A 72,089-nucleotide genomic window follows, 5' to 3' on the forward strand; every position below is an offset into this window, starting at 1 on the left:
TATTATTGATGTCCAAAATATTTAATGAAAAACTCATTTTCACTAAATTTCCAACCATCCCCCACATGAATGGACATCATTTAAAAACACCCAAAAATTTCCACGATGAAACCAGGACAGTCGAGTATTGCAGGATTGGTAGGTTTTGCCTTTGAACCTTCCTTTGTGAAGCATACTTAGCCTACTAGGGTTTGGTAGACATGATGTCCTTGAACAAACCCCCATTTATGTAAAAGACAATATACATTCACACAATACTTTCCCTAGCTAGGCCATCCCCTCACTATCGAGTCCTATTATGGTCCTGGAACACTAGCCTGGTTCTGCGAGAGCTCTAGGATTGCACACCCCACAATGCCATTCGAATCGACCCTACTTCTCTCTCACATAGGTGATTCCTTTGAATCATTAAAAGCATTATGGCTTACGATTATTTTGACAAATCAATTACCCATATATTATACTTAGCCTCACAACAATGTCACTGAATATTATAGGAATGGACTAGGACGTATTTAAACACCCTTTTATAGTTTTAGGGGGATATATGAACACATACACTAGCTTATACATAAACATATATATTAGCTATGCCCCCACAGTGACTACCCTTCGGTTCATGATTAAGTTGTCCTATTTAACCTAGATCTTGGGATCTCCAGTCAGCTAGGTTAGGTTTCCCTCATGTCCCTTTTCCATGGGCTTTAGTCTCATTCCACAACTTAATCTCTTATCAACTCACTAGTTGTTGGATCCAAAATTATCTTTTGACTTCGCTAAGTCAACAACGATAATTTAAAATTGCGATCAGTTGTTCTAATGTGTTCTTGACTCGCTAGTCAATTTTTCCTTTTAGACGATTCGTAAGACTTATAACTCGTGATCTCAACTTGGATCTTGTTTTGTACCTTGTCTTTAGAATGACATGAAACTCAATTCATAGCTAGACACGTTTCCATCATGCCTTTGGTATGTCATAATTGACATCTTACTAAATTTTGAATCTAACCAATTGGCATTCGAGTCCAATCTACTCGATTGACTCCATCTAACCATTGTGTACTCCACATGGTCATATGTTTGCAATATATATTAGGATTGCTAAAATCCTTATTGCCAAACCCTCCATATTCAAATGCAAGTCACCCCCACATTTAAGTGTAATTGGATAGCATCCAAATAGGGTGATGAAAGGTTCTCCCTTTCATTTCGAATTTGAGAAAACTTCTCAACTACCATTTCCACATACCCTAAAGGATTTGTTTCTTAAATGGCCTCCTCCCCCCACATTGCTTGCATTTTAAGGAAGTTATATTTATAGTTTTGTTTAGCACAAAATTCGTTCTTGTGTCATCACATATTTTGAATGTTTAAAGTTAATTTAATCTCCGTCAAGCATATAAATTAACAAGTATTAGTCTAGCATGCTTTAGACCACAATACTCTAGCATGTGAACAGAAGATGCATCATTCTGATTCTTCACAGCCTTATGAGATAACGCACTATCTCTTCCGAACATTCGTTTCTTAGTTTAGACACAATAATGAAATTTTATTTCACCATTCCAAAACCATCGGTTTTAGGAAGGTCTCAAAATCATAGTTAACTCCATCCATTAGGATCATAACTCGTTTGCCTTGTTATCTCCAAGGCTTCACCATTGACTTGCTAAGGACTTAAACATAAGTCTTAATCCAAGTCACTTTGATGAAAGATCTTTGTATAATATTACTCGAGTCTTGAGATATAGTCAATTATTTTGACTCTCAACAACAAGGCATTCACATATGCCTATAGTGATATATACATTTACATTGTTTTTTCATTAATACCAAGTGTTGTGATACTCTCCCAAATTGAGGATCAAGCCTCCACATAGTTTAAATAACATTGATGGTGGTAGAAGCATCTACAAGTCCATCACTATTGTAAATTTCCATTAATAAATTTTCTAAATTTAAGAAAATTATGTACAACAATAACATATATTTCTTTCATATGTTATATTCTTTGAAAACTTACATGTGCATTTCCATGTTGATGCTCTCAACATTAGATGACATATCTCATTTTCGTGCATTTCATCTCAAACCATTCACCATGTTTCTTACGACACCGTTATGCATTTGATGTTTGATTTATGACTTATTACATAAGTCATGATCACAACCCGCTCGTTATGTTTGTGTAAATTACTTTTTACACTTTATATCAAAATGTGTATCCTTTTGACAAATTATTAGTAGTCCAAAATAAATATTTATCTTTTATTATATTTAAACCATTTGTTTATGTGAAATAAACCCAAACGATAGTCTACCATTTATAATAAAATAAAAGTGGACAAGTATAAAACGGACACACTAAAGATGTCTAAACATCAAATGCCAAAGTGTTATTATCTTCAACACCTTTGACCGAAATAAATGCAATTATATCGTTCGGTGTCATGTTTTGAGGTACTCCCTCATCTTGAAACTCTAAAATTGAATAATCACAAGTTGTGCAAAATATAAAGTTGTTTACAAATAACTACTCGCAAGTAGTTGAGCAACTTATAACAACATCAAGTTGTTTTGCACAAAATAGTCTTTCCAATACTATTATATGGTTCAAGACGTTATACTTCTCATGGAAGTATCAAATCACTTATAATTCACAAAGACATGTTTTATTCGTTCAAAACATTTCTGGTTTTTGCAAGTGTTTTAAAATTAAACTATATGTTTTTATGTTTTGATTACAAATCAATACCATAAACCTTATAATAGTTTATTTAATAAAACAATTTCAAACTCGCTCGTTTGAAAATAAAACGAATACACATCGTTTTAATAATTGGTTTATCATATTCAAACCGTTTCTAACCCACTATTAGATAATAAATGATTACCAGTCATTAAAATGAGTGGTTTGTATGATAATCAATTCTAATACGCTAATTAGAATTTAACTGTTTGACAAACATTCAAAATATTCGGTTTTTATAAAGTAAACCGTTTTTAACGCGCTCATTAGAAATAAAATGAATATAAATATATTCACTTTTGGTTTATTTAAATGAAGTTTTCTAACACGCTCGTTAGAAATAAACACAAACCTTTTCTAACATGCTCGTTAGAAAATATATAAAACGGATACAAATCATGTTAAATAGTTTATTATGGTTAACCCGGTTTTAACCCGCTCGTTAGAAATTAACAATTGCAAATCGGTAAAAGGTTTCTAACACGCTCGTTAGAACTAAAAGATTACAAAATTTGTTTTGAAGTTTATAAAAATATAAACTATTTCTAATACGCTCATTAGAAATAAACAAATACGAAACCGTTTTAACATTTATGTAAAAAACCGTTTGTAACTTGCTTGTTAGAAATTTAATGGTTCAGACGAAACCTTTACAAGGTTAATTATTATTCAAAATAATTGTTGCCAACACGCTCGTCGGTAATTATTTGAAATAATAATCTTTTCTAACATGCTCGTTTAGAATAGCACTCTCGTTAGAAAATCTAATCGTCTTTTAACAAGATAGTTTTACACAATCATCGTATCTAACACGCTCATTAGATATAAAAGATGATATTAAAACTTATTATTCTATAAAATTCTAACACGCTTGTTAGAGATAAAAAGTTCGAATCTTGTTATTCTTTCATCAACGTTTCTAACACGCTCCTTAAAAAAATTAAAACTAGTTATTTTATCAAATAATTACTTTCTAATATGCTCATTAGAAAATAAATATATATCAAGACTTTTAAAAACAACATTAATATAACAATTATGGTTACTAAAAGTTTGTTATAAAGAAAATAACCGTTACAGACACTTTGTAAAGGGTTACAAAATAATTTGTTTTTCTAATACGCTCATTAGAAAATTTTAGTATTTCAAAACATATTGAAATACATATTATTTTGTGTATGGTTTGGTTTTTGTAACATTGTATTCGGATTAAAGATTGTACTTCAATCATAAAATTAATCCGACTCGTTTGTACTAAATACATATTTCCCAAAAAAAATTATTTACAAGATTTTAACAAAAATCCCATTAAATATTTTAACTTTCGTGAAGCTAAATCCTCGTAGATAAGGCATTTAAGATTGTAGCAACAATCTTCACGAAGTCTGTTTTAAGATTGTAGGAACTAGTTTCAATTTTTATTAAAATATATTACAAATAAATAATAAATAATAAAGATACTCTCGTTATTTGTGGGAAATTCGACTAGTACAATACCGGTTACAAAAACAAAATAAACGAATATAAAATACAATATAACATAATTGTACCAATTTTGATTCAAGCAAGCGTCTTTTGAAACTTCAACCGCACCTTCCAGATCGAAACTCCACTGCAAGACAAGCAAAATTGTTGACGATTTTGCTTAAGACACGTGTTCAACATGCTTCCCTTAAAACAGATTCCGCGCCTCCTCTCAGACGGTTCTGTCTCCTAGGGTACAACAACCGGAACAGTATGTGTACTCCCGGAGATGGCTCTCATGCCCAAGATTCCACCGGGTATAATGGTGTTCTAATTTAGTGGGAAAATGTGAAGTTGTTTAGGTTGAGAGTTCTCCTCTCAAAATAACATGAACTAGTTTCTAATACTTTTGAGTTATTGAGATTCTCTAGTATCTCTCATACCATATGAACCCAACGTTCATATATGTATATATAGTTACAAAAGATGAAACATATTAACCATTAATATTGTAATTAACAAGATCATCAATCTAGTAATAAACAATATTAATTTGTAATGAAGTGTACCAATAATATTGTAATTAACAAGATCATCAATCTAGTAATAAACAATATTGATGTGCAATAAAACGGAATTGATGTGGTCAAATGAAACCGTCATATCAATTCATGATGATCTCGTAACTGACGGAGACTAGGCTGACTGATCGTGACCAGCGCCCAAGCGCGCTGCACACTGTACAGTCGGATCCATACCTATGCGAGTCGTAGGCTGTTCGTATGCTAGACGCGCACACTGCACTAGAACCCGCACAACGCGCGTGGCACCCAGACAAGTACACCTAGTTACTACTGCAAACCTGTGCGCGCTTGAACTGGCCTGCCAGTCCGCGCGCCATGCTTCAAGGATCTCACGCCATGCTAAATGGAGTCACGCGCCATACGGATGCCACTACGCATTCCAGGACGCCACCTAGTCATGCGCCATCCATACTCGCGCGCCAGTTGCATTCTTCGCCATAGCCAATGACGTGCGCCATGTGCCTAATGAGCTCGCGCCGCAATGACATGCACCATGCCTTGGCATCCGCCTACACCACCCAAGGGTGTCACACCCCGACCACGTAAAACAACAAATCGTGGCGGAATCGTCGGGGAGTGTTGTAACAGAATCAATGCTTCATAACACATGGAAATTTAAATGTTGTTTTATTGATTAAAAGAAGTTACAATGTCTTAACAAACAAAGAATCATAACATAATTAACTAGTCTTGCGTCTTTTAATGTCATTAAGGCCCAAGTCCACCTAAATGTAACTGGATCAATCCTATGCATAACACATGTGAAAATAGGTACGTCAGCATAAAAAAGCCTGTGAGATACATAGGTTTTATTGATTTGTAAGTTTAAAGAAAATGTTTAACAAAAGTTAGTCATGAATCTTGTAAAATGTTTTTCTTTAATAAATCATATAAACAGTGACAAGAAATCAGATGATATAAAAGAAAGATGGACAGATAAACAAATGAACAACCAAAATGAGTTTGTATAAAATGTGTTGATTGTAAAACAATGTTTCATGAAGGTATAATATACGTGTAAAATGTATTATGTCTAACTTGAAATGGTTTAAATAGCTGTACGATATGTAATACCATAAAAGCACTTATATATAGGAAGTACCAGCGGCGTATCCACCATGCTTTTATCATATTACACACGCCTCGTTATTTAAATCACTTACCAAACAAACCACCAATTTTAAAATGTTCATGTATTAAACAAATGTAATGTATAGGGAATAAAATCATTTATTGATTTAAAAGCATTTACTCAACCCTATAAGAAAGAAATGTACAAAACAATGCATTTGATAAATCATAATCAAAAGTTATGTTTTGTAAAATAATGCATGCTTTACTGATACAAACATCTATGCAGTAATGTTAAACGTCTACATCCAAGCCTTGAGACTTTAAGATAAACCCTAAACAATGTCAAGGTCTACCAAAAATGTATTCGGATTCGATCATTTCTTCCACCCAAACAAACCTAGGATTTTAGAAATGGGAGTTGTCAAGTCCTATGGTACCACTACCTACTACCGAGCGGCATGATCGGTGTTAACGAATGTATTAGTTTCGTTAAACAAACCAAATGTTATACCAAATGTAAGCATGTTTTATGAAAACAATGTACCTAGTATGCTAATTGAACATACCAAGTAGGAATGTAAAACAATGTGTCCATATGCTACAAGAACATATGCAACAGAAATGTAATGTAAATCAATGTGTCCATATGCTACGAGAACATATGCAACAGAAATGTGATGTAAAACAATGTACTAAGTATGCACTAAATGAACATACATAGCAAAAACGTAATGAAATCATGTACTATATGTGTACTAATGAACATAGCAAGCATATGATATAAAAATATGTAAAGCACGAAAGTAACAAGTAGGCACATGTGTTTCACCCCAAAACAGTTGAAAACAGTAAAAGAGGGGAACTATGTACTCACATGAGGGTGCTTAGATATCTTGAATAACAACCAAGCAAAGCTAGAGGGATCACGGAATCAAACGACACCTAATATAGTTAACTACGTAAATAAACGGACCTAAATTGGAAGATTGGATAGAATGAGGTTTCGTAAACCAAATGAGTATAGGAACTCATGTAATATAGGTTAACAAAGCCTACATTCTAAATTGAAACCTATCCTAAGTGCTTTCGACCCATTACGATCCGTTTAGGTAGCTTACGCTACTTTAACGCGTTGTTTGCGTAAAATGCGTTCGGACTACCTAACTAGCCATATGACAAGTGTTATATGCCTTAACATGTCTAATAATGTTACCTAATCAGTTTAGATGCCAAAATTTAGGTTACATATACTTAAAATGAATTTATGCGTAAAAATGGCATTTTGGTCATTTTCCTAAGGCATATAAACTACCTATCATACAACTACTTAAACGAAGTGACCATAAGGTATAACCTCGGAAGGTTATTCGCTATGCAACTATGGTCACAAAAAATGTTTGGTCGGATCCTAATGGTGAGTATACCGTTTATCATCTGTTTGACCGTATATGATGTGAGATTCTCACATATTTTGATTGAAAACAAGCCCTATGTGATAGAATCACTTATTGATGAGGAACTTGAATTTCATATGCATGAGGGCACAGGAGCAAGTCCGTGAATAGGTCAGTACTTTCGTACAGCAGAGAGACGAACTTGACTCCCGGATAAATGTGATATATTATCACTTATTTGTTTAGACATGTGATTGTTGATCACTTATTGAGGTCGAATACAATATGTACACGTATGTATAGTATCATGGAAGATCTAGACTTGCGTCCCCGTTATTTTTCTGTAAAAGATACAACCATGATACCCAGATGATAAGCAGCAAAAAGACCCAATATCTCAGAACCTCGACAATCTCTCAAACGAAATTTCGTTACCAAGACCATATGCCAATGAGTGGTTCCCACACAGTCTTCAGTCGATTAAAGTTTATATCAACCTGCACACTTTAAAATGATTGTGAGCCTACCGATACATCTTATATAGAGCTGCGTATCATTTTTCATTTAAGGTTTAAAAGAGATTTCAACAGACCACTGATGTACTATCATTTTCTCTTTTTCTCGCCAGGAAACTCATTTTTGTTTTTCTGTTGTTTTTGTGTTTTTAAATTTTTCGATGTTTTTGGATTTTTTTAAATGGATTTACTCCCCCTAAAATCAACAAACTAAGATAAATTTAAAGGACACAAAGGTATTTACAAAAATGATTTCTCGATGTCGGTTAACTCATGTTTTACCTCAATGTCGTTTACCAAAATTAAGTTTAATCAGAAATGATTTCTCGAATTTTTGAAAAATGTGTTGGCATGTCTGTAAGCGGTGCAGACCATAACAACATTGACGAGTTTCATAGTGAAACAATCACGTGTGAGGTGATATTTAAGTTCAACGCATCAGGCCAAAGAGTGATGTACGAGATGATAATAATTCATAAAGCAGCTTAAACATCGATAAGTATAGGAGAGATTAGAAATTTAAAACCGTAATCTGCAACTGCTTCGTGCATTGCCAGGAATTTAAGTGCTCTCCCAAACTAGATATCCACCCGGTGTGGATTTCAAGGTCGATTTGGCAGCTACTTCAATTAATCCGAGATAGCTCTACACAGCAACAAGATCAGAAACCTCGCTAGTCTTCCACATTGCACCAGCAAAGGTCTTTGTCTTTCTCTTTGAAAAGTAGTGTGCGGTTGTTCAATCCACGCCAAGGCATCCGCACACCCGGTTGGTTTGTTCAACAAACACATTTTCTTTAATCACATCGCGAAGAAATGTACACTGCACGTTCATCTTGTTGATTTTGATCTTCAGACGTGCTGCAGGTGTGTACATTTTGATTTGAATCTATCCTGGTGACCCGATCAAAGCCTTTAACAATCAAACTTTGAAATGATTTGCATTTTGTCGAAGTTATCATTTTCTTTCAACAGACAACGCTGTTTCTCTTTTCTTTTTCTCTCCATCAAAGGCAACAATTTCTTCTGTCGCATATCTTGTGCAAGAACATTCCACCATCAACAATCCTATGACTACCGATAGTTCCTCCTGGAACTTCCTGCACAATCACTTAGAGATTAGATGAAGAGGGGGACCCAAGCCTTTATAGACTTAGGTTGCCCATGTTCATCGACGTAAGTTATCTCAACTTCTCGATGATCTAAAACTGATGATTCTCCCCCTGAAACTTTATCCGTTTTAGGTCTCCAAGCTTGTTTCCCTTGACCAAATTGTGTATTATGTACAATTTCTGGTTTTAATGGATGTGACAAACTAGGTTTCCTTTTAACAGTTTCTGGTTTTAAAGCCTCTTCGATCACCTTTACATTTTTACGTCGTTGTTTTGTTTCTTGTTCTTTAATAGTGCGTTTATCATGTTTTGGAGAAACAGGACGACGTTGTGAGTGACCTTGTTCAGAGGGGGTTCTTTCAACAAAATTTGGTTTGGGCGAGTTTGTGCAGTCTTTAATGATGTGCCCAAACTTCCCACATTTGAAACAAGTTCTCCTTTCAACAAATTTAGGAGAATTTGATCGGCTAGCAGATGTCGAACCTGTAGAACCTGAGGTACTTGCTCTTTCATCACACCCATTTGTATGTTTAGTGTAATTGTTTTGACTGTCACATTTTAAAATCTTGACTTGTTGGATAAAATCGGGGTTTGATTTGTTTTCAAAAGTCTCAATATTATCAGTACCATTTGATGCTACAAATTTAACATCCTTGCTTTTCTTCTGATAACAAGCTCCTTTTGTTTCAAATTTTGATTGAGAAACGTTAGGCTTTTGAGCTCGCCTTTGTGGTTGTTTACCCATAGAAGCAATAGGTTGTTGCTTTGTCGGTGATTTCTGTTTTCCAAATTGTTTTCTAATTTCTGATTTTGGAACAGGATCACATTGTGTTACCACAACTCCGGTAATGGTCTTTCCCAAAAATTTATTCGTGTTGTCTTCAAAAACTTTACCAATCAAAGATGGATTGACATTTTTAATTGGAAAATCATTGTCCGAATAAATTTTAGCATCACCGAACAAAGTATACAACATGTTATTGCTCTTAACAGCAGACACACATTCTTTGTGATCCTTGACATTCTTAACAGGATCTATCACTTGCTTGGCAACAGGTTGCACAGTAGGAGTAGGAGGATCACACAGAATATGATTCTCAATTGGAATTTCTACTCCTTTCGTCTCATCAAGTGATTCATCCTGGTCACTCACATCTGATTTGTAGGATGGTGTTCCGACCTAAATGAGTCGTTCGGAAGAGCTCTAATCCATTTCAGAGGCGGAAACTAAGAAACGAACTTGTAAACAGCTAGAAAATCACTTTAATCCTCTTTTCATTCAAAAAAACAATCGTCTACAACGAGAGGAAATACCGGCAGCACCTTGGTATCAAAATACACATTCGTTACAAATTTCATCATTTGAAAGGGTATTTATAGGAAAGGCCTGACCGTTTGAACATGCTCAAACGGTCAGCCTTCAAACGATCAACCTTCAAACAGTAGTCCTTCAAACGGACGACTCCTTTCAAACGACCAAGTTTCTTCAAACGGCTAGGCTTCTTTTTCTTGATTTCTTGACTAATTTGACCTGCCACGAACCCGAGACTCGATATAAGACAAAGACGACAAATGACTGCACCAACAGACTCCCCCTCAGATGTTGACGAGTCTGAAGTGTCGAGTCTTCACAATCTTCAGTCTTGATCTGTCACTAGGATTGACATTCCGTCTTTTCTTGCAGGTCTTCAGACTTCCCCTTCCCCTTGTGATATGCTGGCATTTCTTCAGATCATCAGCATCATCAGCTTCAGGATCGTTGTCTGGCTTTCTGTCAAGCAACTTTTCATCATATCCTGCAAAAACTCTACCTCAAAGTAAATTTATCACACATATATATCTCAAACATAAACACTCGCACTAATCAGACTCTCTCTCAAAACAATTTCAAATCTTCCTACCAAATGAACCATTTTAGGGTTAGATTATGAAAACATTAAATTTCCACACAAACATTCCCCCTCAAATATTGCTCATCATGTTCAGCACTTAGAATTTTGAAAATCTGCTTTTCAATATCAGTTGTCGAAAATCTTTTTGAATTTTCAAAATTATATGCTAAAACACACCAAAAATCTTTTTGTATTTTCAGAAAGAAAGTAAAAATAGAAACGAAATATTTACAGACAATATTTTTGTGAGTTTGTGCAAGAGGATCATATCAGTTTTTGAGACATATCACCAACACCGTTAAGCTTTAAACATTCTCAGTTCTAAACAATTTACCTAGATTGTCAGTATGTTTGTCCACTTAAATTTTCACACAAATTTCAATTGATTCGAGATACAATATTAATGTTTTTGAAAGTTGAACTTAATTGTGTATCACTCCACTTGAATATACTCCCGTATCCAGATTTCAATATTCAGATTTACAGGTAAATATACTACAACTGATATCTGTATATAAATTAGGGGATATGCGAGGGCTGAGGGATCTCAGGTCGATACTTCCGTATGCGCAGAGAGATATCAGCTTCGACTTTTCGGTGTGTCCCCTTTAGGAGATCTTTTAGCTACAACAACTGATTATCAATTTTATTGTCTAAACAGTTGAGGGCTTTATGCTATATTTCAAGCATTTTGCAGCAAATATTATCCAGGGACTAGGTCAGAACTTCCATTCAGCAGAAGTCCCGGGATAATACCCCAGATATCACAGAGTATAAAAACCTAGTATATCAGAAAAAGAAACCTTTCAAACGAGATTTCAGGGGTTACCTATATATCCAATAATAGTTACCCACAAATCAAGCAAGTTTGTTTTGGGTTTATATCTCGTTTCAAAATGTTATAAAAATTTACCAACACATCCGCAGTAAGATTGTTTATCACATTTAAACATTTCATATCTTTAGCGTGTTGTGATAGTCCACTGATGTACTATCATTTCCTCTTTTATGCAACAAAAACTCATTTTTCAGTTTTATCATGTTTTTGGCTTTTTCAAATTTTCTGATGTTTTTGGATTTTCTAAAAATTCTTACTCCCCCTAAAATTCAAATACATCTAATGAAAATTGAAAACAAACTATACAGAACATGACAACTAATAATGAATTGCTTCAATTCTCCATCCGTTTGGCTTAAACAATCAGAACTCCCCCTCACAACAAAATATTTTCCCATAATGATTTCAAAACACTTAAGTTTGTTTTAATCAGAATGGTTTTTCCGGAAAATAAGTTTTGTTGATTTTATCATTTGTAAAATTTTGAGGCAAGATCATCACATTGTTTCATAAAATTTATAAATGATAGTTAACTCAAGTTCAATTTAATGACCTTGATTTAACCACTTGTAAGATCAACTAGTTCTCATTATAAACCACTTACAACAATCACAACCATACAACTTAAACCTGTTTTTCAACCGATTACCATCTGTTGGTTGAATTCTCAAGGTGCCGATTCCTACTCCTCGCTTACAAACCTGGGAGTTCCGGCAAGTCCTGCAATAACTCAAACACATATTAAGAAAGATGCCGATTTATGATCCACAATACCAACTTGGGATCTCCGGCATGTCAGGATTTTATTCTTTGAAAAATATGTCCACCCAAGCCTGACCCTCCTTGAGTGTGACAACTTCTTCTTCTTCGTTACTTTTAACGGACCTGTGAACACTTCTTTTGGCAGCATAAAATTCTTCAAAACTTTTTGCCTTACCATTGACCATTTTGCCAAAAATACGTTTCACATTTCCGTTGAAAGTCTTTTCAACATCAAATTTTTTCTTGTCAGAATAAAATTGATTTGAAATTTCAACTTTTCCAACTTTCTTTATAAAATTTTCTGCACACAAAGGTGGAAAATTTTCATCATTCATAGTTGGAACTTTCTTCTCAATCTTTTTCATAACACTTGGCTCCTCTGATTTTGTGGAATCAGATTCATCACCAGACTTGTTACCTGAACCTTTTACAACCTATTTCTGACTTGTGGCATTGTCTATTCTTTTTGAAGCACTCTTTGAACATTCTCCCTTCTCAAAGATTGAATTTTCAAAACCTGTGAACTTCCGGGTTGACAGTTCAGTCTTTTCAACAACTTTTTCTTTCATTTTTCCAGAGACTTCCTGTTTCAGCTTGAAAGTCTTTGGACAATCCTTCGCCACATGACCAGCAATCTTGCATTGAAAACAAGTTCTCTTCTCAATCTTCTTCGGAACTTCATTCTTCTTCAGTTCTTCTTGCTTATTAGCAAGGAATTCCCGATTTGACTGCTTTCTGAATGATTTTTCTTTTTCAGCTTCTGACGTTTTTCCTGAAACAAACACAGTTTTTGGTTTATATATTTTTTCATTTTTATAGTTTTTCGGTGGAACAAAACCAAGACCTTTCTTTTTGAAATTACGATTATGGTTTGATTTCTTTTGAAAATTATAACCACAATTGTAACTCATTATTTTGTTAATTCTTTGTTGAACTCTTGAAATGTATTTTTTAGGTTTTCCATTAAGATTGAAATCTTTTATTTCAGAAATATTAATTTCTGTTATTTTGAAAACCTTTTGAATCATTTCAAATCTAACACTTCTTATTGGAAAACTCTCATTAGAATACAATTTGTCAGAACCTTTCAAAGTATATGCCACTTTGACCGATTCATCATTCAAATTAGATTTCGAAAGTAAAAATTCTTTATCATAAACCCGTTTATCCTTATTGAATGTCGGCTTTGACGCATTTGACCCAGACTTTGACTCGGGTTTGGACTCCAGTTTTGACACCTCATTGTCATCTTTTTCTAACACCTGATCGATCATACTTTTTATCAACTTTGACTCATGATCAGTATCGGATGACGTGTATGTAACATCAATACTTTCTGGCAAGTTATCCGACGGTCCAGACTCCCAGTGCAAATTGATTGCTTTATCGACTCTTTCAGAATTTGGATTTCGAGGCATAAATCCATTTTCGACCGGGGGCGGACATCTATTATAGACCACACTTGATTTCTTACCAGAAGATTTCACTTTTCCTTCATCTTCAGTCACAATTTTCTCTTCTTCAGACATTCTCATTTCTTCAAATGTCTTCAAATTCTCCACTACGGGATAAATTATGTCAACAACAAACGAAGAACATGAGTAACTGTGTAATAACTTTTTAACTTTTTCAGTCTCTATCTTCTGTGTTGCCAGCTCTAACTCTAAATCAGCACATTTCTTGATATGAAAGTTAGCATTATCCAGCTGTCTAAGATATGCCACTTTCAAAGTATTCATAGCCACTGCTTGTTCACAACTCGAATCAGTATATTTGTTGATTTCTCTGTTCATTGTGTCATACGATTCTTTCAACTTGTGAATATTGTGCAATAACTCATTGTTTTGTTTGATTAAAGAATCACAATTTATGCACTTTTCTGATACTTGGACTTGTTCAGCTTCAATCTTCACTTCAAATTCTGGCACTTCTTTGACATTTCTGCTTGGTTGCAAAAACTCAGCTCTTCTCAATTTCTCAGCTTTCGTTTCGGCCTTTAATCTCTCTTCCTCTTCTTCCTCTTCTCTGATCTTTCTTCGTCTTTCTTCAGCAGCTTCCATGACTTTTCTGCATCTTTCTGCACATTTCAAATCATAAGCATTAGCAAAAAAAGCATGAGAAGTGTTTTTGGACATCTCTTTGACCATGAGATCTTGATCCGGACAAAAATCATCCCAAGTAAAACCTTCAGCCAACTTCTCATCATCTTGTTCAGCCAAACACACTTTGCTGTCTTTTGGAAGATACTTTTCCCAGGTAAAATTATCATATTTTCCCAGACTAACAACACATGCCCTTTTATCAACCACATCTCTCCCATTAGCTGTTTGTGCATGTTGCTGTGCTGGTGGTGTGATTTGATGATAGATGGCCTTCTTGTGATAGTTGTTGTTTCCGAAAGGATTCTGGGCTCCGGCAGCTTCACGGTTTTTGCACTCTCTCTTGAAATGCCCCTTCTCCCTGCAACGAAAACACGTAACTTTAGATTTATGAAAACCCAAAGCTGAAACGTTTGCATCACGAAAATCATCACGGCCTGTAATTTGTTTAAACTTTTCAGCACGTCTCATCACACTCGCCATACACCATTTGATATCCATCAATTCCATTTCCTCAGCATCGATTTGATCGTAATCCTCTTTCGTGACATTGGATTTCCGATCTTTCCTGCAACAAAACAACTATAAGACTCTAAAATCATCCCTAACAAAGACATTTGATTTTTTGCAATTTCTTCAGTGTAGTCTTGATCATTTTCAAGACTTAACACAATGTTACACTGAAGTTTTCTACCATTCTTTGTTACAGAAATATTAGGATCGTATGATAAAAATCTTGTGCTGTTTGATCCTTGAGATGCCTTCTTTTCAGGAAAATCTTTTACACGGTAAGCAGTTTCGATCTTTGGAGAATACTTTGTGGAATCAGTAGCACCACTCTTGTAGTACAAACTGATATCCTGCTCTCCATCATAGTTTTGCATCCTCGCAATCTTCCTCTGCTCCATCTCCTGAGCTTCCGCAGCATCATCAGAAATGTTCCCCATGTTTCATATGGTAGCGCATCTGCAAGTTTTTCAATCAATTCATCAGTATCTTTCTTAACGCCAAGTGTTGTCATATTTCTAACCAAGTTACAATATCTATCAATTATTTGCTTGGTGTTTTCATTTTTCAATCCTCGGAATAAGTCAAATTCCTTTTTCATGAGAGACATCTTATTCCTAAGCATATCGTCACTTCCAGTAAACTTTGCTTCCAACTCTGTCCAAATCGAATGTGCAGTTCCATCATGTTGAAGCAATATCAATATATCCTCTTTTATCGCTTGCTTGCTGAAGCAGACTCACCATCAATTTCTCATCTCGATATTTCTTTTTATCTACAGTACCATTCACAACATCGTTCTTTGTGGGCTTAACATAGGGCTCTTCAGTGTGCTTAACATACGGCTCTTCAGTGTGTTCCCACGCATCTAGATGATAAGCTTCTACCCAATTTCCAAAGCGTTCAGACCACACATTATAGTCATCAATATCCATGAGTTTGGGTGGTTTCTGAGACGTCCCGGTTTCATTTTCAATCATTGCACTTTGAGTTACTGACATCGGTGTTGCAAAAGCGTTATAAAACTCAGAATCCATGATAAACAGAATACTTTTTCAAACAAACACAACTTCAAACGAGCACCACTTCAAACGGTCAGACAAAACTCAAACGACAGGATGTTATCTCAAACGGTCAAGAAGTTTCCAAACGGTCTGAAGTGAATTCAAACGACAGAAATGTCTTTCAAACGGACAGGTCTAATTTCAAACGATAGATTCAAACGGGTGGTACTTTCAAACGATGGGATCCAATTTCAAAGACCGGTTCAAATGGATGATGATCTTCAAACGATGGAACCAAATTTTCAAACGGAACCCATGATTTCAAACGATAGGAAGTCAATTTCAAACGGTCAGACACTGTTCGTTCAAACGGACACCAGTTTTAAGGAAAATTCCACCACTTTTACTTCGAGTTTCAATCTGAGATTTTCAAGGCTTTGTCAATGATTAATTCCGAGCATAATGTGAAATTTTGAGTTGATTTTGACCGTGAAAAGTATCGGTAATGAACAGAAGGTGTAGAAAAACAGATTTCCAAGCTGAAAATGGCAAGAACTCCTCGTCCTGAACTCTGATACCAATTGTAGGATCGTGTTCCGACCTAAATGAGTCGTTCGGAAGACCTCTAATCCGTTTCAGAGGCGGAAACTAAGAAACGAACTTGTAAACAGCTAGAAAATCACTTTAATCCTCTTTTCATTAAAAAAAACAATCGTCTACAACGAGAGGAAATATCGGCAGCACCTCGGTATCAAAATACACAATCGTTACAAATGTCATCATTTGAAAGGGTATTTATAGGAAAGGCCTGACCGTTTGAACATGCTCAAACGGTCAGCCTTCAAACGATCAACCTTTAAACGGTAGTCCTTCAAACGGACGACTCCTTTCAAACGGCCAAGCTTCTTCAAATGGCCAGGCTTCTTTTTCTTGATTTCTTGACTGATTTGACCTGCCACGAACCCGAGACTCGATATAAGACGAAGACGACAGATGACTGCACCAACATGATTCATCATCTGAAGAATCATAGTCCTCAATGGTTGGAGGACTTTGATTTGAAGCACATGATGACTTTTCTTTGTTATCAGATGAGCCCTCCGATGAATTGTCCGGTTTGAACCCTAGGCCAGTAGTAACTTCCTCATAATCAAGAGGTACAGATGGTTCAAAACGAGGCATATCCTCTTCATCGGGCATTTTGGTATAGTTGTGTCTCAAAGGAGGCAGACACGACTTATACCCTACACCTTTTCTTTTCCCTTTTTGCTGTTGAACGTCAATGATGTGATCAAGAATAAATCGGGAGTTAGAATAACTTTCCAATTTTTGCTTGATAGCATCATGCTCGCATTTAGCACTGGCTAGTTCTTTTTTGGTTTCCTCAACGATGTTAATGTAATCGTTAATATTAACTTGTTTATGATAAACAACTTTGTTTACTTCGGAAACACTTTTCTTTAAGGTTTCAATTACAGATTTAAATTTCCTTTTCATTTCAAACTAAAGCCATGTTTGCCTCTTTGCACTTTGAGAGCTCAATCACTAAACTCTAATTGTGACTATGAACCGTTTCAGATTCACGTTTGAATTTAGCACATTCAAGTTTCATATCAGCACAATCACTACAGATGCTAGGAGTTTCAAATTTACCTGACTTGTAGAAGAGGTGACATTAGCCATAAAGGCAGTCTGAGAAGAGAAAGATCCATCTTCAGTGAGAATCATCTCCATTTCTTCTGATGTGGCAATAGCTTTCTTGATCAAGTCAAATTTCTTGTTAGCATCATTCGACAAATTATCAGCTTCAGAATCCACTGCCTCCTTCACGTCCGATTCTAAACTGTAATCACTCACACCTGAACTGTCTGCATCAGTACTGCCACCATATCCTGAACTGTCATCATTTCCCGAAGATTCACAATCATTGACATTCTTGACAATCTCAGCGTAAAACGCAGTTCTTGTTTGATCACCGTTTCCCAATTGTATGGCCGGACCACAATCGACACTTGGATCGAATTGAGGTTGTGTTTTGGAAACTTGAGGTTGGGGTTTAGATTGCGAAAGATAAGCACTTTGATTGAACTGTGGAAACGGAGATGAGGTTGTATTTGATACAAACGCCGTTTGATGCTTCGGTTGCTGAATGGAACTAGAACTAGCTGAAGGACCAAAACCAGAAAATACATTTCTGTGTTTTGAGGAGGTGCAATCATTTTAGCTTTTCGAATTTCCTCTTCGTTCTTGTGCTCCAACTTCTGAATGAATTCATAGAGAGTGCCATTAGCTGTATCCATAGCGCCCGTATGCTTTAGAAGTTCAATGAATGGACTCCACTTAGGAGGCAGAGCATCAGCAAACCATGCAATCATTTCCTGATGAGTTGCAAGAACACCAAAATAATACATTTCAGTCATCAAATGATAATAATGAGTAGTTATATCATTTAGGGTTTCATTCTCTAAGAAATGAAATGATTCGAATTTCTTCTTCAACAGATCATGACGTATCTTTCTAGTAGCTGCATTTCCTTCTCCTCTCGCTACCAAAAGATTCTGTATGTTTTGATTTTTATTCGACAACAAAGCCCATTGACTTGCACTTATTGACTGTTGTTGTCAAGGTATGGTACTCACTAAATATTCGGCCATCGAAGTCGGTTTTTGAACCGGTTATGAGTCCGTACTCCAATCCCATGGGCTAGTACAACTCATGATTGGTGTATGAAATTGAAAACCTGATCAAATACTTGAAAACACAATGTTAAATCACTTTTGCAGAGCCTATGTTAAAAACTTTAACAAGTTTCGACCAAACCTAATTTTTTTTTTTTTGATGAAACCGTGATATTTAGAAGCGCGATTCAAATCAACTCCGCGAATACCCTACCCCACTTCCACTAGTAATTTGTTTACTCAACAAATAAACTACTGAAAATACCCATTATAGGTAGATCCATTAAAAATCAAAGACCCCAAAAAAATGTGACTTCAAAATTTTAGGAACAATCACGTGAGCCCATATGTGGTAATGGTTATCTAGTAGGCCCCAAGTAAAATTCTAATGCCCATGATAGAAAATATTCTTGATCCAATCTTTGGCCCATCATTCAAAAAGTCTGTTGACAAAACATTGCCACCAAACACTTTTCAAGCAAAACCTAGACAAACACACTCCAGCCGACAACTCTATCTAAATTTTTTTTTTTAATTAGACCAAAATGTTACTGGACCTTTATCACTGACCACCACTTATAGAAAATCTGATTGGACCAATCCTTTGTCCAATAATCTTCAAATGCACATGGGAGTAACTGATGTCATGTGATTTCAATGGCCCAAATGTGGTATCCCACAAGATTATGTCGACATCTCCCTTTTACAGCTGCCAAACTTTGTCTTCTTCGATGCCAGCTCCATCGAGTGAATCAATACTCCCATTCAAACCTTCATTCAGACGCCACTTCCATCTTCACTTTGTCTCTTCTCTTCGTTTCAATACACAACCTCCAAAACCTTTCCTTGTATTATTTTTAATTTTTTTGAATGATCAACGACACTCATCAGATAAACGACGAAACTCATCAGATAAACGACGAAACTCTGATTTGTTTTTGTGTGCGACGAAACTGAAAGTGATTTAGTTCGACGAAACTGAATGATGATTGAGTTCGACGAAACTGAATGATGATTGAGTTTGACGAAACTGAATGTAAGAATGATAATCGACGAAAGTGATGACCTGTTTGGTCGACGAAACTGAAAGGTCCGACGAAACTGTTTGATTGATGAAATAAGAAAGGTCCGACGAAACGGTTTGATTGACGAAACAGATTTGAAATCTGTTTGATAACGACCAAACTGATTTAATTAATTGCTCGACGAAACGGATTGAAGTGTAAGCGACGAAACTGGAATGTTATTGTGCGACGGAACAGATGGAAGTGTAAGCGACGAAACTGATAAGTATTCCGACGAAACTGAAAAGGTTTGTTTGCTTATGACGAAACTGATTTGGATAAGGGTGGGAGTTGGTGAGTTTGGTTTGATCTTTCAAAGAAACTTATCCTGTTCTGACACAATGCACCAAAATTCAACCTACCATATTTATCTTAAAATTATTTTAATCAAATTTCCTTTTCCATTTTGATTTTAAAAGCACCAACAACTAATAAAGTGAACTTACAAAAGATCAAAAAGTTGAAATAATGAAGAACACTTTGAATATTAGTGAAAAACACGATGAAGGTTTGAAGATTCCGGTCACCGAACAATTTTCTGAAACCCGAATTCGCTTAAAACTTTTACTAAAAACCCGGTAATACTATGTAATGATGCACACTAACAAGGTTTTTGGCAAAACTTTGGCAAAACAAACAAGATAAACACTGATTTTAGTGACTTTTTTAGAAAATATATAAACTTTCAAGAACACTTTTTCAGAAAATCATAAACAATCAGTTTCAGGCTTGATAAAAACCGAACTAGGTTTGGTTTTAAACAAGGATTAGAGCCAAAGCTCTGATACCAATTGTAGGACCGTTTTCGTGACCGAAACCGTGATTATCATGATTATGTTCATAGACAGGAAGATTAGAGACGGATGAAATACTTACTTGTATAGATTTGATAACAAAACAAAGCAAACCGGCCCGATTAACAAGCTAACGGAACCATACCAAAGGAGTACACATCCGGGGAGAGACCAAGTGGTGATCTCTCCCTGTGGGACTCAAACATCTAAAACTTCCAAATGTTGCAAATGGCAAGGGGTTGCTATTTATAGCTACACCCCCTTGACTTGCAAACACACACGGTCAAACAAATAACCCTCTCGTTTGACCACTTCAAACAAGCGGGTCAATACACGTTCGTTTGACCATTTCACTAACTATTACATATTCAGCATAAAATAAATCTAATCTATTCGACAAGCATCAGACACAAAATCTGTATCAACAAATTCCCCCTTTTGCCGTTGCTGTCGAATGCCGAAAATGCAACTGCAATCGATCTTCAGTCAAGTATCCCCCCGTGACGGTGCAAACCAAACACAGTTAATAGGAACACAGTTTAACCAGTGAAACACAATCTATTGATTAAACGTGATGAGAACAGATACAAACATATACAAACAATGTTTTACATACTCTCACTAAGTCTCTCTGTGCTCATCTCCGTTTCACACAGAAACTATGACGAGTATTTATACTAAACAGACACAGACCTTAACGAAACACAAAGGACTGAATGACGAAACAACAAAGTCGACGAAACACTTTTTGTTTCGTCGACATACAAGTAAATTGTGGGTGTTTCGTCGAAGTTGATCTTCAGCCCAAAAGAAGTCAAAGGCCCAATCTCAATTCATTCGGCCCAAAGCAGTTTCGTCAAATGTTTTACAAATTCAAGATAAGACAAAACTAGTGACATCATCATGACATCATCATGATAATGTCATGATGATGTGTCATCGGGAAATGTCGCGGCTCTCCGTGCTTCGCGTGTCGAACTCTGGGGCGCACGACGGAGGAATGTCGTCACGTCGGGCTTGAGCCGGGCCTAACCGTGTCGAAACCAAATCGAACCCCCTGTCAGTGCTCCTCCGCCACTGGGATACCCCACTAATCCTGTTCCAGAGGATGCCCCTCAGCAGCTGCAGCAAGATCAGCAACGAGGAGTTCCACGACAGGCCTTTCGTTGTTGGTAATTACCAATTTCTCCCCTCTCTAGATTACTCATTTATGCATTTAGTTGTGTGAGAGAATATAGTAACACGTTTTATATTTGTATTAATAATATGATACTTCGTTAGAAATGAAAATACACTTTTATGTGTATTAAAATTCATCTATGCGTTCATTAATAACAAAACTCTGAAAAAACATATCAATATTTAGAAAGAAATGATCCAACTAAATATCTAACTCACTGACCATGAAGAATTTTGAAGTGGTAATTTTTTTTTTCTTTTGAACTTCAATTTATAAATTGGTAGTTAAACAACATCTAGAAAGAAAAGATCCAATTAAATATCTCTGGGAACTAATTTGAAATGGTGATAAGTAGGAACTGAGCCCCTTGCGAGGGTCACGCTTCAATGGAAATAAGGGTAAGTGGGATTTGATGATCAACATGAACTGATCATTAGTGATCATTGACATAAGTGGAAATTGATCGTAAGTGGCAACTGATCTTCTCTAGCAACTCGACTCACAGAGGACTTTGCATCATTAGCAAATCAGTTCCATGAGAAATAAGTCTAGTAGTATCTCAAAGCAGTGGTAAAACTGTGAGATTGTAACATGGGTTGTAGTAACATAGCTAGTTACTACAGATGAGTCTCCTCCTCTTAAGTTTCCACTGATAAAACAGATAACCAACACTGATGTTTGTTGTACTCTTTCACAAAGAATTGCATCATTTTTCCTGCTAAGTGTGATAGTTTGATAGCTATATAAAGGAATTTAATTGTATGTTTAACACATGTTTTATTACAACTTCATTTTCACATAATTAAAGACGATTCGTTCTTACAAAGCAATATGTCTTATCCGATTAAAGATTTCGTATCCATGAAAAAGTTTAATTTAATTTGAAACTGAGATCACACTCAATTCTAAAGGCTATCCAGCATATCTTCAAATATGAAACCTACAGTTAGTTTGCATTTTGACTCCAAAAAATAATGAACGGATAACATAATTAGTTAATGGTATGCTTGACAATAGGGTTTGAGTCGCATTAACCCAATGACGTTTTTGGTCTATTTTTTCTTTCCATGAACACTTTGTATAGTAAATACGTTTACAAAAACTATTATAAAGATATGATGTATATCTAGTTAATTCTTTGAATAGGTTAAAGGGTTGACTTTGTTTGTTAATGGTGATTGTGTGCAGTTGGGACATTCTGTGTTGCTGTTGTAGCTGCTTAGCTGAGGAGGAATAAATGGATGCTCATTCGAGTAAATGGTTATGAATATGTTATTTGGGTTAACAAGGAGGAGGCCTGTCTCGTGATTTGAAAATTTCGTTTATCTTTTAGTGCTTTATTTTGGACATGAAAATGTATCTTGTTGTTCCCGTTTGTTAATTTATGTTTGATATTGTTTGTTTATGTTTATTTGTTTACGTTACTTAATGTTTATTTAAAGATATTTATTAGTTATAAGTAGCATCTGGCCACAACCAAATCAAACTTTAGAACCAAGACAACGAAGTCTAACGATGGTAGCGATCGAACGGACGAACATAAAATAAGAACACAGTAATCACCAAATCAAAGTAATGTTGTTGATTCCACTAATTCTGTGAATCAATAGACAACATCAAGAATTCATACCATAAACCACTTTTATGGTATTAGAGCTACGGCTCCCTTCTTCCTCACCGTTTCTTTTCTCTCTGTCCTTCCAGCCAATAACCAACAAACCCTATCACCATGACAAAAACTAACGTCATGTCATCCTCTTCCCCAAAACCAAACCCTATAGCCCAGCATCCTACTTATTCCGTAAGAAATATCCAATCAAAGATAAGAACCCTAGACGGCACAACCATTAGCTTCACCCTATTGCCTATCGTGTCCTGCACATCGAATCCACGAATTCCGAATATCCTGCATGGAAAGAACTCGATGCTTTGGTCTCCCAATGGATCTACAACACCATTTTTGATGCTGGCGCCAAAGCCAGAACCACTTGGCTGAAACTCAAGAAATTTTTTTTAAGCAACAAGCAGGCCAAAGTTGCTGCCCTAGAAACCCGGATCTTTAACATGACATTGGCAGGCTGCACTTCTGTGGAGGACTATTTCAAACAGTTGAAAGATATAGCAAACCAATTTTCCGATGTTGACAAGCCCATTACTGAAAAACCCTTGTCCTACAGTTGGTACGAGGCCTCTCACATGAGTTTGACACAACAGCCTCGCTGATAAACTCACAGGGAGCCGAATGGGATCTTGCGCGCAGCATGTTGAATAATGAAGTCATCCGTCAAGCAGCCCGACGACAACAATCTTCTTCTATTCTATTCTGGTAGCTCCTATGGCTTCCAACAACAACCTCAAAAACACCTCTAATCCCGCCCCTAACAGCAGCACCCAACCCGCCTCAGACGCTAACCATTCTGGTCCGAACCCCTCTTACTCCTCAAACTACCGAAGCGGCGGACGGGGGTGCACCCAAGATTATCGGCACTAGTGTCTCATCCACATGACAGACCGATCATAAGTTGTATGTGGCTTTTTCCGACATAAGTTCAAATCGGATGGGTCACTTAAACGGTACAAAGCATGTTTGGTAGTTAATGGGAAATCTCAAACGATTGGCATTGAATGTGAGGACACATTCAGCCCGGTTGTAAAACCGGCTACTATACAGACCGTCTTGTCTATTGTAGTTTCCCATTCTTGGCCTATTCATCAGCTGGATGTCAAGAATGCCTTTTTACATGGGCATTTGAATGAAACCGTCTTTATGCACTAGCCTCCAGGTTTTGTAGATAGGCGTTGTCCTAACTACGTGTGCTGCTGGTTGAAAAAGTCTCTCTATGGGCTTAAACAAGCGCCTCATGCATAGTACACCCATTTTGCTACTTGTTGGTACACTTTATGTGGACGCGACTAGACTCGGTTCGATTCGGTTCGGTTCGACTCGGTTAGGTTCTGTTGGTGCACTTGTGTCTGTACTTTGTCTGTATTCGGTCTGTATATAAACGATGTCCTAAGTCAGTCTGTAAGTTGACCAAGTCAACTATCCTCCTAGTTTGACTTGGACAACATGATGTTGTCTGAATCGAAGGATAGCCTCGAAGGATACAACTGATCCTTCGAGGTGCTCGAAAGATATGGTTCGACCATGGTTCGACCATTAGACCTCGAAGGATGATCCTTCGAGGTCCATACTGATCATTCGAGCTTGTTGTCATCGAAAGATGATCCTTCGGACCATCTTTCGGATCCTTCGACCCAGACCTGCTGAGCTGGGTATATATACCCATGCATGTGTTGAGTGTGAGACAGAGTTGCACACTTTAGAGAGTTAGAGAAACTCTGCTGGAAAACACACACACACACACTTTAGAGAGTTTGCAAACAGATTGTAAACCTTGTGCTTGTAACCGTAAACCTTCATACGTATTAATACAGTGGTGTTAATCGGTGAACTTTGTGTGTTCTTGTGTTTGTTCTTGCTTCATCCCGGTTTGCCTACTAGCTTGGATTCCGCACTCGCTAGTGGGTTAGTATAACAAGGTTTAGGTTTGTTCTCGATCCTCCGAGAAAAAGGGACCTACAAGTGGTATCAGAGCCTCGCTCTTTACCTTGTTTAAAACCGGTTTGTTCGAGTTCTTTGGTGTGTTTGAACACTTGGTTTAGCACTCGTTTTTGGTAGTTTCCTTGCATTTTGAAACTGGAAAACGGCTACTAAACCTTTCGGGAGTGTTCGGGGTCGGTTTGGGTAACATAAAGATCGTTTTTATGAAACTTTGATTTTTCCGGCCGTGTTCCGATCATCTTTCCGGTGACTGGACTTGGGGATAAGGTTACTTGTTTTGGCAAACTTTTTGAAAGTCAAAAAGTTGGTGAAAAAGTTGTTACAGAACCATCCTTTCTGCCGAAAGTTGGCTCACCAACCACATCAACTTTTCACCAACCGTCGTACTTTTTGTCAGTGTGTCAGAGCACTCGAAAGATATCCTTCGACATCGAAAGATATCCTTCGACATCTTTCGATCAAAGGCAGCTCGAAAGATAAGCATCTTTCGTTCAGTCTTTCGAAGTCTAAGGGTTATCCTTCGTAGTTGGAATCTTTTCGAAAGTTGGTTGTCCGAAAGATAAGGATACATCTCGAAAGATAAGGATCTTTCATTGTGAATCTTTCGAGATCAGTATTCGAAAGATATAGATCTTTCGAACTGTGAATCTTTCGTGATAATCAGTCGAAAGATAAGGATCCTTCATTGAGAATCTTTCGAAGGCTTTGCTCGAAACTCAACAGTAATCTTTCGATCACTGTTGATCCTTCGAACAAGTCTTGATCTTTCGATCAGATTGTATCTTTCAATTGTTGTCTGTTTGTTGTTAACAGTTTGTGGTGTGTAGGTGTGGTATATATATTATTGATCAAAATGAGCTGTACTAGCCCTTGGGATTGGAGTACGGATCCACAACCAGATCTGAAACAGATGTCTATGGCTGAATATATGACGAGTGCCATTCCAAAACAACAACAATCAATAAGTTCCTGTCAATGGGCTTTGGTATCCAATCAAAGTCAAAGTCTTCAAAATCTTCTGATTAGTGAGAGTGAAACAGGCAGTAACAATCGTCCACCAAAGCTGAACCACATGAACGATTTTCCGTCATGGAAAGGCCGCTTTCACACATATGTTCAAGGACAAAGCACCGACCTTTGGATGTGTTTTGTCAATGCATTCAATGAAAGTCTTGAAAGTAGAGCATCCACTTCAGAAGGTTACGCCAACATGCTTGAAAATGACAAGAAGGCTTATGAATTGGAGAAAAAGGCCTATGCCATACTTACTCAAGCACTCAACAAAGACATCTACCATCAGTTTTCATATTGCAAGACCACGAAAGCATTGTGGGATGCCTTAGTTGCTAGAGGAGAAGGCAATGCAGCTGCTCGAAAGTCTAGGCATGATTTGTTGAAGAAAGAATTTGAATCTTTCCAGTTTTTGGAAAACGAGACTCTAAATGATATGACCACACGTTTCTATCATTTGATTAGTGAAATGTGTGCTTATGGGGTGGCAGCTACTCAACAAGACATGGTGAATAGGTTTGCTGACGCCCTACCCCCAAAATGGAGTTCGTTTATTGAGTTGTTGAAGCATACTAAAGCTCTAGATGAGATTAACATCTATGAGTTCATTCAGAAGCTGGAACATAAAAATGATGAAGAAATTAGGAAAGCAAGGCGTGCTCCAGCTCCTCAGAATACAGAAATGTATTTGCCTGGTTTTGGTCCTTCAGCTAGTTCTAGTTCTGTTCAGCAACCGAAGCTTCAAACTGCTTTTGTGTCCAATACGAGTTCCTTTCCATTTCCACAATCAACAGCTGCTCCACCACAACCTCAATTCGATCCAAGGTCCTACATTCCTGTTCCAACACAGCCACAACCACAACCTCAACAACAGCAAGCTCACTATACAAGCAATCCTCAACCTCAACCTCAAAGTCATCACACAATCCGAGTCGACAACTCAAATCTTTCACACCTTAGTATTGAAGTTGCTAAGGAACATATGGAAATTATCAACACCATGGTCAGTGCTTACTGTGGTTTGGTAGCTGGTCAGCTTGGAAACATCAACATGACCAATGAAGATTATGATCAGATCGACAAGGAAGAGATGGAGTTGATGGATATTAAATGGGCTTTTGCTAGTGCGGTTAGAAGGGCAAAAGATTTTATGGCACGAACTGGAAGAACTTCGTTGGAAGGAAAGAAAAACACGAAGTATGGGTTTGATATTAATGCCGTCACGTGCTTTAACTGTGGCGAGAAAGGGCACTTTAAACGTGAGTGCACTCGACCAACAAAACACGGCAATCACAACCCGTTCAGAAACCAGACTAATGCGAATGCCCAACAAGAAAACCGTGAAAGGAGGATGGTGGCAGTGAACAACAATCAGGGACAGCCTGGAGCTACCAATCACAATCGGGCTTTGGCTGTTCAAGCTGATGAAGGATGTGACTGGTCAGTTCAGTTTGGTGAAGGTGATCAGGGAAGCGGAGCTGCATTATATGCTAAGGTCATCGAGCAGGTACATAAAGAAGAATCCTCTGGGAGCGATGACAGTTCTGGTTATTCTGGCAGTTCGGATGAAGAAGGCTCTGTTTCTGGGGATAATCACTCAGAGCCTGATCAGGAGGAAGAAGGTGAAGATATTCAGGATCTTCTGAATGAAGCTGATGAGCTTAAATGTCAGAAATCAATTCTGATTAGGAAGGCTGCTGCTACATCAACGGAAATGGAAAAGCTATTTTCTGAAGATGGAGCTTTTTCTTTTCAATCTGCCTTTATGGCAAACGGCTCAGCCTCTACTAGTCAGGTAACATCTGAACCTCCTGCTCCTATTATCTGTAAATCATGTGCAGAGATGAAGCTTGAATCGGAAAAGCTTCATAGTCATAACCAGAATTTGGTTATTGAACTGTCGAAATGCCAAGAGGCAAACATGGCTTTAACCCGGAATGAAAAAGAATTTAAATCTGTAATAGAAACATTAAAGAAAAATGTGTCCGAGGTTAACAAAGTAGTTTACCACAAACAAGTAAGTATAAATGAATACATTAACCTTGTGGAAGAAACTAAGAAGCAATTAGCCATTGCCCAATGCAAGCATGATGCGATCAAACAGAAATTGGATAGTTATTCTAACTCCCGATTTGTGCTTGATCACATCATAGACGTTCAACAACTGAAAGGTAACGTGAAAGGTGTAGGGTATAAGGCATGTCCACCTCCTGTGATGGACAACTATACCAAGATGCCCGATGAAGAGGAAATGCCTCGGTATGAACCCAGTGTGCCTTTGAACTTTGAGGAATTTTCTACTGGCCTAGGGTTCAAACCGGACAGTTCTTCAAACACAGCCCCTAAGGAACAAGAAGCTTCACCATCCATGAAGCAAAGTCCTCCAATTATCGAGGACTATGAGACATCGGATGATGAATCAGAAGTGGCTGTAAGTGATCAGGATAAATCACTTAGCAAGATGAAAGGAGTAGATATTCCACGAGAGAATCACATCCTTTGTGATCCTGATACTCCTGAGGCTTCATCAGTCGAGAAACAAGTGATTGATCCTGTCAAGGTTGATAAGACAGGTGTGTCTACTGTTAAAAGCAGTAATGTGTTGTACACTTTGGTTGGAGATAATAAAATCTACTCAGATCATGTTTTTCCAATTAAAAATGTAAATAAATCTTTGATTGACAAAGTCTTTGAAGACAATACAAACAAATTTTTGGGAAAAACACTTCCGGGAATTGTGGTAACACAATGTGATCCAATTCCTAAGGCTGAGATTAGGAAACAGTTTGGTAATCAAAAATCTCCAACCACTCAACAACCGACTGCTTCTAAGGGTAAACAACAACAACGAGCTCCAAAGCCAAAGGCTAAGGTTGAATCAAAAGGAGCTCGTTACATGAAGAAAGGAAAAGATGTTAAATTTGTAGCATCAAGAGGTACAGATAAAATTGAGACTTTTGAAAATAAATCAAACACTGATTTTGTACAACAAGTCAAGATTTTGAAACGAAACAGTGATAACAATTACACTCAACATACAAACGGGTGTGATGAAAAAGCAAGTACTTCAGGTTCTACAAGTTCAACATCTGTTGGTCGATCAAGTTCTCCTAAGTCTGTTGAAAGGAGAACTTGTTTCAAATGTGGAGAAATTGGGCACATTATCAGAAATTGCCCAAATGCTCCAAAGAAGAAGTTGGTTGAAAAGGCTCCACCTGAAGCAGTTCACCCTCAACGTCGGTCAGTTTCACCTAAACAAGATAAACGAACTGTAAAAGAACAAGAAACTAAACAACGACGTAAGAACATAAAAACTGTTGAAAAAGCTTTAAAATCTGAAGTTAAAACAGTACAAAAGGAACCAAGTGTGTCACAGCCTGTAAAACCAGAATCTTCAAAAACTGGTAGGCACAGACAAACTTGGTTACCTAAGTCGGGTGACAATTCAGGGGGAGCAGTTGTTCTTGAAAACCATCAAGAGATAGAGCTTACGTATCGTGATGCCAAGGGACGACCCAAGACCACTAAGGCTTGGGTCCCCATTCTCAACTGATGTGTTTATTTGACATGTGCAGGATGTTCTAGGAGGAACTATTAATAGTCATTGGATTGTTGATAGTGGAGCATCCAGGCACATGACTGGCGACTTACGGCTCCTATATGACGTGAGAAATATTAGAGGAGGGTATGTTGCTTTTGCGGGTGATAAAGGCGGGTACATCACTGGAGAAGGAAGTATCTCCAATGGCATCGTGTGCTTTGATAAGATCAATTATGTGAAGCAAATTGATCACAATCTTCTCAGTGTGTCGCAAATCTGCGATAAAAAGTTCTCAGTGATTTTTGATGATGCTGGCTGTTATGTGCTGAAGCCTGGATTCAAAATTCCACAAGAATGGATTCTCTTATCGGCTCCGAGAGTTAATGATCTTTATATTCTCGACATGAGTCAGGCGATTACAACATCTGCACAAGTTACTTGTTTTGTCTCAAAAGCCACAGAAAAGGAGTCTATATCTTGGCACAGAAGAATGGGACACATTCACTTGAGAAAGATGAACCATTTGGTGAAAAATAATCTTGTGAATGGTGTGCCTGTAAGAAGTTTTCATCTACAAGATATCTGTGTCTCATGCCAAAAGGGGAAGCAAACGAAGGAGTCTCACCCTTTGAAGAAAATCAACACTGTTAGCATGCCTCTCGAACGTCTTCATATGGACCTTTTTGGACCTATGAAGCACAAGACAACGTTTGGTGATGCTTATTGTTTAGTAGTTACTGATGACTACTCTAGATTTTCTTGGGTATCCTTTATGGCACACAAAAGTGAAACTCCTGGCATCCTCAAGGATCTTCTTACAATGTTGGAAAATCTCTATACGTTGAAAGTGAAAAGGATCCGAAGCGACAATGGAACTGAATTCAAGAATCAAGTTATGGATGAGTTTTGTACTTCTAAAGGCATTCTTCATGAGTACAGTTCTCGTTATACTCCACAACAAAATGGTGTCGCTGAGAGGAAGAATCGAACTATTATTGAAACTGCAAGAACAATGTTAGTAGAGTCGGAACTCCCTATTCAATTCTGGGGAGAGGCTGTATCGGCTGCTTGCTACACGTTAAACAGAGTTCTTACAGTTAAGAGACATGGCAAGACTTGCTTCGAACTCCTTCAGAGAAGGAAACCGGATCTTTCTTACCTTGAACCGTTTGGTGCTCCTTGTACTATGATTGAGCCGGATGGAAAGTTTGGTGCAAGAGCTATCGAGGGTTTCTTCCTTGGATATGCTACTCCGAATTTTCGTGTTTGGAATCTAGCTACCAAGAAGATTGAGCTATGGAGCGAAGTTAGGGTTCAAAGGTACACGAGTCCTGTTAGGGCTCCGGGTGATCCGTGGATGTTCGATTATGATGGGCTATTTGACTCCTTCAATCTGCCAACCTTTGATGAAGAATCAGCAGCGGCTCGGATGTTGTTGGAAAGTGATAACGCTGCTGTCTCGCCATTGGTTAGACCTATTGTTGTTGACCCTCAAGCTTCTACGTCAGTCAACAATATGGTTCAAAATGAGGTTTATGAAGATGCTGCTGATTATAATGACTCTTCTGAAGATGATGAATATCATGATGCAGCCGAAGGATCTTCAGCTCCAGCTGCTCCTGTTCAAGGTGCCTCTGGTGATACACCTCATACGCAGAATATAGATACTGCTGAAGGGAATGCATCCACCTCTAACCACATTCCTGGTGTGGAGTTGGTTGTTGATCTTAATCTGAATAATTTGGGTATCAATGCACGTGTGCCAGATAATCCTGAAATGAGGATTCACGATACCCATCCCCAGCAGAATATCATAGGAGATGTCCATCGCGGTGTGCAGACGCGTAATCAGCTGAGGAACAACCGGAATGCTGGTTTGTATTCAGCTATAAGAGAATCTGGTCAACAAAATGACTGGTCCTTCGCGTGTTACGTGTCACAAGAAGAACCAAAGTCGTGGAAAGACGCTTTGAAAGATAGTGCCTGGGTTGAAGCCATGCAAGAAGAATTACAGCAATTTCACAAGCTGGGTGTTTGGAAGCTTGTTGAAAAGCCTGAGAACTACAAGAAGATTGGCACTCGATGGGTCTTCAAATGCAAGAAAGACGACCGTGGAGTGGTTATTCGGAACAAAGCTCGTTTAGTCGTTCAAGGTTTTCGTCAGATAGAGGGCATCGACTACAACGAAGTCTATGCACCAGTTGCACGTCTGGAAGCTATTCGGATCTTTCTAGCTTATGCCTCATTCAAAGGATTCAAGGTTTACCAGATGGACGTCAAAAGTGCATTTCTACATGGTGTGGTTGAAGAAGAGGTATATGTCGAGCAGCCTCCAGGTTTTGAAGATCCTGTTCATCCCGATCGGGTTTGGTTGCTCAACAAAGCTCTCTATGGTCTTCATCAAGCGCCCCGAGCTTGGTATGCAACCTTATCTACATATCTGCTGGAGAACGGTTTTCGAAGAGGTCTTATCGATTGTACTCTTTGTGTGTTTTTAAATTTATCTTAGTTTGTTGATTTTAGGGGGAGTAAATCCAAAAATCGGAAAATACAAAAACATCGAAAAATTTCAAAAACACAAAAACAATAGAAAAGCAAAAATGAGTTTCCTGGCGAGCAAAAGAGAAAATGATAGTACATCAGTGGTCTATCCAAACCTCTTTAAACCTTAAATGAAAAACGATAAGCAGCTCTATATAAGATGTATCGGTAGGCTCACAATCATTTTAAAGTGTGCAGGGTGATATAAATCTTAATCGACTGAAGATCAGGTGGGAACCATTCATTGGCATATGGTCTTAGTACCGAAATTTCGTTTGATAGATTGCCGAGGTTCTGAGATATTCGGTCTTTATGCTGCTTATCATCTGGGTATCATGGTTGCTTCTATAAATAGACTAAGTCTAAGATCTTCCATGATACTATACATACGTGTACATATTACATATTGCATTCGACCTCAATAAGTGATAAACAATCACATGTCCAAACAAATAAGTGATAAAATATCACATTTATCCGGGTGTCAAGTTCGTCTCTCTGCTGTACGGAAGTACTGACCTGTTCACGGACTTGCACCTGTGCCCTCATGCATATGAAAATCAAGTTCCTCATCAATAAGTGATTATATCACAAAGGACTTGTTTTCAAATCAAAATAAGTGAGTATCTCACAATTTATACGGTCAAACAGATGATAATCGGTATACTCACCGGTAAGATGAACTCTCGTGCATACCTTGATACGGGAATGTGTCGTGATGTGGATGAACACCGGTCGGTAAGTATAAATCATACCTTAACGTATCCCCTCGCCATGATTACATCTGATAAGTTGAGCTTAAGTGGACAACAATACCGATAATTGTTATAGGATGCTTATCTTAATATTAACTAACTGAACAACAAGAGTGTTTTGGCATGACCGTACACTGATATGATTCTCTTACCCTCGAAACTCGCAAAAAGAATGTTTGTATATATTTATTTATTTACTGCTTAACTTTTATTATTTCTTTTAAGCAGTTTCGTCGTTTGGTGCATATCAGCACGACATTAGCGGTGATGTCGTTTGATAACACTCAAAGGATTTTAAATTGTTGTCTTTTACTTTCAAAAATACCAAAAAGATTTTAGGTGTGTTTTAATATAAACTTTATAAAAGCCGAAAAAGATTTTCTTTCTACTTTATTTTCGATCGTACGATGTTGGAGCTCAAGTCTTCATTGCCTGAAACCTGAACGAAAACCAAACTGACTAAATCTTCATAAACGGTCGAAATTTGCATGCTTTGAAAGTTAAAGACTTAAAATTGACAAATTTGTTAAACTTTCAAACTGTCGGACGGTGTTTGATTGTGACATGGTCATTCGTGTGTCATTTGTTTATTCTATGTTCCAAGCAGTTGTTCTCATTACGCGTTTAGATTTCTTGCATGTGCAGATTCTAAAGGCTAGGAGAACATGGTCGATGACAAGCTTTGGAATGAAGACACGACGAGAAGGCGCTCAAAAGATGAAGATGATCGAGTAGCCGCTGACCATCATCAACACCACAAGGATCTCACTTCATAAAGTTAAAGTATTTCACGAGCATAACTCAAGGGGGAGCTTATGTTAAGGGGGAGTTTGTCAACACACTTCCAACATGATACGGGTAGTTTGTTGATACACTCTCTGCTTTCAAGACGTGAAGACTTTGAAGATCCTCCGACATTGAAGACTTGAAAGGACATCAGAGTTTTGGTAACTCGAAGACCAAAGACCGTCGAAGTTCAAGACGAGTCTGCAACTATAGAAGATAAAGACAAAGCTACAGCCAAGGGGGAGTTTGTTGGTGCACTTGTGTCTGTACTTTGTCTGTATTCGGTCTGTATATAAACGATGTCCTAAGTCAGTCTGTAACTTGACCAAGTCAACTATCCTCCTAGTTTGACTTGGACAACATGATGTTGTCTGAATCGAAGGATAGCCTCGAAGGATACAACTGATCCTTCGAGGTGCTCGAAAGATATGGTTCGACCATGGTTCGACCATTAGACCTCGAAGGATGATCCTTCGAGGTCCATACTGATCATTCGAGCTTGTTGTCATCGAAAGATGATCCTTCGGACCATCTTTCGGATCCTTCGACCCAGACCTGCTGAGCTGGGTATATATACCCATGCATGTGTTGAGTGTGAGACAGAGTTGCACACTTTAGAGAGTTAGAGAAACTCTGCTGGAAAACACACACACACACACTTTAGAGAGTTTGCAAACAGATTGTAAACCTTGTGCTTGTAACCGTAAACCTTCATACGTATTAATACAGTGGTGTTAATCGGTGAACTTTGTGTGTTCTTGTGTTTGTTCTTGCTTCATCCCGGTTTGCCTACTAGCTTGGATTCCGCACTCGCTAGTGGGTTAGTATAACAAGGTTTAGGTTTGTTCTCGATCCTCCGAGAAAAAGGGACCTACAGGTTCGGCTCAAGCCCGACGTCACGACATTCCTCCGTCGTGCGCCCCAGAGTTCGACACGCGAAGCACGGAGAGCCGCAAACCGTTCCCGCCGACACATCATCATGACATCACCATGATGATGTCATGATGACATCATGATAATCTCATGAGAAGACTTTACATTTATAACGAACTTTGATGAAGATTCAAAGTGAGGAAGGTTAACCTTCCTCATACATGGGGAACCTTTCAAGGTTCTTCAAGATAATGTGTGGGGAACTTTAACATTCCCCACTCATTCCTTCGTTACACATGAAGGTTCGTCACCAAACTGAGAGTTCGTCACATCTGTTGTCGACGAAGGTTCAACCTTCGTCGACTTCATGAAGGTTCGTCGCACATGTGTAAAGTTCGTCGATGTGTTCTATTATATAAACAACAGACTTGAGAGACCAGTGTGTGAGAACCCGAGAGAACTGAGAGAGATTTTTAGTGTGTGTTAACCGGATATTGTATTATCTTGTACTTGAACTCTTCTCATAAATATACAAATGTGTTAAACATTGAATCTACGTGTCTTGTATCTCGTGTTCTTGTCGATCTCTATCTCGGTTTGCTTTCCTTGTTGGATTCCGCACAACCGGGTTGGTTTGTACACAAGGATTAGGCGACTAGATCCTCCCCTTGCCGGACCTACAAGTGGTATCAGAGCCTTGGCTCTTCTCCTTGTTAAAACCGAGTTGTTTTCGGGTGGTTTTCGGGTTTTTAAGGTTTATATTTTCTGGAAAAACACTTTAAATCTGTGTTAAATCTTGTTGTTTTGCTGTTTGTTTTGTTAAAAACCTTGTTAAGCACATGTTTTCATGTTAAATACTGGTTTTTATTTAACATTTCAAGCAAAATCGTGTTTTCAGAAATTTATCTGTTCACCGGAAAAATCATTTGTTCATCAGAAAACTCAAGGTGTTCTTGATAGTTTCACCTTTTCGATCTTTATCAAACTTACTGTTCGAGTTGTTGTTGATTTGAAAGATTAGTAGGCTTGATTAAAATATTGGAACACCATACTGAGTGGGTGAGTTGAGCATACTAGAGGTTTGAATATTGTGGCTTGTGTCAGGGATAAGATTTGCTTTATTTGTAAAATATCCACACAAACAACCTGTTTCGTCAAAGTATCATTCTTATCAGATCTGTTTCGTCGAACAAAAAGGATTCAACAAAACTGAATTGGGCTTCGCATTTCATTGGGCTTCACTATTGGGCTTCATCTGTTTCGTCGGACCAAAAGAGCTTTAACCTTCCCCAAATTTAACCTTCCTCGACCAGCTCCAAATTTAACCTCCCCCGCATGAATTAACCTTCCCCACCATATTTAAACCTTCGCCAACTTTTAACCTTCCTCACCTTTAAACCTTCCTAACCTTTTAACCTTCCTCACCTTTAAACCTTCCTCACCTTTAACCTTCGTAACACTCACCCTTAACCTTCCTCACCTCAACCTTCCCCACCTCAACCTTCCTCACATACAATCAAACTTCGCCACTAAGTCACACTCACTTCAACCTTCCTCACCTCAACCTTCCTCATCATTTAACCTTCGTCGAACATTCCCTTGTGATAATTTTAACAGAAGCCTTTTAAATCATATTTAACTGTTTGTTTTGTGTGATTTAATCAGGTTTTCATCAATAGACATCTAAAATGAATCTGAATTGGTGGGGTAATGTAATAACTCTCATTAAAATTAATAATTAGGATGGTAATTAGCTATTAAGGAAACCCTAATTAAGAAACCCAAGTAATTCTGCACTAACCCTAAAATTTCCAGAACAATCAGAATCAGGATCAGGGCCCCTAAAACTCAAGGGGGGGGGGGGCAAAACCCTAATAACGATTATCTTCATAACTAATTATAAAATTCGAAAAATTAAAAACCGTCGACACAGCAAGCCTACATGCACGAAGGGCTACTCTATGAAAATAGGGTGATCACTCGCGTAGCGCGACGCCTAAAGGGGTACCCCCTCGCGCTACGCGACGGTGTCAAAATTTCAGTATAAATAGCAGGGGTTGGGACTTGAAATTTGGCACTTGAACGACGAAAATCGGAGTTACGTAGATCGAGTTATAAGCAAAACAGTCCAACACACACACACAATTATCGAATCGCTGCCGCAGAACAGGGTAATTACTCGATCGCTATTACGATTCAGTTTCCGGGATCAATATACCCAAAGAATATCTAAGTGCCGCCCACATTGGGCTATGCTTTGTCGTTGTCGATAATTCGATAATGAGTTGAAGCATTGTACTTTGTCGTTGTCGATAATTCGATAATGAGTTGAAGTACTATACTTTGTCGTTTGTCATTTTGATAAATGAGTTGAAGTATCGCACTTGGTCATTCATTGCGAATATTTGATCTCGGGAAATTATCGTAACTGCTGTATTGATCACTAACTCTGTTTTGTGTGCATTATTGTGAAATTAGGTTAACAGGGATAAAATCATATTCTGTCAGTACTAAATCTACAATGTGAGTCATTCTCTTTTTATTAACTGTTTTACAATACTCCAAATCATTTTTCAAAGTTATAATTACAATGATTAAGTTTATGTAATCACCAAATTACAGCCGGTATGTGGGGTATTGTGCACAGTATTGTTATTATTGTTTCCTTCACATTAGGTGGGCGAGCCTAATTGTGACATACGTCACTCATTGGGACAGCCAATGGTGATATGACCACAGTCACAGAGCTGGTCTGTGACAAATACCTATTCTTAAAATGTTGGTTGATAATAAACATATGTAAAAACTCTTAATACTGTGAATTATAACAAATGTGTCATTTTCAGTAAAAAAATGAATGATTCACTCAGTATTTCCCCGCTGACAAAATCTTTTTCAAACATGTTTCAGGTGATCTGCTGTAAATCAGGAAAAGTGCTGAGGAGCATTTCAAGCTTAATATAGTGGCTCAATATAAAATGAATAAAGATGTTTTGAAATAAGAATTTATCACTAAACTTATGTATTGTAAATTATCGGGGTTTTATCCCGAATTGTGAAATAAAAATAATCGGGGAAAAAATTTAGCTTTACAACGATCCTGATGTTCAAAATTTTCCGCTGCTAAAACTCAATTAAACAAATATCACGGGGTTTCTGTCCCGCGGCTCCGGAAACGGATCAAACCGGGTCGGGGGCCGTGACAGAAACAAGGTGGTATCAGAGCCACTGAGTTAAGCTAATTAAGTATTTAACCGATACTTAATTTTTCCTGATTACTATTATGTGATTATGTGATTATATGCTTTTAACTGATTATTTGTTAGTTACAGTATGGGTAAACAAAAGTTGCAAGATATCTATCTTAAATTAGATAGATCAATTTACGAGAAAGGAAGTTCGTCTAAAACTAAAATTTCAAGGCTCCCTACGATTCCTGAGGAAGGAATATTTGTGCAAAAAGCGAATTATGAAAATCCGCTTTCTCCTAGAAAAAGGAGTATGATTATTAAGAAAAGTAAGGAGCAAATCCGAGAAAAGAAGATTAAAAAGGAAACCCAGGAGTTACTTAAGAAATCATCTTGGGAAGATAAACTCGATGAAAAATGGGCAAATTTATATATGCTAGCCACTGTGGCTGAACATGCAAATCTTTAAAAATGCCCTAAACTTTGCAAGCAGTACTTCCCAATAAGTAAATAAATAAAAGTTAGTAAAATAAAAATTGAGTGTGTTTTCTGTATTTTGTACAAATAGTGTGCAATAAAACTTCCATGTTATTTGTTAAACTTTGTTCCAAAGTTTTAACTTGATATTCTATGCATTTTGCATATATGCTACACAGCATGAACGAGATATCTGAAGCTTTTCAGAACCTCAATCTGTACCCAGTAAACATAGAAGTTTCTCATGAATTCACGGGATATCTTGCTGATGTGGACCAACCTGTAAAACTCCCTACTCCACCAGTGACCAAACCAAAAAGGAGGCCAAAGAAAAATTATGTGTGGGGAAGCCGTATACGTAAGAGAAAGACAGTTACAAAAACCCCTAAAACTAGTAAACCTTTAGACAAAGGAAAAGCAATTGTAATTCAGGAAAACCCTAATCCGCAAGAACCAGAAACTGAAGCCAATGACGAATCCAGGCAAATGGAGGAGCAGTTCGATCAGTATTCTCAGGAAATAGCAATAGAAATAGGGCACGGTTCTAACCCAACCCAAGTAGAAGTGGGAGAAAGTTCTAACCAAACCAAAAGAGTTACTTTTCAGGATCAGATAGATATTTTACTAGAAAAATGTGAGACTATGCAACCTGTCAGTCCGGGTACTTTACTTATCCTATCGAAAACCCAATTCCTATGAATTTTGCACCAACCCTCACTGAACCAATAGTCCATAACCAACCTGTAGAAATGGAAGAATGGTGGACCAACGATTGGCAATTTCAAAATATTGTCAATAACGCTTACTCATTCTTTCCACAGTTCGACCCAGAACCCCTACCCAATCCACCGATGAGCAATGAGAACCTGGCTGAACTTCGCCATTTCGGTGAAGAGTTGATGGATGCAGGGAATAGAATTAGGGAAATAGGGGGACAGATTGCCTGGAAGTATGACGAGAGGGAACTTCGTTTTTAGGATAACAATTAGGAGGACGGAAACTATCTTTGTATAATAGTAATAGTAAATAGTGAAACCAGTTGTAACATAACGAATAAAACGTTGTAAAATATCGGTGTGTATCGATGCATACTATACAGATATAACATGAAATCGAGAAATCGATAATTTTGGGCTTTATGTGTTATAACTTGTTTAATGATTAGTATAAATTATTAATTGCTAATATTTCATAATAACTTATCATCAGATGGCAAATAACGATAACGAACCAGTAAATGAAGTTAATCAATCGGAGCAACACCCAGAAGATCAATATATGACCAAACAAGATATTGAAAATATGGTTGCCCAAGGAATAGCTAACGCAATTCCAATGTTCGTTGCTGCTATGAAAAATCCAAACGATCCGCAACATATCGTTCCTAGTAAACATACCATCGAAGATAATTTCAGTAACAGTATAAACAGGGGCAATGATCATATAAATCATGACAATGAATCTCAGCACACGCAGCGCCCTAAGAAACGAAAGGCTGCAACACCTGGTTGCACTTTCAAAGAATTTCTTGCTTGTAAACCCGCTGAATTTGCAGGCAATGAAGGAGCAACTGCAACGCTGCGATGGTTGGAGAAAACCGAAGCAGTTATTGCAATAAGTAAATGTGCTGAAGAAGAACAAGTCATGTATGCCTCAAACCTGTTTAAAGAAGGAGCACTAGAATGGTGGAACACGGTACTACAGGCAAAAGGAAGACGGGTGGCTTATGCTATGACCTGGGAAGAATTTAAGAATCTTGTTGAAAGAAAATTCTGTCCTGAGTATGAAAAGGAACAGATGGCAAATAAGTTCCTCAATCATCGGATGATCGGGGTAGATTGTCGCGGCTATACTTCGACATTCTTCGAATATGCGAGAGTGGTACCTAACTTGGCTTCGCCAGAACCGGTACTCATTTCTCGATATATTTGGGGATTAATTAGCGAAAATCGCAATATCGTTAAAGCTGCGAGACCTCGCACTATTGACGATGCCGTCGAATTAGCTAATACCTTAACCGACGAACTAATACGCACACGAGAGGAAGATAGGAAGAAGGAATTAGCTCAGAAAATTACCCAAGGATTCAGAATGGGTAATAGTAGTAATTTCAAGAAAAGGGGAACAGGGCAATCTCCAACTATGCCATTCTGCAAAATTTGCAAAAAGAGACATTTTGGAAAATGTAATAGAATTTGCAATTTTTGCAAAACAACCGGACATCAGGAAGAAAACTGCAGAAAGTAATCCATAATTTGTTAGAATTGTGGAGAAGCTGGACATATCAAACCAGAATGTCCTAAGTTAATCAACCCAGCAAACAACAAACCCAAGGCAGCTGAAGGAACTACTAAGAAGAATGTTAGAGCATTTCAGCTGACTACTCAAGAAGCAGAACTCATTCCGGATGTGATCGCCGGTACGTTTTTAGTCCACAACGTCTATGCAAAAGTATTATTCGACTCTGGTGCGAACCAAAGTTTTATAAATACTTCATTTTGTCAAGCTCTTAAGTTACCATTAACTACAGTTAGACAGATCTTTACAGTCGAAACTGCAGATGGAAATTCCATAGAAATTAATCAGGTTCTGCAAAAAGTAGAAATAGAACTTTCAGGTCATAAGTTTGTTGCAAACCTATTGCCTATGAAATTAGCTGAGTTTGATGTTGTGTTAGGAATGGATTGGTTAATAGCCAACCATGCTCAAATCATATGTGATAGAAATTCTATAGAAATTCAAACACCTACTGGAGAGGTAATTAAGATTTCAGGAAATAAACCTCGGAAACCATTGAAGTTCATATCAGTAATGAAAGTTGCTAATTATGAACGAAACCAAGGAATAGTATATATGATTTCCGTAATCATTTGTACTAAAGGAAAAGAACTCAAGGAAATTCCCGTAGTCTCAGAATACCCAGATGTATTTCCAGAAGATTTACCTGGATTACCACCAGACAGAGAGGTAGAATTTAGGATTCATCTAATCCCAGGAACTACACCGATAGCCAAGGCGCCATATCGATTAGCTCCTACCGAAATGCTAGAATTGAAAAAGCAATTAGATGAATTACTAAGCAAAGGATTTATACAACCTAGTTCATCCCCTTGGGGTGCACCAGTGTTGTTTGTGAAAAAGAAAGATGGATCAATGAGAATGTGTATTGATTATAGAGAATTGAATAAAGTTACAATTAAGAATTGATACCCATTACCTAGGATTGATGATCTTTTTGATCAATTACAAGGAGCTAGGTATTTCTCTAAGATAGATTTAAGATCTGGATATCATCAATTGAAAGTACAAGAGGAAGACATACCTAAAACTGCTTTCAGAACTAGGTATGGTCATTATGAGTTTACAGTCATGCCCTTCGGATTAACCAATGCCCCAACTGCATTCATGGACATGATGAACAGAATCTGTAAACCATATTTGGATAAATTTGTGATCGTATTCATTGACGATATACTCATTTATTCCAAAAGTCAAGTCGAGCATTGTCAGCACTTGCATGCACTCTTAACTCTGTTAAGAAAAGAAAAGTTGTACGCGAAATTCTCAAAGTGCGAATTCTGGCTGCAAGAAGTGCAATTCTTAGGCCACATGGTGAATCACGAAGGTATTCACGTAGATCCTGCTAAGATCGAAGCAATTATCAACTGGAAGGTTCCACAAACTGCAATGGAAATTAGAAGTTTTATAGGTTTAGCCGGTTATTATAGACGGTTTATTAAGGATTTTTCCAAGATAGCCGTACCATTAACTAAGCTGACCTGTAAAGCCACTAAGTTTGAGTGGGGACCAAAACAAGAAGAAGCTTTTAGAATCGTAAAGCAAAAATTAACCAATGCGCCAATCTTAGCCTTACCAGAAGGAACGGAAGGTTTTGAAGTATACTGTGATGCTTCAAAATTAGGATACGGATGTGTGTTGATGCAACGCAAAAAGGTAATTGCGTATGCCTCTAGACAATTGAAAAAGCACGAAGAAAACTATACGACTCACGATTTAGAACTAGGAGCCATAGTTTTTGCCCTTAAGATTTGGAGACATTATCTGTATGGAAGTAAGTTTACTGTTTATACAGACCACAAGAGTTTAAGGTATATATTCGGACAAAAAGAGTTAAACATGAGGCAAAGAAGATGGATGGAAGTCCTGAGTGATTACGACTGTGATATTCAATATCACGAAGGAAAGGCCAACGTAGTAGCAGATGCCTTAAGTCGTAAGTATCATGAAAAACAAAGGCGAGTTCGTGCTCTTAGAATAAACCTACAAGGACGATGCCGATGGAATGAAAGGTTACCTAAAAGAATTAGACCAAGGAAATGATGGAATTTGGAAATTTCACCAAAGCAGAATTTGGGTACCTAAACAAGGAAATTTAAGATCAAAGATCTTAGAAGAAGCTCATAAATCTAGGTATACTGTACACCCAGGAAACAATAAGATGTACCAAGATTTAAGGAAAAATTTCTGGTGGATAGGAATGAAAAAGGACATAGCTGAATATGTATCTAAGTGTTTAACTTGTTCACAAGTTAAAGCGGAACACCAGAAACCCTCAGGTCTATTACAACAGTTAGAAATGCCTGTATGGAAATGGGAACTCATAACAATGGATTTTGTTACAAAGTTACCCAAAACCAGAAAAAGTAATGATGCTATTTGGGTAATCGTGGACCGATTAACCAAATCCGCTCATTTTCTACCAATAAAAGAAACCTTTAGCATGGAAAGGTTAGCCAAGCTATATGTGGATGAAATAGTATCCTTACATGGAGTCCCGCTCTCCATCGTATCAGATAGAGATAGTCGCTTCACTTCCCGATTTTGGACAAGTTTCCAAGAATCAATGGGAACCCGACTCAACCTGAGTACTGCATATCATCCACAGACCAACGGACAAAGTGAAAGGACAATCCAAACTCTGGAAGACATGCTTCGAGCATGTGTAATTGACTTTGGAGGTAATTGGGATAACCATTTACCATTAATTGAATTCTCCTATAACAATAGTTATCATTCAAGTATTGAAGCCGCTCCATTCGAGGCACTATATGGACGCAAATGCAGAACACCCGTATGTTGGGCAGAAATAGGAGAAAGTCAATTATCAGGTCCAAAAATCGTGCAAGAAACCACAGACAAGATAACTCAAATCAAGGGAAGATTGAAAACAGCCAGAGATCGTCAGAAGAGCTATGCCGACAATCGTCGCAAACCACTTGAATTCCAAATAGGAAACAAAGTACTTCTGAAAGTATCTCCTTGGAAAGGTGTGGTAAGATTCGGTAAGAAAGGAAAACTGAGTCCCCGATATGTTGGACCATTTCCAGTGATTCAACGAATCGGACCAGTTGCTTATCGCTTACAACTACCAGAAGAACTAGCTGGAGTACATGATGTATTTCATGTATCCAATCTCAAGAAATGTTTATCAGACGAATCTTTGGTAATACCTCTTCAAGATATAGAGGTGAACGAAAAATTAAAGTTTATAGAAAAACCTCTACAAATAGATGACCGGAAAGTCAAATTCCTCAAACACAAACGACTGGTATTGGTCAAAGTCAAATGGAATTCCAAGAGAGGACCGGAATATACTTGGGAATTAGAGTCAGAAATGAAGCGCAAGTATCCTCATCTATTCCATTGAATCTCGAGGACGAGATTTTTCCTAAGGTGGGGAGGATGTAATAACTCTCATTAAAATTAATAATTAGGATGGTAATTAGCTATTAAGGAAACCCTAATTAAGAAACCCAAGTAATTCTGCACTAACCCTAAAATTTCCAGAACAATCAGAATCAGGATCAGGGCCCCTAAAACTCAGGGGGGGGCAAAACCCTAATAACGATTATCTTCATAACTAATTATAAAATTCGAAAAATTAAAAACCGTCGACACAGCAAGCCTACATGCACGAAGGGCTACTCTATGAAAATAGGGTGATCACTCGCGTAGCGCGACGCCTAAAGGGGTACCCCCTCGCGCTACGCGACGATGTCAAAATTTCAGTATAAATAGCAGGGGTTGGGACTTGAAATTTGGCACTTGAACGACGAAAATCGGAGTTACGTAGATCGAGTTATAAGCAAAACAGTCCAACACAAACACACAATTATCGAATCGCTGCCGCAGAACAGGGTAATTACTCGATCGCTATTACGATTCAGTTTCCGGGATCAATATACCCAAAGAATATCTAAGTGCCGCCCACATTGGGCTATGCTTTGTCGTTGTCGATAATTCGATAATGAGTTGAAGCATTGTACTTTGTCGTTGTCGATAATTCGATAATGAGTTGAAGTACTATACTTTGTCGTTTGTCATTTTGATAAATGAGTTGAAGTATCGCACTTGGTCATTCATTGCGAATATTTGATCTCGGGAAATTATCGTAACTGCTGTATTGATCACTAACTCTGTTTTGTGTGCATTATTGTGAAATTAGGTTAACAGGGATAAAATCATATTCTGTCAGTACTAAATCTACAATGTGAGTCATTCTCTTTTTATTAACTGTTTTACAATACTCCAAATCATTTTTCAAAGTTATAATTACAGTGATTAAGTTTATGTAATCACCAAATTACAGCCGATATGTGGGGTATTGTGCACAGTATTGTTATTATTGTTTCCTTCACATTAGGTGGGCGAGCCTAATTGTGACATACGTCACTCATTGGGACAACCAGTGGTGATATGACCACAGTCACAGAGCTGGTCTATGACAAATACCTATTCTTGAAATGTTGGTTGATAATAAACATATGTAAAAACTCTTAATACTGTGAATTATAACAAATGTGTCATTTTCAGTAAAAAAATGAATGATTCACTCAGTATTTCCCCGCTGACAAAATCTTTTTCAAACATGTTTCAGGTGATCTGCTGTAAATCAGGAAAAGTGTTGAGGAGCATTTCAAGCTTAATATAGTGGCTCATTATAAAATGTGACAACTCGAAATTTAGAACCTTTCTTGTATCTCGATGTAACATGCTTGAACATTATGTGATTAGTTGACATGTTTGGTGCAATGATATATGAGAACATCTTATGTGAACTACATGTTATATTATGTGTATGCTTGTATGTATGCGACCCGAGACAACAAGGACCCGACTCGAGACCATGTGGTCTCGAGTGAACAGTAATCGGTTGGGCCATTTGGGCCGTAAACCCCTTAACCGATTTATAAACCCATTAGGGTGCACCTTGGGGGAACTAGTATTTATACCACACCTCTAGCCAACCTTGCCATTCTTTGGGCAACCATACACACTCACTCTCACACACTCTCCTACTTCCCTCTCACTAAAACCCTAGAGACACAAGCACACTCCTCAATTTCGGATTGGACTCTTGGAATCGGCTCACACACAATCGGTTGGAAGCTCACACACATCCTCGAAACCCATCAACCGGTTAGTGTTTCTTGATGTTTATTGTTGAATGTTAGTGATTCATGTTGTGTTTTGGTGTTTGGATTGATGGTTATGACATTATGTTTGCTTGCTAAGTTTTCACATGAGAAATGATTTGTTTGCTTGATAGAAAATAGCTACTTGTTGTCAAATGATGATATTACATGTATGATGGTGATAAATCGGTTAACATGTCTTGATTTCGGATATATGGCATGTAGAGTTATGATATTTGTGTCTAAATGAAGCTTAAACCCCTAGTTGTTGATGTTCATGAAACCGGTTTACATGTGTCATAGAATCGGCTTAGTATAGAACCGAGTTTGTAGTGTTCTGTTAAATGTGTTGATTTGTTATTCATGATTATGTTGGTGATTGATGCGAAATGTGTTTGAATAAGGGTTGTTTGTGATTTGAATATTTGAAGAACTTGATGAATGTGCTTTGAATATGTGAAGAACAACTTGAATATGCAATGAAGGGGTGTTGAATATTTGAAATCTGCACTGTTTGATCCATTTTGAGTAAATAATAGACAACAAAACATGTTTAGTGGATAGTACATAATTCTGCATGAATTCTATTGGATAGTACAATCTGCGAAGGATCAGCAGCTGCTGGGGAGTCGAAACCCCTGGTTGCGACTCGAAATCTCCACGTTGCGACACCAGTTGCGAGTCGAGAACACCCGGTTACGACTCGCAACCATAGCATGACAAGCCGAGACCACAGGTTGCGACACAGGTTACGAGTCCCGTTGCGACTCGAGACCTTAGCATGACCAGCCGAAACCACGGTTGCGACATAGGTTGCGACTCGCAACCACCTATGATCAACACAAACAGCATGACTCGAAACCATGCTTGCGAGTCCGGTTGCGACTCGAAACCACGCTCATTGGGCTGGCTTAATTATGGGCCTACGTCAATGGGCCGGTCTTATGGGCTTCTGAGTTACTGTTGATGCGTTGTTTGGGCCTGTTATCACGAGCCCAACTGTTAGGGCCTCACACTTAGACTTTGGGTTGTATATGACTGTTAACTGTGAGCTGTTAATGTTAAACGTGTTTGCCATGATCAATACCTGTGTACAATACGTGTTGAACATTCGTGCACTGCTTGGCTTGAATCTGATACGAATAATATCTGTGATAGGACCTAATTGATTTCCTGCAACTTGATTAACTTTTCTGTGTTGCTGCCGAGCAAACCAAGGTGAGTTCACACCCTCTACAAAGCATGGGATTCCCTGGGTTGGGAACAGGGTTAAGGAACGTGGATTCCTCGTCCTCCTTGGGTAGGACGGCAGTGGTTCAGGAATGTGATTCCTCGTCCGGACGGACAGATAACTCGTACTAGACTAAAACTCTATCACGAAGTCCCTCCTTTTTGTATCGACTTAATCGCCGGGCCAATGGCGAGCGGGTCATTAGTTAGATAGCGCTATTTAGGTCTGACAAACCTCACACCGTGCCGCAGAGGACGGGCGTGAACTAATGGATCTGGGGCACGTCAATGATGATAGACATTGATGGTTTTCAGGGCACATAAACATGACTACAGTCAGCAGTCGATATGGTAACGAGTCTAGTGTACGCATGGGGTAGCCCCCACGGCCGAAATGCCTGATAACTAACATGGGGTAGCCCCCACGGCTGGAATGCCAGAGTAACTGGGAATGAACAAGTCACGTTTTTAAACTATGGGGTAACCCCCACGGCAGGATGCCAGTTAAAGGAAACTGTTTTCGAAACAACTAAAACGAACACCCAACTGTGAACTCACTCAACTAGTTGTTGACTCGTTACTACATGCTTTGCAGGACCATAGGTACTCAGCTGGAGCTTGCATGGAGGAGGGTCGTTGTGGGACACGGATTGCTGCGTGTCATGTTCTATTTGAAAACATTTGAACTTATGTTATAACTTTAAACTTATGCTTCCGCTTACAACTTAAACTTGGTTTTGTTGGAACACCAATCGTATTGGTTAAACTTTTATGACTATTTATATGCTTGTTCAGTATGATTGGTGGCTGGATCCTGGTCAGTCACGCCTGCAAGCGGTAGTACTCCGCAGGTGGGATTTTGGGGGTGTGACAGATTGGTATCAGAGCCATTGGTTATAGTGAACTTGGTTTTAATAAAGGAGAAACGTTTTGTTAAAACCAGACTATAACCGGTTTAGTGCTCAACGGTCCACAACGACACTTCACTCCACATGCAAGGCTAGACATTCTAGGTGATATGGTATGTGTACATTGCCTACTTGTTAGTTACATAGTACATTGCTCATGGTATACTTGATTAGTATAACTACTGTTGTTTGAACACGTGCGTGCTTACTCTGTCCTACTATCGTACTTTCGCGAACCTCTCTCACTCGTATTACTCTTGATATGAAGAATCATGTCTGGACGCGTTAACATGACACAAGCCCAGTTGACGGCTTTGATCAACGAACGAGTTGCCGCAGCACTTGCAGCTGCACACGCAGGAGGTATATCCTGCAGCCCCAACTTATCCTAGGATCTTTAGGATCCTACTCTCGTGAACCAACGTTTGTGTTAAACTCTTTCTTTCTTTCACCTACCTTAGGTCAATATGCTCAGGCACCGGTGTGCACTTTTAAGACCTTTATGGACTATCGACCCACTACTTTTAGCGGAACTGAAGGAGCAGTAGGTCTCCTACACTGGTTTGAGAAACTAGAATCTGTGTTCGAAATGTGTGAATGCCCTGAAGCGCGCAGGGTGAAGTATGCTACTGGTACTCTCGAGGGTTTGGCCCTCACGTGGTGGAATGCTCAAGTGCAAATGCTGGGGTTGGTTGCTGCCAACGCCACCCCATGGGAAACTTTCAAGGAAATGATCAGGGAGGAATACTGCAGTCGCGATGACATCCACAAGCTGGAAGACGAGTTCTACAACCTCAAGATGACGGGGTCAGAGATTGAGGCGTATACTAAGAGATCGCATGAGCTTGCCTTGTTGTGTCCTACTATGGTGGACCCTCCGTATAAGCGAATTGAACTCTATCTCAAGGGCTTGGTGCCAGAGATCCAAAGTCATGTGACTTCAGCAAACTTGGCCACTATCCAGCAGGTTGTTCAGTTGGCTCACCGACTTACTGATCAGGCGGTGGAGCAGAACAAGTTACCAAAGCGCATAGGTGTTGCAACTACTTCTGGTACCTCTAGTGAGAACAAACGGAAATGGGATGGAACTTCAAGCAAGGGTTCAACTTCTGTGCAATCTCAGTCTCAGCAGAGAAAGACTGACGACCACAAGAGCCCCAGTCAGCAATCATCGGGTGGTCAAAGTCATGGTGGGTACAAGGGGAATCACCCCAAATGCAATCGCTGCAACCTACACCACAGTGGGCCATGCACCAGGGGCAACTGTCATCGGTGCAACAAGCCTGGTCATGTTGCTAAGGATTGCAGGAGCGCATACCCCGCCAATCAGAATCGTCAGCAACCTCAACAGAATCAGCGGCAGCAACAGGGTAACAACAAAGGGTGCTTTCAGTGTGGAGCTGAAGGCCACTTCAAGAAAGATTGTCCCCAACTGAACCAGAACAACAACAACAACAATCAGGGGAATGGTAACAATGGGAACCACAACAACAACAATGGTGCTAGGGGACGAGTGTTCGTGATTGGTCAAGGTGAGGCAAGGAATGATCCCAACGTGGTGACGGGTAAGTTCCTTCTCGACGACCTTTATGTTACAGTCTTATTTGATTCGGGTGCCGATACTAGCTATGTGTCACTAGAAGTTAGTAAAATGCTTAAGCGTATTCCAACACCCCTGAGCGACAAGCACATTGTAGAGCTAGCAAATGGTAAGAGTTTGGAGGCCACACACGTAGTCAAAGGTTGCCAACTCATTCTCGCTAACCAGACCTTCTCTATTGACCTTATTCCTATCGTCTTGGGTAGTTTCGACGTTGTCATTGGGATGGATTGGTTATCCCAACACCGAGCAGAGATTCTTTGCAACGAGAAGATCGTTCGTATTCCTGGTTTTGGTAATGAACCTCTCCTGATTCGTGGCGACAAGAGAAGTGCTGTTGAGAACATCATCTCTCTTCTTAAGGCCCAGTAGTGCTTACGAAAGGGCCACACTGCGATTTTGGCTCTAGTTACTGATACCACAGAGAAAGAGAAGAAGCTAGAAGATTTTCCAGTTGTACGTGACTATCCTGAGGTATTCCCTGAGGAATTACCTGGTCTTCCGCCCCATCGCCAAGTCGAGTTTCAGATTGAACTAGCTCCTGAAGCTGCGCCTATAGCCCGTGCACCTTATCGTTTAGCTCCATCAGAATTGGAAGAACTCTCCACGCAACTACAAGAACTCTTGGATAAGGGTTTCATTCGTCCTAGCTCATCGCCTTGGGGAGCTCCAGTACTATTTGTGAAGAAGAAGGACGGTACCTTCAGAATGTGTATCGACTATCGTGAACTCAACAAGGTGACTGTGAAGAACCGTTATCCTCTACCGCGCATTGACGACTTGTTCGACCAGTTGCAGGGGTCGAGCTACTATTCAAAGATCGATCTGAGATCGGGATATCACCAGCTGAGAGTTCGAGAAGAGGATGTCTCTAAGACAGCCTTTAGGACTCAATATGGGCACTATGAGTTTTTGGTCATGCCGTTTGGGCTGACAAACGCACCCGCAGTTTTCATGGACTTGATGAACCGAGTGTGCAAGCCTTATCTGGACAAGTTCGTTATAGTCTTCATCGACGACATCCTGATCTATTCTAAGAGTAAAGAGGAGCACGAACAGCATCTACGGCTTATTTTGGAACTCCTTCGAACAGAACAGCTTTACGCGAAATTCTCGAAATGCGACTTCTGGCTTCGAGAGGTCCATTTCCTAGGGCATGTGGTGAACAAGGATGGGATTCACGTTGATCCATCCAAAGTGGACTCTATTAAGAACTGGCCTGCACCTCGTACACCAAAGGAAATTCGCCAATTCTTGGGATTGGCAGGTTACTACAGGAGATTCATTAAGGATTTTTCTAAGATCGCGCAGCCTCTCACCTCGCTAACACAGAAAGGCGTTGTTTATCATTGGGGAAATGCACAAGAGTTAGCTTTTCAGCATCTAAAGGATAGACTTTGTAGTGCACCTATCCTTTCACTGCCAGAGGGCACAGACGATTTTGTGGTTTACTGTGATGCATCAATTCAAGGTCTTGGATGTGTATTGATGCAACGAGATAAGGTCATAGCTTACGCCTCACGACAACTCAAAGTTCACGAGAAGAACTACACTACGCATGATTTAGAGCTGGGAGCTGTTGTTTTCGCACTTAAGTTATGGCGGCATTACCTGTACGGAACCAAGTGCGCCATCTACACCGACCACAGGAGCCTAGAGCACATATTCAAGCAGAAGGAACTGAATATGCGGCAACGACGATGGGTCGAGCTGCTGAATGACTACGAGTGCTCCATCAGGTATCACCCGGGCAAGGCCAATGTTGTGGCCGACGCCCTAAGTCGAAAAGACACTGCGCCTAAGCACGTAAGAGCTCTACAACTCACGATCCATTCTAGTCTACCTTCCCAAATACGAGCTGCTCAGATAGAAGCACTGAAACCAGAAAACGTAAGGGCCGAAGCCCTACGCGGGTCAAGACAACGCCTAGAACAGAAGGAAGACGGTGCTTACTACGTAACAGGACGCATTTGGGTCCCACTCTATGGCGACTTACGAGAACTTGTGATGGATGAAGCACACAAATCTCGCTACTCGGTACACCCTGGTTCGGACAAGATGTACCACGATATTAAAACTACGTATTGGTGGCCTAGCATGAAGGCCCACATAGCAACTTACGTTAGCAAGTGTTTGACTTGTGCGCGAGTCAAGACGGAATACCAGAAACCCTCAGGCCTACTCCAGCAACCAGAGATACCACAATGGAAATGGGAGCAAATTTCCATGGATTTCGTTACTGGCCTACCTAGATCACAGCGCGGAAACGATACTATCTGGGTGATCGTGGATCGACTCACAAAATCCGCACACTTTTTGGCAATTAAGGAGACGGATAAGTTCTCCACTTTAGCGGAAATATACCTCAAGGAAGTTGTTTCGAGGCACGGGGTGCCCACCTCTATCATCTCTGATCGAGATGCACGTTTTACTTCGGAACTGTGGCAAGCAATGCACAAGTCTTTTGGCTCACGTCTAGATATGAGCACAGCGTATCACCCGCAGATGGACGGGCAGTCCGAGCGCACTATTCAAACCTTAGAAGACATGCTACGTGCATGTGTAATCGACTTTGGCAACAGCTGGGAAAGGCATCTGCCACTCGTGGAATTCTCGTATAATAACAGCTACCACACTAGCATTAAAGCAGCTCCGTTTGAGGCATTGCACGGACGTAAATGCCGGTCACCTCTTTGTTGGGCAGAGGTGGGGGATAGTCAAATCACTGGTCCAGAACATGTGGTAGACACTACTGAGCGGATTGCTCAAATACGACAACGCATGGCGGCCGCTCGTGACCGTCAGAAGGCCTACGCCGATAAGGGCAGGAAACCACTTGAGCTCCAGGTTGGGGAGCGGGTTCTACTCAAAGTTTCACCCTGGAAGGTTGTGGTTCGTTTTGGTAAACGAGGCAAACTAAACCCACGATACGTTGGACCTTTTGAAATCATTGAGAGGATAGGCAAGGTGGCCTACAGACTGAACTTACCAGCAGAACTCGGTGCAGTTCACAACGTTTTCCATGTGTCGAATCTGAAGAAGTGTCTGTCAGATGAGACCCACGTAGTTCCTCTGAAGGAACTCACGATCGACGAACAGTTGAAATTCGTCGAAGAACCAGTCGAAATCACGGACCGGGATGTTAAGGTCCTCAAGAGCACTAGAATACCTCTCGTTCGAGTTCGTTGGAACTCAGGTCGCGGCCCAGAGTTCACCTGGGAGCGCGAAGATCGGATGAAACAAAAGTATCCCCAACTGTTTGCAAACGATACAACCACTACTGAGGCTGAAGCTACGGAATTTCGGGACGAAATTCCAGATCAACGGGGGGAGGATGTGACACCCCAGGAAAACCGGGAAAACCATACAACTTGACTAGCTTCCTCAGTGAGTGCCATCAAATTTCGGGACGAAATTTCTTTCAACTTGGGGATGATGTGACAACTCGAAATTTAGAACCTTTCTTGTATCTCGATGTAACATGCTTGAACATTATGTGATTAGTTGACATGTTTGGTGCAATGATATATGAGAACATCTTATGTGAACTACATGTTATATTATGTGTATGCTTGTATGTATGCGACCCGAGACAACAAGGACCCGACTCGAGACCATGTGGTCTCGAGTGAACAGTAATCGGTTGGGCCATTTGGGCCGTAAACCCCTTAACCGATTTATAAACCCATTAGGGTGCACCTTGGGGGAACTAGTATTTATACCACACCTCTAGCCAACCTTGACATTCTTTGGGCAACCATACACACTCACTCTCACACACTCTCCTACTTCCCTCTCACTAAAACCCTAGAGACACAAGCACACTCCTCAATTTCGGATTGGACTCTTGGAATCGGCTCACACACAATCGGTTGGAAGCTCACACACATTCTCGAAACCCATCAACCGGTTAGTGTTTCTTGATGTTTATTGTTGAATGTTAGTGATTCATGTTGTGTTTTGGTGTTTGGATTGATGGTTATGACATTATGTTTGCTTGCTAAGTTTTCACATGAGAAATGATTTGTTTGCTTGATAGAAAATAGCTACTTGTTGTCAAATGATGATATTACATGTATGATGGTGATAAATCGGTTAACATGTCTTGATTTCGGATATATGGCATGTAGAGTTATGATATTTGTGTCTAAATGAAGCTTAAACCCCTAGTTGTTGATGTTCATGAAACCGGTTTACATGTGTCATAGAATCGGCTTAGTATAGACCCGAGTTTGTAGTGTTCTGTTAAATGTGTTGATTTGTTATTCATGATTATGTTGGTGATTGATGCGAAATGTGTTTGAATAAGGGTTGTTTGTGATTTGAATATTTGAAGAACTTGATGAATGTGCTTTGAATATGTGAAGAACAACTTGAATATGCAATGAAGGGGTGTTGAATATTTGAAATCTGCACTGTTTGATCCATTTTGAGTAAATAATAGACAACAAAACATGTTTAGTGGATAGTACATAATTCTGCATGAATTCTATTGGATAGTACAATCTGCGAAGGATCAGCAGCTGCTGGGGAGTCGAAACCCCTGGTTGCGACTCGAAATCTCCACGTTGCGACACCAGTTGCGAGTCGAGAACACCCGGTTACGACTCGCAACCATAGCATGACAAGCCGAGACCACAGGTTGCGACACAGGTTACGAGTCCCGTTGCGACTCGAGACCTTAGCATGACCAGCCGAAACCACGGTTGCGACATAGGTTGCGACTCGCAACCACCTATGCTCAACACAAACAGCATGACTCGAAACCATGCTTGCGAGTCCGGTTGCGACTCGAAACCACGCTCATTGGGCTGGCTTAATTATGGGCCTACGTCAATGGGCCGGTCTTATGGGCTTCTGAGTTACTGTTGATGCGTTGTTTGGGCCTGTTATCACGAGCCCAACTGTTAGGGCCTCACACTTAGACTTTGGGTTGTATATGACTGTTAACTGTGAGCTGTTAATGTTAAACGTGTTTGCCATGATCAATACCTGTGTACAATACGTGTTGAACATTCGTGCACTGCTTGGCTTGAATCTGATACGAATAATATCTGTGATAGGACCTAATTGATTTCCTGCAACTTGATTAACTTTTCTGTGTTACTGCCGAGCAAACCAAGGTGAGTTCACACCCTCTACAAAGCATGGGATTCCCTGGGTTGGGAACGGGGTTAAGGAACGTGGATTCCTCGTCCTCCTTGGGTAGGACGGCAGTGGTTCAGGAATGTGATTCCTCGTCCGGACGGACGGATAACTCGTACTAGACTAAAACTCTATCACGAAGTCCCTCCTTTTTGTATCGACTTAATCGCCGGGCCAATGGCGAGCGGGTCATTAGTTAGATAGCGCTATTTAGGTCTGACAAACCTCACACCGTGCCGCAGAGGACGGGCGTGAACTAATGGATCTGGGGCACGTCAATGATGATAGACATTGATGGTTTTCAGGGCACATAAACATGACTACAGTCAGCAGTCGATATGGTAACGAGTCTAGTGTACGCATGGGGTAGCCCCCACGGCCGAAGTGCCTGATAACTAACATGGGGTAGCCCCCACGGCTGGAATGCCAGAGTAACTGGGAATGAACAAGTCACGTTTTTAAACTATGGGGTAACCCCCACGGCAGGATGCCAGTTAAAGGAAACTGTTTTCGAAACAACTAAAACGAACACCCAACTGTGAACTCACTCAACTAGTTGTTGACTCGTTACTACATGCTTTGCAGGACCATAGGTACTCAGCTGGAGCTTGCATGGAGGAGGGTCGTTGTGGGACACGGATTGCTGCGTGTCATGTTCTATTTGAAAACATTTGAACTTATGTTATAACTTTAAACTTATGCTTCCGCTTACAACTTAAACTTGGTTTTGTTGGAACACCAATCGTATTGGTTAAACTTTTATGACTATTTATATGCTTGTTCAGTATGATTGGTGGCTGGATCCTGGTCAGTCACGCCTGCAAGCGGTAGTACTCCGCAGGTGGGATTTTGGGGGTGTGACAGATTGGTATCAGAGCCATTGGTTATAGTGAACTTGGTTTTAATAAAGGAGAAACGTTTTGTTAAAACCAGACTATAACCGGTTTAGTGCTCAACGGTCCACAACGACACTTCACTCCACATGCAAGGCTCGACATTCTAGGTGATATGGTATGTGTACATTGCCTACTTGTTAGTTACATAGTACATTGCTCATGGTATACTTGATTAGTATAACTACTGTTGTTTGAACACGTGCGTGCTTACTCTGTCCTACTATCGTACTTTCGCGAACCTCTCTCACTCGTATTACTCTTGATATGAAGAATCATGTCTGGACGCGTTAACATGACACAAGCCCAGTTGACGGCTTTGATCAACGAACGAGTTGCCGCAGCACTTGCAGCTGCACACGCAGGAGGTATATCCTGCAGCCCGAACTTATCCTAGGATCTTTAGGATCCTACTCTCGTGAACCAACGTTTGTGTTAAACTCTGTCTTTCTTTCACCTACCTTAGGTCAATATGCTCAGGCACCGGTGTGCACTTTTAAGACCTTTATGGACTGTCGACCCACTACTTTTAGCGGAACTGAAGGAGCAGTAGGTCTCCTACACTGGTTTGAGAAACTAGAATCTGTGTTCGAAATGTGTGAATGCCCTGAAGCGCGCAGGGTGAAGTATGCTACTGGTACTCTCGAGGGTTTGGCCCTCACGTGGTGGAATGCTCAAGTGCAAATGCTGGGGTTGGTTGCTGCCAACGCCACCCCATGGGAAACTTTCAAGGAAATGATCAGGGAGGAATACTGCAGTCGCGATGACATCCACAAGCTGGAAGACGAGTTCTACAACCTCAAGATGACGGGGTCAGAGATTGAGGCGTATACTAAGAGATCGCATGAGCTTGCCTTGTTGTGTCCTACTATGGTGGACCCTCCGTATAAGCGAATTGAACTCTATCTCAAGGGCTTGGTGCCAGAGATCCAAAGTCATGTGACTTCAGCAAACTTGGCCACTATCCAGCAGGTTGTTCAGTTGGCTCACCGACTTACTGATCAGGCGGTGGAGCAGAACAAGTTACCAAAGCGCATAGGTGTTGCAACTACTTCTGGTACCTCTAGTGAGAACAAACGGAAATGGGATGGAACTTCAAGCAAGGGTTCAACTTCTGTGCAATCTCAGTCTCAGCAGAGAAAGACTGACGACCACAAGAGCCCCAGTCAGCAATCATCGGGTGGTCAAAGTCATGGTGGGTACAAGGGGAATCACCCCAAATGCAATCGCTGCAACCTACACCACAGTGGGCCATGCACCAGGGGCAACTGTCATCGGTGCAACAAGCCTGGTCATGTTGCTAAGGATTGCAGGAGCGCATACCCCGCCAATCAGAATCGTCAGCAACCTCAACAGAATCAGCGGCAGCAACAGGGTAACAGCAAAGGGTGCTTTCAGTGTGGAGCTGAAGGCCACTTCAAGAAAGATTGTCCCCAACTGAACCAGAACAACAACAACAACAATCAGGGGAATGGTAACAATGGGAACCACAACAACAACAATGGTGCTAGGGGACGAGTGTTCGTGATTGGTCAAGGTGAGGCAAGGAATGATCCCAACGTGGTGACGGGTAAGTTCCTTCTCGACGACCTTTATGTTACAGTCTTATTTGATTCGGGTGCCGATACTAGCTATGTGTCACTAGAAGTTAGTAAAATGCTTAAGCGTATTCCAACACCCCTGAGCGACAAGCACATTGTAGAGCTAGCAAATGGTAAGAGTTTGGAGGCCACGCACGTAGTCAAAGGTTGCCAACTCATTCTCGCTAACCAGACCTTCTCTATTGACCTTATTCCTATCGTCTTGGGTAGTTTCGACGTTGTCATTGGGATGGATTGGTTGTCCCAACACCGAGCAGAGATTCTTTGCAACGAGAAGATCGTTCGTATTCCTGGTTTTGGTAATGAACCTCTCCTGATTCGTGGCGACAAGAGAAGTGCTGTTGAGAACATCATCTCTCTTCTTAAGGCCCAGTAGTGCTTACGAAAGGGCCACACTGCGATTTTGGCTCTAGTTACTGATACCACAGAGAAAGAGAAGAAGCTAGAAGATTTTCCAGTTGTACGTGACTATCCTGAGGTATTCCCTGAGGAATTACCTGGTCTTCCGCCCCATCGCCAAGTCGAGTTTCAGATTGAACTAGCTCCTGAAGCTGCGCCTATAGCCCGTGCACCTTATCGTTTAGCTCCATCAGAATTGGAAGAACTCTCCACGCAACTACAAGAACTCTTGGATAAGGGTTTCATTCGTCCTAGCTCATCGCCTTGGGGAGCTCCAGTACTATTTGTGAAGAAGAAGGACGGTACCTTCAGAATGTGTATCGACTATCGTGAACTCAACAAGGTGACTGTGAAGAACCGTTATCCTCTACCGCGCATTGACGACTTGTTCGACCAGTTGCAGGGGTCGAGCTACTATTCAAAGATCGATCTGAGATCGGGATATCACCAGCTGAGAGTTCGAGAAGAGGATGTCTCTAAGACAGCCTTTAGGACTCGATATGGGCACTATGAGTTTTTGGTCATGCCGTTTGGGCTGACAAACGCACCCGCAGTTTTCATGGACTTGATGAACCGAGTGTGCAAGCCTTATCTGGACAAGTTCGTTATAGTCTTCATCGACGACATCCTGATCTATTCTAAGAGTAAAGAGGAGCACGAACAGCATCTACGGCTTATTTTGGAACTCCTTCGAACAGAACAGCTTTACGCGAAATTCTCGAAATGCGACTTCTGGCTTCGAGAGGTCCATTTCCTAGGGCATGTGGTGAACAAGGATGGGATTCACGTTGATCCATCCAAAGTGGACTCTATTAAGAACTGGCCTGCACCTCGTACACCAAAGGAAATTCGCCAATTCTTGGGATTGGCAGGTTACTACAGGAGATTCATTAAGGATTTTTCTAAGATCGCGCAGCCTCTCACCTCGCTAACACAGAAAGGCGTTGTTTATCATTGGGGAAATGCACAAGAGTTAGCTTTTCAGCATCTAAAGGATAGACTTTGTAGTGCACCTATCCTTTCACTGCCAGAGGGCACAGACGATTTTGTGGTTTACTGTGATGCATCAATTCAAGGTCTTGGATGTGTATTGATGCAACGAGATAAGGTCATAGCTTACGCCTCACGACAACTCAAAGTTCACGAGAAGAACTACACTACGCATGATTTAGAGCTGGGAGCTGTTGTTTTCGCACTTAAGTTATGGCGGCATTACCTGTACGGAACCAAGTGCGCCATCTACACCGACCACAGGAGCCTAGAGCACATATTCAAGCAGAAGGAACTGAATATGCGGCAACGACGATGGGTCGAGCTGCTGAATGACTACGAGTGCTCCATCAGGTATCACCCGGGCAAGGCCAATGTTGTGGCCGACGCCCTAAGTCGAAAAGACACTGCGCCTAAGCACCTAAGAGCTCTACAACTCACGATCCATTCTAGTCTACCTTCCCAAATACGAGCTGCTCAGATAGAAGCACTGAAACCAGAAAACGTAAGGGCCGAAGCCCTACGCGGGTCAAGACAACGCCTAGAACAGAAGGAAGACGGTGCTTACTACGTAACAGGACGCATTTGGGTCCCACTCTATGGCGACTTACGAGAACTTGTGATGGATGAAGCACACAAATCTCGCTACTCGGTACACCCTGGTTCGGACAAGATGTACCACGATATTAAAACTACGTATTGGTGGCCTAGCATGAAGGCCCACATAGCAACTTACGTTAGCAAGTGTTTGACTTGTGCGCGAGTCAAGACGGAATACCAGAAACCCTCAGGCCTACTCCAGCAACCAGAGATACCACAATGGAAATGGGAGCAAATTTCCATGGATTTCGTTACTGGCCTACCTAGATCACAGCGCGGAAACGATACTATCTGGGTGATCGTGGATCGACTCACAAAATCCGCACACTTTTTGGCAATTAAGGAGACGGATAAGTTCTCCACTTTAGCGGAAATATACCTCAAGGAAGTTGTTTCGAGGCACGGGGTGCCCACCTCTATCATCTCTGATCGAGATGCACGTTTTACTTCGGAACTGTGGCAAGCAATGCACAAGTCTTTTGGCTCACGTCTAGATATGAGCACAGCGTATCACCCGCAGATGGACGGGCAGTCCGAGCGCACTATTCAAACCTTAGAAGACATGCTACGTGCATGTGTAATCGACTTTGGCAACAGCTGGGAAAGGCATCTGCCACTCGTGGAATTCTCGTATAATAACAGCTACCACACTAGCATTAAAGCAGCTCCGTTTGAGGCATTGCACGGACGTAAATGCCGGTCACCTCTTTGTTGGGCAGAGGTGGGGGATAGTCAAATCACTGGTCCAGAACATGTGGTAGACACTACTGAGCGGATTGCTCAAATACGACAACGCATGGCGGCCGCTCGTGACCGTCAGAAGGCCTACGCCGATAAGGGCAGGAAACCACTTGAGCTCCAGGTTGGGGAGCGGGTTCTACTCAAAGTTTCACCCTGGAAGGGTGTGGTTCGTTTTGGTAAACGAGGCAAACTCAACCCACGATACGTTGGACCTTTTGAAATCATTGAGAGGATAGGCAAGGTGGCCTACAGACTGAACTTACCAGCAGAACTCGGTGCAGTTCACAACGTTTTCCATGTGTCGAATCTGAAGAAGTGTCTGTCAGATGAGACCCACGTAGTTCCTCTGAAGGAACTCACGATCGACGAACAGTTGAAATTCATCGAAGAACCAGTTGAAATCACGGACCGGGATGTTAAGGTCCTCAAGAGCACTAGAATACCTCTCGTTCGAGTTCGTTGGAACTCACGTCGCGGCCCAGAGTTCACCTGGGAGCGCGAAGATCGGATGAAACAAAAGTATCCCCAACTGTTTGCAAACGATACAACCACTACTGAGGCTGAAGCTACGGAATTTCGGGACGAAATTCCAGATCAACGGGGGGAGGATGTGACACCCCAGGAAAACCGGGAAAACCATACAACTTGACTAGCTTCCTCAGTGAGTGCCATCAAATTTCGGGACGAAATTTCTTTCAACTTGGGGATGATGTGACAACTCGAAATTTAGAACCTTTCTTGTATCTCGATGTAACATGCTTGAACATTATGTGATTAGTTGACATGTTTGGTGCAATGATATATGAGAACATCTTATGTGAACTACATGTTATATTATGTGTATGCTTGTATGTATGCGACCCGAGACAACAAGGACCCGACTCGAGACCATGTGGTCTCGAGTGAACAGTAATCGGTTGGGCCATTTGGGCCGTAAACCCCTTAACCGATTTATAAACCCATTAGGGTGCACCTTGGGGGAACTAGTATTTATACCACACCTCTAGCCAACCTTGCCATTCTTTGGGCAACCATACACACTCACTCTCACACACTCTCCTACTTCCCTCTCACTAAAACCCTAGAGACACAAGCACACTCCTCAATTTCGGATTGGACTCTTGGAATCGGCTCACACACAATCGGTTGGAAGCTCACACACATCCTCGAAACCCATCAACCGGTTAGTGTTTCTTGATGTTTATTGTTGAATGTTAGTGATTCATGTTGTGTTTTGGTGTTTGGATTGATGGTTATGACATTATGTTTGCTTGCTAAGTTTTCACATGAGAAATGATTTGTTTGCTTGATAGAAAATAGCTACTTGTTGTCAAATGATGATATTACATGTATGATGGTGATAAATCGGTTAACATGTCTTGATTTCGGATATATGGCATGTAGAGTTATGATATTTGTGTCTAAATGAAGCTTAAACCCCTAGTTGTTGATGTTCATGAAACCGGTTTACATGTGTCATAGAATCGGCTTAGTATAGAACCGAGTTTGTAGTGTTCTGTTAAATGTGTTGATTTGTTATTCATGATTATGTTGGTGATTGATGCGAAATGTGTTTGAATAAGGGTTGTTTGTGATTTGAATATTTGAAGAACTTGATGAATGTGCTTTGAATATGTGAAGAACAACTTGAATATGCAATGAAGGGGTGTTGAATATTTGAAATCTGCACTATTTGATCCATTTTGAGTAAATAATAGACAACAAAACATGTTTAGTGGATAGTACATAATTCTGCATGAATTCTATTGGATAGTACAATCTGCGAAGGATCAGCAGCTGCTGGGGAGTCGAAACCCCTGGTTGCGACTCGAAATCTCCACGTTGCGACACCAGTTGCGAGTCAAGAAAACCCGGTTACGACTCGCAACCATAGCATGACAAGCCGAGACCACAGGTTGCGACACAGGTTACGAGTCCCGTTGCGACTCGAGACCTTAGCATGACCAGCCGAAACCACGGTTGCGACATAGGTTGCGACTCGCAACCACCTATGCTCAACACAAACAGCATGACTCGAAACCATGCTTGCGAGTCCGGTTGCGACTCGAAACCACGCTCATTGGGCTGGCTTAATTATGGGCCTACGTCAATGGGCCGGTCTTATGGGCTTCTGAGTTACTGTTGATGCGTTGTTTGGGCCTGTTATCACGAGCCCAACTGTTAGGGCCTCACACTTAGACTTTGGGTTGTATATGACTGTTAACTGTGAGCTGTTAATGTTAAACGTGTTTGCCATGATCAATACCTGTGTACAATACGTGTTGAACATTCGTGCACTGCTTGGCTTGAATCTGATACGAATAATTTCTGTGATAGGACCTAATTGATTTCCTGCAACTTGATTAACTTTTCTGTGTTACTGCCGAGCAAACCAAGGTGAGTTCACACCCTCTACAAAGCATGGGATTCCCTGGGTTGGGAACGGGGTTAAGGAACGTGGATTCCTCGTCCTCCTTGGGTAGGACGGCAGTGGTTCAGGAATGTGATTCCTCATCCGGACGGACGGATAACTCGTACTAGACTAAAACTCTATCACGAAGTCCCTCCTTTTTGTATCGACTTAATCGCCGGGCCAATGGCGAGCGGGTCATTAGTTAGATAGCGCTATTTAGGTCTGACAAACCTCACACCGTGCCGCAGAGGACGGGCGTGAACTAATGGATCTGGGGCACGTCAATGATCATAGACATTGATGGTTTTCAGGGCACATAAACATGACTACAGTCAGCAGTCGATATGGTAACGAGTCTAGTGTACGCATGGGGTAGCCCCCACGGCCGAAATGCCTGATAACTAACATGGGGTAGCCCCCACGGCTGGAATGCCAGAGTAACTGGGAATGAACAAGTCACGTTTTTAAACTATGGGGTAACCCCCACGGCAGGATGCCAGTTAAAGGAAACTGTTTTCGAAACAACTAAAACGAACACCCAACTGTGAACTCACTCAACTAGTTGTTGACTCGTTACTACATGCTTTGCAGGACCATAGGTACTCAGCTGGAGCTTGCATGGAGGAGGGTCGTTGTGGGACACGGATTGCTGCGTGTCATGTTCTATTTGAAAACATTTGAACTTATGTTATAACTTTAAACTTATGCTTCCGCTTACAACTTAAACTTGGTTTTGTTGGAACACCAATCGTATTGGTTAAACTTTTATGACTATTTATATGCTTGTTCAGTATGATTGGTGGCTGGATCCTGGTCAGTCACGCCTCCAAGCGGTAGTACTCCGCAGGTGGGATTTTGGGGGTGTGACATAAAATGAATAAAGATGTTTTAAAATAAGAATTTATCACTAAACTTATGTATTGTAAATTATCGGGGTTTTATCCCGAATTGTGAAATAAAAATAATCGGGAAAAAAATTTAGCTTTACAACGATCCTGATGTTCAAAATTTTCCGCTGCTAAAACTCAATTAAACAAATATCACGGGGTTTCTGTCCCGCGGCTCCGGAAACGGATCAAACCGGGTCGGGGGCCGTGACAGGTAATCCGTCTACTGCAGAAAGTAAGTATAGAAGCACGGGTTTGTCGCCATCATGGGCTGAATCTCCCGTACCGGTATCTTCGCAAGCAAATCCAATTTCGACAGGTCAATGGGCGTTTGTTTCAAATCAAACTCCAAGTATTCAAAGCATACTCCTTAGAGAAAGCGAGACTGGAAGTCTAAATCGCCCACCGAAATTGATGCACATAAATGAATATCCTGGATGGGTAGATAAATTCCATACGTATGTCCTTGGGCAAAACACGGAATTGTGGTTACGTTTTACCACAAATTTCAATCAAGCTCTTGAGGTTGCCGCTTCGACTGCCGCAACATTTGCCGATCTTTCGGAAGATCAGAAAAAGGCATATGATTTAGAAAAGAAAGCATATGTTATCCTAACTCAGGCGTTGAGCAAGGATATATACCATCAGTTTGTCAGTTTTAAAACGACAAGGCGATTATGGGATGCATTGAAGACGAGAGGTGTAGGAAACGAAGCGAGACGCCAATTGCGACAAGACTTACTCAAGAAGGAGTTTGATGGCTTCACATGTATGGAAAAAGAATCTTTGGGAGATTTGACAAGTCAGTTTTATCACTTTCTGACTGAATTGGGTAATTATGGGGTAGTAACAAAAATCCTGATATGTATTATGGAACTTCTAGCACTTCTTCAAGACCAGTTTCACATGCTCCACTTCAAACGACGTTTGTCACAAGCACAGATTTGTATGGCAATTCGATACAAGTTCTTGTTAAGCCAGCTCCAACCACAGACTTGTATGGAAATCCACTACAACCAGTTCCCCAGCAGCAAACCCAAAGGTCTACCGTAGCAACTGATTTATATGGGAATCCACTTCCTATTCAACAACAAGCTTGTTATGGAAGCACATCATCTGCTGGTCAGCCATCAAAGTCAAATACAGTACGGCTTGACACGTCAAGCTTCTCGAAAGTAAGTGTTGAAGTAGCAAAAGAATATATGGAGCTACTAAACACCTTGGTGAGCGCGTATTATGGGTTAGTAGAAGGTCAGATTGGAAACATCAATCTGACACAAGAAGATTATCAGCAGATCGATAAGGAGGAAATGGATTTGATGGATATCAAATGGGCTTCGCAAGTGCTGTAAGGAGAGCAAAGGATTTCATGGAAAGGACTAGTCGAACCAGCTTGGAAAGCAAGAAAGACACCAAGTATGGGTTCGATAAGCAGTCAGTCAAGTGCTTCAATTGTGGTGAACGAGGTCACTTCAAGAGAGAATGTTCAAAGCCAGCTCAGCATGGGAACCAGAATCTGTTCAGGAATCAAGGCAATCAAGGCAACCAACAGAGTCAGAACAGGAATAACGAGCGTACTTTAATGCCTGTTAACAACCCAAATCAAGCAGGACCATCAAATGCCAACCAGGCTCTTGTAGTACAAGTAGATGAAGGTTGTGATTGGTCAATTCAGTTGGGAAATGATGTACCAGATGGAGCAGCTTGTTTTGCTGAGGTTGTCAAGGATCTAAAGCACGCCAGTGGTGGAGAATCTTCCACCAATGGTGATGAATCTTCTGAAGATAAAGACAGTTCCGGTTATAGTAGAAGCTCAGATGAAGAATCCTCAACTTCAGGCGATGATCATTTGGATGACACGTCAAGTGTGTTAGTCGATGCAGATGTTGATGAGCTATTGGGAGAAGCTGCAGCAGGAAATCATAGAAGATCTATATTGGTGGATCAAGCTGCTTATTCTTCTTCTTTTCTTCATTCAGCCTTTATGGCTAATGTTGGCAGTTCATCAAGCCAGGTATGTGTCGATGAACCTACTGTTGTTAATTGTGATAATTGTGCTAGCTTAAGTGTTAAATGTGCCGATTTAGATGCTAATATGTATGAGTCGCAAAGCAAACATAATGCTTTAAAAGCTAACTTGTTTCACTTGCAAAACAAACATGTTTCTCTGGACGATAAGTGGTGCGACTTGCAAAGCAAACATGAGGCTTTGCAAAACAAGTATGATGTGACATTTATCCATAGATCGTGTATCTTTCTAAGTGCACAGAAGCCAACATGTTTTATGAAAACCATGAAAAGGAATTTAAATCGGTGATTGAAAAATTAAAAAAGGTTAAAACCGAGCTAACAAAAATGGTTTCAAGAAAACAAACGGACATAAACTGCTATATCAATCGCCTTGAGATAATGCAAAAAGAAATGGCTTGTGTTAAAACCGAAAGTGAGGCGATCCGGCTCAAGTTAGACAGCTATTTATGCTCTAGCTATGTGTTGGATCACATCATTGATGTTCAGAAAGGGAAAAGGGATGTCACATGCATTGGATATAAGAAATGTCCACCACCTGTGAGACACAATTATGATGCCATGCCTGATGAAGAGGATAGAACTTATTTTGAACCATCTGTTCCTTTAAACATTGAGGAATTTGCAACAGGACTTGGATACAAGAAGGAAGTATCATTAGATTCGGATGTGTCAGCAAATACATATGTGTCTTCTGCTGAACAGAATCAGGATCCTCCAGTTATTGTTGAAGATGCTGATTCTTCTGATGATGAATCCGATGATACTGACTCAGCAAAGTCTGATGCGGTAATCAAAGAAGAGGACATACCTCTTGAGAATCATAATCTATGTGATCCTCCTGCAAAACCTGCTAAGACTGTTCTGGTTGAGTCCACGTCTGCAAAAGAGTCAGAGAGTGTGAACTTGCTGTACACTCTTATTGGTGATGAAAAAATCTATTCTGATAAAGATTTTCCGATTAAGAATGTAAATCAATCTTTAATCAGTAAAGTTTTTGAAAATTCGACAAGTAATTTTTTGGGAAAGTCAGGTTCACATGTTGTGGTAACACGGTGCCCTCCGATTCCAAACGCCAAAATTCTAAAACAATATGGCAATCAGAGATTACCGATAGTGAAAAAGCAGCAAAATCATACCAAACCAAAAGGTAAATTACCGACTCAAGGTCAAAAGAAGCAGACTCAGAAAAAGGACAAGAAGGTGAACTTTGTGAAATCAAAGGGAATGGACAAAATTGAAACATTTGAAAACAAATCTAACTTAGATTTTGTTAAGCAAGCAAAAATGTTGAAAAGAAATGAACCAAACTGTTCAAAATGAAGTACCTCGGGATCACAAAGTTCATCATCGACAAGACAATCACATGATACTTCGGGGTTTGTTGAACGAAGATCATGTTTTGAATGTGGTGAAATTGGGCATATCATTCGAAATTGTCCATATCTTCATAAGTTAAAAGCTAAAGTTGATAATCCCCGTGAACGAAATTACCAAAAGCGATCTGTTGTTTTAAAACAAGATCCCCGCCTCGTACGAGAAAGGGAAAAGAAACAGAAACGCCAACAAGTCAAGGTGATTGAGAAAGCACTTAAGACTGATGTGGTTCAAAAACAATCTGTTTCAGTTAAACCAGAAAGTTGAAAGTTTTCAAAAACTTCAAACAATCACGAAGTTAAATTTTCAAACAATCAAACTGGTAAAACTCAACAGACATGGAAACCTAAAATGACCACAAATTCATGGGGACCATCACAATTTCCTAACCATCGAAAAGTGGAAGTAATTGTTGTCGATGAAAATGGAAGACCCAAGACCACAATGGCTTGGGTCCCCATCTCCAACTAATCATGTGAATTCATGTGCAGGGTGTTCCAGGAGGAACTATCAGTAGTCATTGGATTGTTGATAGTGGGGCATCCAGGCACATGACAGGCGACATAAAGCTTCTCTACGACGTCAAATCTATTAGAGGAGGTTATGTTGCTTTTGCTGGAGATAATGGTGAATATATTACTGGTGAAGGAATGATATCCAACGGGGTTGTAAGTTTTGACAAGATCAACTTTGTACAACAGCTTGATCACAATCTTCTCAGCGTTTCACAAATATGTGATAAACAGTTTTCAGTACACTTTGATACAAATGGATGTTATGTGCTGAAACCCGGCTTCAAGATTCCAAAAGAATGGATTCTCTTATCAGCTCCAAGGATAAACGATTTATATGTCCTTGATATGAGCCAAGCAATTACAACGTCTTCACAAGCAACCTGTTTCGTTTCCAAAGCCACAGAAAAAGACTCAATCTCTTGGCACAGACGAATGGGTCACATTCACTTACCCAAAATGAATCATTTGGTGTCAAATGAATTGGTGAATGGTGTTCCTCTTAAAAACTTCCATCTTCAAGACGTCTGTGTTTCATGCCAGAAAGGAAAACAAACGAAGAAGCGACACCCAACTAAGAAGATCAACACTGTGGCTGTTCCGCTCGAACGTTTGCACATGGATTTGTTCGGTCCTGTCAAGCATAAAAGCATCCGGAATGATCAATATTGCCTTGTGATAACTGATGATTATTCAAGATTTTCTTGGGTGGCGTTTATGGCACACAAGAGCGAAACTTTCGGTATTATCAAAAACTTAATCATTCAGATTGAGAATTTGTATAATTTGAAGGTTAGACGGATACGCAGCGACAATGGTATAGAATTTAAGAATCATGCCATGGCGGAGTTTTGCAGTTCAAAAGGTATTCTTCACGAATTTAGTGCGGCTTACACTCCTCAACAGAATGGCGTCGCTGAACGTAAAAACCGTACATTGATCGAGACTGCTAGGACGATGTTGGTAGAGTCACAGTTGCCGATTCCCTTCTGGACTGAAGCTATGGCCTCTGCATGTTACATGTTGAACCGAGTCCTTACAGTCAAAAGGCACAACAAGACCTGCTTTGAGCTTCTTCACAAACGGAAACCAGATTTGTCATATCTTGAACCGTTTGGAGCTCCGTGCACAATAATCGATCCTAATGGAAAGTTTGGGGCAAAAGCAATTGAAGGATACTTTCTTGGGTATGCCACCCCAAACTTAAGAGTCTGGAATTTAGAGATTAAAAGGGTCGAGGAATGGTCTGAGGTCAGAGTACAAAGGCACACATTGCCAGTCAAATGTCCTGGTCAGCCTTGGATGTTTGAGTACGATGACTTTTTCAATTCGATCAATGTTGAAGCAGTTGAAGAAAATGTTGCGGCAAGGATATTTTTCGAGAGTGACAACGCAACAGATTCACCGTTGGTTCGTCCAATTATTGTCAATCAAGAACCATCTTCAGTGAACAATAATGCTCTCGACAATGAGGATTTTCACGATGCTACCGAATTGAACGAATCTTCAGAGGATGAAGAATTTCTCGATGCAGATCAAGAAGCTCCAACAACAGCAGTTCATGGTATTTCAGAGGCTACACCTCCAGTGGATGCCCCTAGAACAGCTGAAGCTACTGCATCATCCTCTTCGTCAATTCCGGGTATTGAATTGGTTGTTGATCTCAATCTCAACAATCTGGGTACAAATATTCCAGTTCAAGATAATCCAGAAACAAGGATTTACAATACCCATCCTCAACAAAACATCATCGGAAATGTACAAACTGGCATTCAAACAAGAATCATGTTGCGAAACAACAACAATGCAGGCTTGTATGCAGCTATTCGTGAATCTGGTCAACAAAACGATTGGTCTTTCACGTGTTATGTCTCACAGGAAGAGCCAAGAACTTGGAAAGAAGCTTTGAAAGATAACTCTTGGGTTAAAGCAATGCAGGAAGAACTGCAACAATTCCAGAAACTTGGTGTCTGGAAACTCGTAGAGAAACCTGCTGATTATAAGAAGATTGGTACCCGTTGGGTGTACAAATGCAAAAAGGATGACCGTGGAGTAGTTATCCGAAACAAAGCAAGATTAGTCGTTCAAGGTTTTCGTCAGATTGAAGGGATCGACTACAGAAAAGTTTATATACCTGTTGCACGTCTGGAAGCAATTCGGATCTTTCTGGCTTATGCCTCATACAAAGGATTCAAGGTTTACCAGATGGACGTCAAAAGTGCATTCTTACATGGTGTGGTTGAAGAAGAGGAGTACGTCGAACAGCCTCCAGGTTTTGAAGATCCTATCCATCCCGATCGGGTTTGGTTGCTCAACAAAGCTCTCTATGGTCTACATCAAGCACCGCGAGCTTGGTACGCAACCTTATTTAATTATCTGCTGGAGAATGGATTTCGCAGAGGTCTTATTGATTGTACTCTTTTCATCAAAGAACAAGATGGAGCTCTTCTACTGGTACAGGTATATGTGGATGATATTATATTTGGTTCTACTAATGATGTTTTGTGTAGGAATTTCGAACGTATTATGCAGGATAAATTCGAGATGAGTGCTATGGGAGAAATGACTTTCTTTTTGGGCCTACAAGTGCAACAAACTGAGTCTGGGATATTCATCCATCAGACTAAATATGTTGGTGACATCTTAAGCCGGTTCCAGATGTCTGATGCAACGCCCATCGGTACCCCATTGCAGCAAAATCTCGGAATTAATCCAGACTTGAAGGGTGAAGTTGTTAGCCCCTCATACTACCGCGCGATGATCGGATCTCTTATGTACCTCACAGCATCAAGACAAGATATAATGTACCCAACGTGCCTGCTTTCCAAATATCAAGTCAACCCGAAGGCCTCACATCTTGCGGCTATAAAAAGGATTTTTCGTTATTTGAAGGGTTGCCCTGACACCGGTCTATGGTACCCAAAGGATAATAACTTTGACTTGATAGCTTTCAGTGATTCTGATTTTGCCGGATGCAAAATTGACGGCAAATCCACAACGGCTGGATATCAGTTTTTGGGAAATCGCCTAGTCACATGGTAGTGCAAGAAGCAGACGTGTGTCGCTACATCAACATGCGAAGCTGAATACATTGCTGCCTCAAGTTGTTGCTCCCAAGTCCTGTGGATCCAACAACAATTGCGCGACTACGGTTTTGAATTCCTAACAACTCCTATTTACGTTGATAATTCTGCTACCTTACAGATCACTAGAAATCATGTGCAGCATTCAAAGACCAAACACATCGAAATCAAATATCACTTCATACGTGATTGCTTTGATAAAAGGCTAATCGATGTTGTTAAGGTCCACACCGATGACCAACGTGCCGAGCTTTTTACCAAAGCATTTGACAAATCAAGATTTGACTTTTTATTATTGGTAAACGGCATTAAGGTCAAGCAAGAGTAAAACCAACATCGGAAAATCATTTTTGTAAATATTTGTTTGTGTTTTTCTAATTTATCATAGTTTTTACATTTTAGAGTGAGTAAATCCAAATTTGAAAATCCAAAAACAACGAAAAATTTCAAAACACAAAAACAATAGACAAACAAAAATGAGTTTCCGCGAGCAAAAGAGAAAATGATAGTACATCAGTGGTCTGTCTAAACCTCTTTAAACCTTAAATGAAAAATATGTTAAGCAACTCTATATAAGATGTATCGGTAGGCTCACAATCATTTTAAAGTGTGTAGGGTGATATAAAATTAAATCGACTGAAGACCATGTGGGAACCGCACATTGGCATATGGTCTTAGTACCGAAATTTCGTTTGAGAGATTGCCGAGGTTCTGAGATATTCGGTCTTTATGCTGCTTATCATCTGGGTATCATGGTTGTATCTTTTACCGAAAAATAACGGGGACGCAAGTCTAGATCTTCCATGATACTATACATACGTCTACGTACTGCATACGACCTCAATAAGTGATAAACAATCACATGTCCAAACAAATAAGTGATAAAATATCACATTTATCCGGGAGTCAAGTTCGTCTCTCTGCTGTAAGAAAGTACTGACCTGTTCACGGACTTGCTCCTGTGCCCTCATGCATATGAAAATCAAGTTCCTCATCAATAAGTGATTCTATCACATAGAGCTTGTTTTCAAAATCACAATAAATGAGTTTCTCACATTTTCATATACGTCAAAACAGATGATAAATGGTATACTCACCAGTAAGATGAACCCTCGTGCAGACCTTGATACGGGAATGTGTCGTGTGTGGATGAACACCGGTCGGTAAGTATAAATCATACCTTAACGTATCCCCTCGCCATGATTACATCTGATAAGTTGAGCTTATGTGGACAACAATACCGATAATTGTTATAGGATGCTTATCTAAATGTTAACTAATTGAACAGTTTTGGCGTGACCGTACACTGATATGATTCTCTTACCCTCGAAACTCACAAAAAGAATGTCTGTAAATATTTATTTAATGCTTTCAGTTTCTGCATCTTTGTATATATTTATTTACTGCTTTCTTTCTTTACATTTGAAATATTCAAAAATTCCAAAAAGATTTTAGGTGTGTTTTAATATAAACTTTCTAAAAGCCAGACTGATTTTATTTCTATCTTATTTTCTATTGAACGATGTTGGATCTCGAGTCTTCGTTACCTGAAATCTGATGAAAACCAAAACGACTGAATCTTCATAAACGGTCAGAGTTTGCAAGTTTTGAAATTTAATAATCAAAATTGAAAAATTTGTTAAACTTTCAAACTGTCGGACGGTAGTTGAACATGGTCACATGTGTGTCATTTGTTTAAATGTTAACTATATTCCAAGCAGTTGTTCTCATTGCGTGTTTAGCTTTCTTGTATGTGCAGATGCGACATCCAATCAGCTAAAGGCGAAGAGAACGTGTTAG

General features: G+C 39.9%; 1 long non-coding RNA gene across 1 annotated transcript; it reads left to right on the top strand.

Moving 5' to 3' along the window:
• The first annotated feature begins 19,463 nt into the window (after positions 1 to 19,463).
• On the top strand, positions 19,464 to 23,112 carry LOC118481993. The gene is made up of 2 exons (XR_004866618.1): positions 19,464 to 21,701; positions 22,898 to 23,112. It is a non-coding gene; the product is annotated as an uncharacterized LOC118481993 (long non-coding RNA).
• Positions 23,113 to 72,089: the final 48,977 nt, after the last annotated feature.

The sequence above is a fragment of the Helianthus annuus genome, chromosome 9 (genome assembly GCF_002127325.2).
Source record: "Helianthus annuus cultivar XRQ/B chromosome 9, HanXRQr2.0-SUNRISE, whole genome shotgun sequence".
In the NCBI taxonomy this organism is placed as follows: Eukaryota; Viridiplantae; Streptophyta; class Magnoliopsida; order Asterales; family Asteraceae; genus Helianthus; species Helianthus annuus.